The 72,089-nt window shown below is 44.3% G+C and overlaps 1 protein-coding gene across 1 annotated transcript; it reads left to right on the forward strand.

The window, feature by feature from the left end:
* The first annotated feature begins 35,218 nt into the window (after nucleotides 1-35,218).
* On the forward strand, nucleotides 35,219-58,634 carry RELL1 (RELT like 1). Its single transcript, XM_081924608.1, has 7 exons — nucleotides 35,219-35,421; nucleotides 48,235-48,462; nucleotides 49,472-49,543; nucleotides 50,803-50,860; nucleotides 51,735-51,974; nucleotides 54,255-54,511; nucleotides 55,522-58,634. The coding sequence occupies exons 1-6, from the start codon at nucleotides 35,331-35,333 to the stop codon at nucleotides 54,472-54,474; spliced, it is 909 nt and encodes a 302-aa protein (XP_081780734.1). The 5' UTR covers nucleotides 35,219-35,330; the 3' UTR covers nucleotides 54,475-54,511; nucleotides 55,522-58,634.
* The last annotated feature ends 13,455 nt before the right edge of the window (nucleotides 58,635-72,089 follow it).

Below are 72,089 nucleotides of genomic sequence, written 5' to 3' on the forward strand. Positions count from 1 at the left end.
GTCTCTGCGTTAGAGATGCAGTTGATGCCGGTGACTTCCAGGCCGAGGGCATCAAACCAGTCTAGCCCTAGGAGGCTTGGCCGCTGATCTTCGACCACCACCAGTCGGAGCAGGCCCGAAAAATCCTTGAAGGCGATCCGGAACCGGCCAACGCCTACCATGGGAATGTCGTTTCCCTGGTAGTCTCTCAGGTATACGCGGTGAGAGTCGAGTTGCCTTTTGGACACTCTGCGTACCAGTCTTTTGATGGTGCTCCAAGACATGATGGACAGGGCAGACCCGGTGTCGATCTCCATGTCACATGGAGCTCCTTCAATGAGCACCGTGACGGGAATGGTTGCCTCTGCAGCCGGCGCATTCCAGTTGGCCCTTGAACTTCTGTTGGAACTTCCTGCTCTCCTACTTTGTCTGGTGCACATCATCGTCTTCACTGGAGGATGCCTCATCACTGCTGGCCTCTTCGTGATGCACTGGAACTGGCTCCCTAGCAAGACGTGGGCTGCTGGACTTGCAGATCTCCTGGGCGGAGCATTCAGCAGCTTCCGAGGCCACAGCCTCCTCAATTGCTTTCTGCAGCGTGACGTCTGGCTTGGCGAGGAGACGCCGTTGCAGATGGATGTCCCGGACCCCGCAGACGATTCGATCCATCAGGGCATCATCTAAGTCTCGGAACTCACAGTGCATTGCAGCCTGTCGCAGGGCGGTGGTCTAGTTGTTGATTGACTCCCCCTCTGCCTGGTTCCGGTGGTAAAACGCATGGCGGGCAGCAATCTTGGATGGCTTTGGTGCGTAGTGGTTGCGGAGTTTCTCTTGGATCGTGTCCTACGGTGTTGCCTGGACTGCTTCAGGCGCAACCAATGCTCAGGTCGCCTCAAACACCTCAGGCCCACAGAGGCTGAGGAATAGGCCCTGCTTCCGCTCCTTTGATACTTCTGTCAGCTCGTTGGCTTGGAGGTAGCAGTTGAATCGAGCGAGGTAGGAGTCCCATGATTCAGAGGCTGGCGCAAACGGCGGTAGAGGCACAAGTGAAGCCATGATTCCGATGCCGGCAAGAAGGGCGATGGATGGTTCTGTTCAGTGATTTCGCTCAGTGATTCAGCTCTGCTCAGAGGGTGGCTGCATCTGGCTGTGCTCTGATGTCCATCAATCCAACCTTCGTCGCCAGTTTTAAGTTGTGGGCGAACATGTCAGACGACACAGCTCTTCTTTAAACAGCTCTTCTTTATTCAGATGCCAGAACAGAACTAGGCTGAGGAGCTCAGTCAGCCTGAATAACTATCTACAGTATCCCCCTGCTGGCCCAGGGTGAGAACTTCAGTACATAACACTCCCTCCTTCCTTGTTTTGCTGGTCCCGTGGGTTACCCAAGAGGCGAGGTCCAAGTCCGGTCTGTGGCCAAAGCTGCAACGTGGAGGCAGTCCGTAGTAGCTGAAGCTGGGTGCAGGGCAGGGAGTCCGGTGAAGTCAGCAACAGGCTTGCAAGCAGGGAACCAGGGCGGGTCAGGAACTCAGGCAGGAAAGCAGGACAGGGTTCAGGCAGGAACTAGCAACCAACAATGTTGCTCCCTCAACTTGGGACTGGGGCTGGCCGGCTTTTATCTCCCCCGAGGCATAGGGCGGGCACGATCCTCTGGTGACTCGCCTCTCCTGGTCTGGAGGCGAGCACTCCTCCTGCGGGAACTTAGTTCCCTCTGCAGCTCAGGAGAGGCTGGAGGGTTACCTTGATCTCATCGCCCTCGTTCTTCTCTTACTCCCTTTTAACTCTTCCAAAGCTGAGCCCCTTCTCTTCACCAGTCATGCCGGCAGCTCATTCCAAATCTTCTACAATTATATCCCCTTCTTCGGGTGCTGGCCTAATTCGGGCCCGGTTTCGGGCTTTGGCCTTCGCCAGCTCTCGACAGTTCTTGAAGATTTTGGGCACAACTGGTGCCAGAGGAGGCTGCTCCTTGGGCTGGAGTGGGGCCACTTTGTTCCTCTTTTTGAGGTGCATTAGGCCTCTCAGTCTCCTCAGCCACTCTGTCCCGCGAAGGACTAGTCTGCCAAACCTTCCTTCTTCCTGCATGCTTCCTGCTGGCTCCACCTCCTCTTTCAGCAGTCAAACTCGGAAGAAAATCCAAATACTCTGATTTCTCTCTTACCGCCAACCACACCTATACACCTCTCACCGCCTCTCCTCACAAACCCACAATGGACACCTGTAGTTGGTGGCTTTTAAGGGAGAAGCAGGTGATGTCACAAAGGAGGGCAGGCCATTGTTACCATGGCAACCCACCCACCTTGACCCTGGGCCCAACTCCCCCCCCCCATGTTTCTTCAGAACTTGGAAGCACCTGCTGTTCCGTCCGCAGGTGAATCTTCTCTTTTGGAGCTCATGTTTCTATACCGGATCTTTCTTCATTCAGCCCCATTTCCAAAGGGAGACAATCCCAACAGCCCTTGAAATGCAGTAGAAGACTCCCAACTCTAGGGGCGTCCATATCACAGGATTAGACAATCTGCTTTGCATTCTCACCATCCTCATAGATAATCCTGGATTAATCCTGTGTTATGAACTTCAGTACATAACACTCCCTCCTTCCTTGTTTTGCTGGTCCCGTGGGTTGCCCAAGAGGCGAGGTCCAAGTCCGGTCCATGGCCAAAGCTGCAACGTGGAGCCAGTCCGTAGTAGCTGAAGCTGGGTGCAGGGCAGGGAGTCCGGTGAAGTCAGCAACAGGCTTGCAAGCAGGGAATCAGGGCGGGTCAGGAACTCAGGCAGGAAAGCAGGACAGGGTTCAGGCAGGAACTAGCAACTCCCCCCCCCCCATGTTTCTTCAGAACTTGGAAGCACCTGCTGTTCCGTCTGCAGGTGAAGCTTCTCTTTTGGAGCTCATGTTATTATAGCGGATCTTTCTTCCATAGCACAGGATTAGACAATCTGCTTTGCATTCTCACCATCCTCATAGATAATCCCGGATTACATCTCCAGCTGGGGCAGAGAATGTCCCCTGTCTGAAACCCGGTCAGTTGAGACGATGCTGAGCTGGATGGGTCAATGTCTGACTCTGTCCAGGGCAGTTTCCTAGGAATATTCCTCTTCAGTCATTTACCCTGAAGACAAGCAAGCTAACTTCTCCACACGACCAACAATCCATTTCTCCACTAAAAGACAATATGGAAAAGTCCCTGTTTTATATACAACAATGCAAGGACAAAAATACTTGAATATGAGGGGAAGCAGCATCACTTTTCCTTTTCCCCCTTTTTATTTTGCATTTTATTTGTTATATTACACAAAAATTATATATAAATTTTATATACCTAGAAAGAAAATGAAATAAAAAAAGAAAGAACAAAGAAAAAACAAAAACAAATCCCCCCCAAATCATATACATACCAACACCTAGACTTCCTTCCTATCCCGTTGTATATTCCTTTTTTACAAATGAATGTATTCTTATTATTGTATATTTTGTATATTTTGTTGCATTTTATCTAACACATTCCTATATCAATATGTGTGCTTAGTCTTATTTCTCAGCTCAGTCTCACTCCAACGTCAATCAAATGCTTGCATAGATAGCGAACCTTTACTGTATTTTTGAACATATGTTTTATATCTATCCCACTTTTCCATAATTTTTTGTTTTGAATTGCCTCTCAGGGTATTTGTTGACTGCGCCATTTCAGCAAATTCTTGTAGCTTGTCATGCCAGTCCATTATTGTCGGGGCTTCTTGCTCCTTCCACCCCTTTGCCACCCAAGTCTGAGCTGCGGACGTTGAATATAAGAATACCTCCTTAAGGCCTTCGGGATGTCCCTGCCAACAATGCTTAACAGAAATGCCTCTGGTCTTTTATAAAAAGTTATTCCAAACATTTTTTTCAACTCTTTGTAAATTAAGCCCCAGAACACTTTGATCTTCCTACATATTTTCTTTAATGTTATAACACACCGTAAATTTCATATTTGTTCTCCAAAGCTCTTCTTGATATAGGAATGTATTAGATAATATGTAAAGAAATATGCAATAATAAGAGTACATTCATTTGTAAAAAAAAGGAATATACAACGGGAAAGACAGGAAGTCTTGTGTGTTGGTATGTACGGTATATGATTTTTGGGAAAAATTTGTTTTGTTTTACCTTGTTCTTTCCTTCATCTTTTTTTGTTTTTTCATTTCCTTTTTAGGTATATAAAATTTGTATATAATTTTTGTATACATGTTGGAAATTATATTACAGTAAGTCCTGTAATGTAATATGACAATGTTTACTGATGTAATATAAGAATATTAATAAATAAATAAAATGCAAAAAAAAGAAAAAGAATAGAAAAAAGTAATAGCTTTGGGAGAATGGGGAAGTCATAGCCCAAACCCACAGTCCAAAGTACCGGTAAATCATTGCACATTTAGGAACATTATATTTAAGATCTTCGAATGCATATAACACATGAGTTGGGTGCTGGAGCAGGTAGGGTCGCTTATAGCAGGACTAGACAGCTGAGAGCGATTCATCCTTCTTCCACTCACAAATCTCCCTTATCCTGTTTTAAGTGAGCTCCCCCCTCCTCAACTAGGCCTGTCAGAGGAGCAAATGGCACACGCAGAGGAGAATTGGAGGCTTCGGGAGGGCTTAAGCATCACTGATCCATCCCCCAAACTCCCATTAGCGAATGCCCCTTTTAGAGACACACCTCTGATAACAGATAGGGCAGCACTGAAACATCTGCTGGAATGGAAGGTCAGGGCAAAGGCGATGGTCTGGAGGCAAAACAGTTTGAGAGCAGGTCAGTACAGTGGTACTTCGGGTTAAGACATTAATTCGTTCTGGAGGTCCGTTCTCAACCTGAAACTATTCTTAAAGTGGTAACTGAGGTACCACTTTAGCTAATGGGGCCTCCTGCTGCCGCCGCCGTGCGATTTCTGTTCTCATCCTGAAGCAAAGTTCTTAACCTGAGGTACTATTTCTGGATTAGTGGAGTCTGTAACCTGAAGCGTCTGTAACCTGAGGTACCACTGTAAAAAGTTACCCAGATTTAGGAACCAGATCAGGATCAGCTGCTTGCAGGTGTAAACCTGTTGGTCCCAAGTTGGTAGTTCCACTAGGACCTCTTCAATATTCACTGTGCTGGTTCTGGCCAGCAGATCGCTCCTTTGTCAATGATATTTGAAGCTTTCCTTTTTCCTAGCAATCAAAAGTTGATTTTTGTACTCAAGGTGCCCTCTGTTGGTATAAAGCTCACAGTTTGAGGACCTTTTGCCTTCAAATATTTGCACACCACAGTTACCCAGTGAGGAATTCAATGGATTTCAGGACAGCTTAGGATAGCTATACGTTACAAAATTGTGTGCAATCAGAAACAAGTCCCCAGAGAAAGCAAAGGCATTTTGTTCACTTTCAAAAGCTTCCAAGTAATTAAGTCAAGGTAAATACAGCTAGATATGCCGCTAATATGAAAAACAATTGCTCCTATAAAGCCTTTTTTTTCTTTTGGCACATTGTATGCATGAATGGGCGTTGGGACGGTCGTATGTGTTATGTACTGAAGTTCTCACCCTGGGCCAGCAGGGGGATACTGTAGATAGTTTTCACTCAGGTCCACATATGCAAATAAGGGATTGAAAGTGACATTCAGTGATTGGATAGTTACAGAAAATGGTTATTGTTGCATTGTAGTGGAGCTCTATATAAGCAGGCTGGCTGAACCCTTCAGTTCAGTTCTGTTCTGGCCTGTGAATAAACAAGAGCTGTTTGAAGAATCGCTGTGTCGTCTGATATGTTCATCCACAACTTAACAGTATGTTCAGGGAAACCTGATTATATTCCTTCCCCCTACATGGTGTGTGCTGCAGTGTGAAAATGCCACTTGAAATGCTTCAGAAGGAAGCATTTTAAGCTGCTAATGTGTATATAAACTCAGTATTTTGTGGAAGGGGTTCCATTGGCTACTAGAAATTCAGGTATGCACATGTAGAGTGGATTGAAGTGTTCTGCCACAACAAATCCACATGGATTTTTTTTAAAAAAAACCTTTATGAAGTTAGAAAATGGGATAAATGATTAAGCTGTAGAATCACCACTCAGATATAGTCTAACCTTTGCATGAGTTTTGTGCAAGCAAATGAGGATGAATGCTCACTAAACAGGCCATTTGGAGGAGCACCCCTGTTGAAACAGCAATAAAGGTAAAGGTAAAGGGACCCCTGACCATTAGGTCCAGTCGTGGCCGACTCTGGGGTTGTGGCGCTCATCTCGCTTTATTGGCCAAGGGAGCCGGCGTACAGCTTCCAGGTCATGTGGCCAGCATGACTAAGCCACTTCTGGCAAACCAGAGCAGCGCACGGAAACGCCGTTTACCTTCCTGCCGGAGCGGTACCTATTTATCTACTTGCACTTTGACGTGCTTTTGAACTGCTAGGTTGGCAGGAGCTGGGATTGAACAACAGGAGCTCACCCCGACACAGGGATTCGAACCACCGACCTTCTGATCATCAAGTCCTAGGCTCTGTGGTTTAACCCACAGTGCCACACGCGTCCCTTGAAACAGCAATACACAGGTTCAAAAGGCCATGTGGAAAAAGAGCACTTTGGTTACTCACAGAAATAGCTGCTCATGAGGTTGGCCAGAGCACAGAACTTTAAAGAAATTGCATCTCATGTGCCGGAAAATCAGATTAGGTGATTATTATTCTTTTAATCCTGAAGGAGGAGCTGCAATTCCACCCAAGTCCCTTCTTCTGTTGCTATGTTGCACGTGGAACTCGATAAGCCGTGCAAATGATTGTTTGCAGCAGTAAGCTAGTCATTGATTTCTCTGAAAGGTCTCTCAGGCTTTGAGGTATCCCCAGGGAGTTTTGCAACTGAGTCACCACCCCAGAACATCACTTTGCTTTCCTTTGTTGTGATATTTCAGTGTGAATGAACAGCAGTCTCAGCGAGAACACTCTCAGAGCAGTTTTTGCAGCTTGCTAAACTATCTCCTATCAGTGTGTGCACCATTTCAGTTCACAGATCTAAACACTCATCCAAACAGATATTTTTGAGTATGCAGACATTTAATTTACATTACCCCCTGCCATTGGCTGGGTGGCAGCTTGCAACATGAAGGTAAAAGGTAAAGGACCCCTAGACGGTTAAGTCCAGTCAAAGGCGACTATGGGGTTGCGATGCTCATCTCACTTTCAGGCTGAGGGAGCCGGCGTTTGTCCACAGACAGCTTTCCAGGTCATGTGGCCAGCCTGACTAAACCGCTTATGGCACAACGGAACACCGTGATGGAAACCAGAGCACATGGAAATGCCGTTTACCTTCCTGCCACAGCGGTACCTATCTATCTACTTGCACTGGCGTGCTTTCGAACTGCTAGGTTGGCAGGAGCTGGGACAGAGCAACAGGAGCTCACCCCGTCATGGGAATTCAAACCACCGACCTTCTGATCAGCAAGCCCAAAGGGCTCAGTGGTTTAAACCACAGCGCCACCCTTTAACATTTTATAGCCTAGCGGGGAAAGTTTTCAGCAGGGTGGAAAAGAGAAAAATTGTCAGCATAACGCAAAAAGTACAGTGGTACCTCGGGTTACATACGCTTCAGGTTACACACTCCGCTAACCCAGAAATAGTGCTTCAGGTTAAGAACTTTGCTTCAGGATGAGAACAGAAATCTTGCTCCGGCAGCGCGGCGGCAGCAGGAGGCCCCATTAGCTAAAGTGCTGCTTCAGGTTAAGAACAGTTTCAGGTTAAGTACGGATCTCCGGAACGAATTAAGTACTTAACCTGAGGTACCACTGTATCAGCATGATGCAATTGTTAGAGTATAGGACCCGGGAGACCCAAGTTCCAACATCCCATTCAGCCATGAACTTCATTGAGTAGTCTTGGGTCAGTCACACACCCATAGCCTAACCAAGAAAGGCTGGATTTAAATGGAACAAAGCAATCCTCCACAGCAACGAAAACAACAAGTCCAAAACTGTGCTCCTCATCCAGACCTTTGAACAGGAACACTCCTGTTGGCAATTGGGGATACTCCGTTATTAGAAGTCTTTGGCAAATATCTTGCCCCAGTATGTGAGGTGGCTCCAATGATTTGCCAACTGCACCATTGTGCAGATGATAGGCTTTTAGACACACGCAGATAGATACATTGCCAGTTTTCTGCTTGAGGTGAAAAGCAAATGTGCAGAATTTTGGCATCTGCATTCTGGAATCTGACATTCCAGCTGGAATTAAAACTGTCTGCCCGAATGCCTTAACAACCACCAAACGGAACTGCTCTTTTCTGCTCTTCCCTATACACACACGCCTTAACATGCTGTTGTGGAAGTCAATAATATGCTAAATTGCCTCGGAGCCTGGATTAAGTTAGCAAATTATAGACCATACAACACTGTCCAGACAGCAAGCATAATAATCAAGGACTTCCCCCACATACTTATTTTCAATTAATTAAGGGGAATTTTAACTGTAGAGGCAACGTGGACATTCCTATATTTTCCCTTTTTTGTGTGGAGCCAGAGCAGGGTGGGATAAGACATGATGGAATAAAATATTTCCACTCTGGGAACTAGTTTTAAGACTGCATACTACTGTGTTTCTATCTTGAACTCCATCCATAATAACAATCATAGTTTATAGATTGATATCTCTCTAGAATGTCTCCAGCTGATGGAAAATAAATATTTGGGGAGGTATCCAACTAACCTGTCCTGTCAGCACAATAATTTCTACTTGTACAACAGAACTTTCTTTTAGGCATCTGGTCCAATACATTTTTATTTACTCAGCCTTTTAATCTCTGATTAATTTTCCACCACAGTTCCATGCAAATTTTGAATTGAAGGGCAGTATAGAAATGTTTGAAAGTGACCAAAAGTGGAGTTGACCTGTACAAATTACAGTACACACCTGCAATAATAATAATAATAAAAAAATCACTGATAGGGGTAATCAAGTGACCAAAGTCTATACCATGACTGTAAAGGTAAAGGGACCCCTGACCATTAAGTCCAGTCGTGACCGACTTTGGGGTTGCGGCGCTCATCTTGCTTTATTGGCCGAGGAAGCCGGCGTACAGCTTCCGGGTCATGTGGCCAACATGACTAAGCCACTTCTGGCAAACCAGAGCAGCGCACGGAAACACCGTTTACCTTCCCACTGGAGTGGTACCTATTTATCTACTTGCACTTTGACGTGCTTTCGAACTGCTAGGTTGGCAGGAGCAGGGACCGAGCAACGGGAGCTCACCCTGTCGCGGGGATTCGAACCACCGACCTTCTGATCGGCAAGTCCTAGGCTCTGTGGTTTAACCCACAGCGCCACCCGTGTCCCTTCAGCGCCACCCGAGTGTGTTAATTATATAAAGACTATATCCAAAGTGCACAAACTCTGCCTGGCAAATAATACAAGAGAGGAGACAATCCATCACACAGATCTTTATTGCGTGCACAGGCGGAGTCCCCAGATCCCGCGCGGTCCCCCTGTCATGTGGAATAACGACTCAAGACAACGTGCTATGGGATTAAATTGGCCACAACTTTATTAAATTTCAAATGTGGGTAGACCTTGGCTCAGGCATTGGGCGTTCTCCCTCCCCAGTCCCCAGCCGGGGACCTAGGGAGCATCAGGGTTATCCAGTGTGGGGGGGGATGGGCCGGCTCTGGAGAACATATGTTCAAGCAGAGATAGCCGCCCCCGTAATGCCGCCACCGCAGGGGAGAGCAATGACGACCTTCCGGCGTACGGTCAAAGCCTCCCTTCAGAAAACCCCTTTAACGGGGAACCCTGGTATCGCCACCACAAAGGGGAAGATGGACAAAAGGATTCCGCCCAAGGCCTGATACCGCCAAAGCTGTGACGTTTTGCTACGGGAAAGGCGAAACCTGCCAATGCAGGGAAATTCCTTTCCGGCCCTTTAACAGCGACCTTAACGTAGCAGCGCCCGCATACCTGTGAAGAAAAGTTAACCTGCAAAACCTGTGAGGAAAAATTAACCTGCAGAATAAGACATTAACTGAGGGTGGGTAGGGTGGGAGAAGCTCTGGAGCCAAGTGAGGATTCCCAGGTAAGATCCTCCCTCCTTTGTGTGGGCAGGTAATCCCTCCCCTACCTGGCCTGGTCTCCTTGGCAACTCTTCCCCCAGGTGGGATTGGACAACTGACTGAGGTAGGCGGAGACCTCAGGTATCGCACCTGAGGGAAGGCAAAGCCAAGCCTATGCTGTTGGAGCCGCTCCAGATCTAGGGGCTGCACGCGTCCACGCAAAGGGCGCCCCCCGTTTTAAGCGGGGAGCGGCCATTGTGTCACTCAATAATTAGCAGGATTAGTCTTCCCACACATGGATCCTAGCTTTCTGTGCTTTGTAGATAGAAAGTGTGGTGCTCTCACTAGGAAAGCATGAGAAATTCAGTCTTTATAAACTATCCTGCTCTGCAACCCCAGAATAGTAGGTGAATGGCAACAAACTTTTCTTTTTTAAAATAATTTTTATTAATAATTTCAATATAACAAATTATCATAACATATCATCTTCATCATCCCCCCAATTTTCCCCTCCCCCTCCCCAAAAAAGAACCCTCCCTCCCCTCCAAAACTTCCCTCAGTTCCTCTCTCTGATTTTTCAGCACATGTTGTTCTCTGCATATTGTAAAATTGTAAAGATCCTTAAATTGTCTATCTATCATATCAACAGTCAATAAATTTGTGTATGTTTATTCAAAACCTGCCAAGGAGTCCAGTTCATTTTGTTGTTTTTTTAAGTAGTTTGTAAAAAGTTCCGATTTTTCTTTAAAGTCACAGTTGTCCTTGTCTCACAGTTTGTATGTCAATTTTGCCAGTTCTTCATAATCCATCAATTTCTCCTACCATTGTTCTTTTGTCGGGGTTTCCTCTTGCCGCCGTTGTCGCATACATAAATAAATTCTTTATTTTCTTTGGCAGGTCTTTTCCTACAATCCCTAACAAAAATGCTTCTGGTTTTTTTTACAAATGTTAATTTAAACACTTTCTTCAACTCATTATATGTCATTTCCCATAATTTTTTTAATTTCTCCACATTCCCACCACATATGATAAAATGTCCCTTTTTTCCCCTTTACACTTCCAACATACATTTGACCCAGTTTTGTACATTCTTGCCATCTGTACTGGAGTTACATACATCTATACATCATTTTCATATAGTTTTATTTCAAAAGGGAACAGTCTGTACATTTTAAATCCATTCTCCGCAGATTTTCCCAATCTTCAAATTGTATATTATGCCCTATATCTTGTGCCCATTTGATCATGACCAATTTCACCTCCTCATCTTTTGTTTCCTATTCTAACAAAATACTATATGTGCCTTTCAGCAGCTTCACTTTCCCTTTTATAACTTCCTTTTGAAATCTAGGAATAACTAAATCCTTTCTCACTGTCTTCTTTGTATATCTCATGTAATTGCCTGTAATGTAGCCAACTCTAAAAATGGTCTTTTATTTCCTCGTACTCTTTTAGCTTCCATTTTCCTTCTTGGTCCTTTAGTAAGTCTGAATTGCAACAAACTTTTCAATCAAAAGTTTGCACTTCTCTGAATGTTACGATGCTGTTCATGGCTAACAAAGAGAGTATTAATTAATATGCATTTAAACGTGAAAATTTTGAGAAGAAAACATATTTAAAAATACACATTTTGGGAGAAGATTGTTTGGAGAAAAGATGTTCAGAAACATGCATTTAAATAGGTTTTTAAATGTGGATTTTCATGCAGATTTGGTTGAAGAAATGGCAGATTAATGTGGTAGTGGATGAAATGGACCGATGAATGAATGAATACAAGCAAAAGTGACTTAGACTAGAAACAGAGGCATTGGGGCTATGAGTCACATAAGGCTTTATAAATCAAAAGCAGCATTATGAATTGAGTCTCAAAACTAATCAGTAGCCAATGCAGTTGGGCCAGAATCAGTGTTATGCTTAGAGACCGTCTAGTCTCAGTCAAAAATCTGTCTGCTGAATTCTGCACAAGACGCAGTTTTCAAACAATCTGCAATCATCCTTCACCTGTTTTCTCCCGCCAGTGAGAGAGATGCTACCATCTCTCGAGTTGGCGAAATCCCCCAGCTTTCACAAAGCCTAACAATTACATTCCATTGCGAAGAGATTTGGAATGGCTAGCCAGAAGCCATAACAACATATTTCCCATCACTGCTGCTCTGGGAGATCAGAACAGCTGAAATACCAAAGATCCTGGCAGTTTGTTGGTAAGGTACGAAGCCCAAGCAGAAAGCTAACAGCACATGCTGATCTTGCTCTTAGTGCTAGGAGAGGACACCATATTCTTTTCCTTCACACAGCATATATCTCCACCCCATCGTTCTGCCCGGACACTGAGGTCCAGCGCCGAGGGCCTTCTGGCAGTTCCCTCGTTGCGAGAAGCCAAGTTACAGGGAACCAGGCAGAGGGCCTTCTCGGTGGTGGCGCCTGCCCTATGGAACGCCCTCCCACCAGATGTCAAAGAGAAAAACAACTACTAGACTTATAGAAGACATCTGAAGGCAGCCCTGTTTACGAACGCTTTTAATGTTTAATGAAAAGAGAAGACTCCCTGGAAAAGACCCTGGTGTTGGGAAAGATGGAGGGCACAAGGAGAAGGGGACAACAGAGGACGAGATGGTTGGACAGTGTTCTCGAAGCTACCAGCATGAGTTTGACCAAACTGCGGGAGGCAGTGGAAGACAGGAGTGCCTGGCGTGCTCTGGTCCATGGGGTCACAAAGAGTCAGACACGACTAAACGGCTAAACAACAACAACAAGTAGTAGCAGTTGCCTGGACATTGTCCTGTTTGCCTCTGAATAGTTCCATCCTTATTTCAGACATTGTGGTAGATTGCAATGTTTAGCTGGTGATATTGTGAGGTTCAGCTGCTGATAACATTGCAGTGTTTAGCTGGTGAGTTATCACGATGTTGAGAACCAGATATCGCCTAGCCCTTACACACATTGCGATTCACGATATATTGCCAGCTCAAATATTTTGAAACAATTACTACGATGCAAAATTCAAACCGGTATTGGATGATATATTGATCAGCCCTACTTTCCATAGGCATTCGGTTGGCCACTGTAAGAACAGAATGATTAGTATCTCCGCTGCCCCACTGATTCATCATAAAGCCATACAAAGTAATACTGGTTTGTTCCACCAACTAGTTTTTGTTTCTAAAAGCAAGATGGTCAAAATTGCTGTTCTCTTCTTTTGGCATTTTGTATGTGCATTCCAGCTTTTTTTTAGGTCAAAGAAAAACAAGAAAATATTTAATGCAGTTTCCTCTTTTGTGCCTTGTAGCCTCCCATTGAGAAGGATTTTGTAAGCACAAAGTCGAAACAGTAATTATGAAAACTTCCTATGATAAATATACTTTGTTACCAGATTAAATCCACCCCCCATGCCATTCACAGGAAGCTCTTTTTTCAACGTCACATGTCCTCTAAGGAAGATTTAAACAGCTTCCTTTTTCAAGAAAAGAAGACATGTAAAACTTTTTGAAGTGCTGGTTCTTTGGAACCAATAACATGAGAAGCAAAACCCACTGAACCAGTTATGTACAAAATATTTTGCGAAGAGTTCTCATGTCCCCCTCTTTGTTTTTTTCTTAAACTGAACCCCCCCAAAAAATATTCTAACTTTTCCTTATAGAGGAATTGTGTGGTGTTGCGGAATAAAATTGGTATTTAGGATTGGCTACTGATTACACAGGGGTACCTGTTCATTACCCGAAAAAACCAAGGTCTGTCTTAGTTTTGAAAAACCTATACCAAGAAACTCGAAAATCTGCCAGTGACTTATGCATGTTGCCATGGCTAAATATATTTTCTGCCCCTGTACCAGGAAATAACAGTAACCTGGGCTGTCCCACATTGCCAATAAGTAGAATTTATTTCATCAACGGAATGTCCCCCAGCCAGTCCTTTCAACTGGAGATGTGAGAGTCACCTGGGAATGTCTGCCGCAAGAATCCTGATGGCTAGGGGAGAATGGTTATGTAAGCTTTCAGAGTATTTAGAATTAGCCAAATTGACCGATATAATAAGACAAAAACCCAAAAGTGAAGTGAAAAAGGAATGGGAGTGTTTAAATGAATACCTTAAAAGTCAAGGTTCGAGGACAGAAATCTGGCTGAGTCTGAAATAACCTTGTGAAGTGAAAGAAAGAGGGATTTATTTCTAGACGCTAGGACAGAGATGGTCAGGAAAACAGGAAGACACAATGAGAGGTAAAGGAGGTGTTGTGGGATTGGTGGAAGTCAATGTTTGTTTTTCTTTTTAGTGTTTATATTATTAACTTGTAAGATATGGATTTGTGGGTTTTTTGTATGTCGGTTTGTGTTTTGTGTATTGTTAATTTTCGATCTTTTTTGTGTTGTTGTTGTGTGGAAAAATATTAATAAAATTTAAATAATTAAAAAGAGAGAGAGAAAGAGAGCACCTGGGACCTTAGACATACAGTGGTACCTCAGGTTAAGTACTTAATTCGTTCTGGAGGTACGTTCTTAACCTGAAACTGTTCTTAACCTGAAGCACCACTTTAGCTAATGGGGCCTCCTGCTGCTGCCGCACCGCGGGAGCCCAATTTCTGTTCTTATCCTGAAGCAAAGTTCTTAACCTGAGGTACTATTTCTGGGTTAGTGGAGTCTGTAACCTGAAGCGTATGTACAGTGGGAGCTGCAGCAGAATGTTGCAGTGTGGAATGCTCCCCTTCAGGATTCCAGCTGCAGCAAATGGATGAGCCACACCTTCTCTCCGGATAACCTATTCCAGATCTTCCCCAACTTCCTACAGACTCTCAGCATTGCGTGCCCACTGCACATGCTCAGTACTCACTGGACTGTTTTGGAAGAGCTCCTTCCCCCCCAGGGTTTTTATTTTATTTTAATTTCTTACTTGTGCAAAAATGTTCCAAAGTATTTGAGCAGTGATGCTTCTGGGGCAGAATTCTGGGCAAATCCCGTTTGGTAATTGAAAGTGTGCCTAAGCCAGACATGATGCTGCTTTGAAGGAATGTGCCAAGTCAGCTGCATGGATGCCATGAAACCACTGAACCATTGCACTTCGTCAAATGCTTGTTTTTTCGATGTCTGCTGTAATAATATAGTTGGTATTGATGGCTGCAAGCCCTCCAAACAGCCTGCTCTTGGCTACCCCGGATGGATACATTTAAAATAACGATAAACGATAAAATGAGAAGACGTGCCTCATTTTGGATTCATTAAAAAATAAAAAACATTACAGAAGCAAAGCAATGCTTAGGAATGTGAGCCATAAAGGAAAGCTCTTCTGGAAGCTACTGTTCACCTAGCAGAGTGCCTTCAGAAGTTACCTAACATTTTAAAATACAGTGGTACCTCTGGTTACATACTTAATTCGTTCCGGAGGTCCGTTCTTAACCTGAAACTGTTCTTAACCTGAAGCACCACTTTAGCTAATGGGGCCTCCTGCTGCCGCCACGTCGCAGGAGCATGATTTCTGTTCTCATCCTGAAGCAAAGTTCTTAACCTGAGGTACTATTTCTGGGAGTCTGTGGAGTCTGTAACCTGAAGCGTATGTAACCTGAGGTACCACTGTACAGTCGTACCTTGGTTTTCAAACGCCTTGTGAGCTGAACGTTTTGGCTCCTGAATGCTTCAAACCTGGAAGTGAGTGTTCTCGTTTGTGAATATTTTTTGGAAGCCAAACCTCTGACGTGGCTTCTGATTGAGTGCAGGAAGCTCCTGCAGCCAATTGGAAGCCGTGCTTTGGTTTTTGAATGTTTTCAGAAGTTGAACAAACTTCCGGAATGGATTCCATTCAAGAACCAAGGTATGAGTGTATATAGTTTAGTTTTAAGACCATAAGAAAAGCCAACTTTGTGTTTTCACAGTGGCCTACCAGATGGTCATGGGAAGATACGGAAAACAGGACCTGAGCGCAACAGAAATGTTAGAGGTTAGTAAGCTCCCTTGAGAAAGCCCCTGACTGAAAAGCAGCCTATGTGTTTGGTAAATGAGTAAAACAGATTCTGAGTGATCTGAAATACAGTGGTACCTCTGGATGCGAACGGGATCTGTTCCAGAGCCCTGTTTGCATCCTGAGTAGAACGTAACATGTGACTGCGTGTCTGCACGGTCGTGTTTCGCCCATTCTGCACATGCGTGTGACATCATTTTGAGCGTCTGCGCATGTGCGAGAGGCAAAACCCGGAAGTAACGCATTCCGTTACTTTCGGATCGCTGCGGAGCGTAACTTGAAAACACTCAACCTGAAGCATATTTAACCCGAGGTATGACTGTATTAGGGGCACGGGTGGCGCTGTGTCTTAAACCACAGAGCCTAGGACTTAATGATCAGAAGGTCAGTGGTTCAAATCCCTGCAATGGGGTGAGCTCCCATTGTTCAATCCCTGCTCCTGCCAACCTAGCAGTTCGAAAACATGTCAAAGTGCAAGTAGATAAATAGGTACCGCTTTGGCGGGAAGGTAAATGGCGTTTCCATGCGCTGCTCTGGTTCACCAGAAGCGGCTTAGTCATGCTGGCCACATGACCCGGAAGCTGCACGCCGGCTCCCCTGGCCAATAAAGCAAGATGAGCGCCACAACCCCAGAGTCGGTCATGACTGGACCTAATGACCAGGGGTCTCTTTACCTTTACCTATGACTGTATTAGAACCCAGCCACCTCATAACCCAAGCTAAATATTTTATTCCAGATAAACCCATTCAATGGACAGCAGCAGACCTCAATAAACCGAAAGAGGTTTGTTTCATTTTGCTTTTTAAAATGTGCTCTTAGGAGCATCACATTTTTCCTCTGAGGATTCATACAGAATGGAGACTATCTGTACACACAGATAGTCTTCTTTGTTTTCAACAGCATGAAGATCAGAAATTCTAAGGTGGGAAGACAGACAAAATCATCTAATTTCTGCCATAGTTGCAAAGTCTCACTTTTACTGGGCAGGGTGACTGGGCCAATCCTTTTAAAGAGGATAGTCCTCTATCTGAAGGTGCCGTGAAAAGGGAGAGCAAGGACCTTGAGGTGGGCTATCAGTGGTTAGCACATGTGGTCAATCTTTCCCACTATATAAATGCATTGTACAGTGGTACCTCGGGTTAAGTACTTAATTCGTTCCGGAGATCCGTTCTTAACCTGAAACTGATCTTAACCTGGAGCACCACTTTAGCTAAAGCGGCGTCCCTCTGCCGCTGCGATGCCAGAGCCCGATTTCTGTTCTTATCCTGAAGCAAAGTTCTTAACCTGAAGCACTATTTATGGGTCAGCGGAGTTTGTAACCTGAAGCGTATGTAACCTGAAGCATATGTAACCCAAGGTACCACTGTATTTAAATTTAAATTATAGCCATTATTTCTACGTTTGCATCTATACATTTACATCAGAATACAGTGGTACCTCAGGTTATATACGCTTCAGGTTACAGACTCCACTAACCCAGAAATTACTAACGAATTAAGTACTTAACCAGAGGTACCACTGTATGCACAATCTATGCAGATTTGGCTCCTCTTTTGTACTTTTGGGGGGTCATGTGATGCTATAGTGGTCACCAGGAACAGCTTACGCAGTGGGCCAGAGCTGCGCTACTATCCTCCTGGCAGGGGTATCACTGTTGCTTAGTGGAAGGAGGAAGGGCAAAGCATCGATAAGGCTGGGGCTGCAAAAACCCTTTGGTGGAAAAAAACAAATTGGCTCCACCAACCTCGCTGCCGCCTCCCACTCCCCCCACATGGTGAGTGGCAGTGACGCTGCTGCTGGGAAGCTATTCCTATATCTTAAAGTGATTACTGTATTTTTGCTCTATAAGACTCACTTTTCCCCTCCTAAAAAGTAAGGGGAAATGTGTGTGTGTCTTATGGAGCGAATGCAGGCTGCGCAGCTATCCCAGAAGCCACAACAGCAAGAGGGATTGCTGCTTTCGCTGCGCAGCGATCCCTCTTGCTGTAATGGCTTTTGGGATTCAGAATATTTCTTTTCTTGTTTTCCTCCTCTAAAAACTAGGTGTGTCTTATGGTGCGTCTTATAGAGCAAAAAATACAGTAAATATATGAAATAGCATATCTGATGATACACCGTTGCAGTTCAGACATACCTGCAGTGTGGAAAATGGCAGGCTGTGCACTAAAATGAGACTGTGCATCACACACACAATTTTCTACCTGTGTTCTACAGACAAGGAACAGCCATTGTCCACTGAGATCCTGCTGTGTTTCCATCCCCTCTGGGTGTCAATCAGTGCTAGCTTTTAAAGTTGTATCAGTGTCCCCTAAACAAATATTAAGTCCTTACAGCCATTTCCTTAAGGTTCCTTCTGGCTAGTAACGTGTACATACTCGTTTCCTTCACTGGCTTCAGCCCAGCTGCCAAACTGGTTATCACTAGACGTGTGATGTGTATGTTCAGTAGCTGGGAGCCACCATTAAGCAAATGTCTCTAACTATCTGCTTAGCAGATATGGAAGCCCAGAGATAGCTAGCGCTTCATTTGGCACAACACAACAGCACTCTAATTACATTTAAGGATGCTAAGCAATTGTATGGTTCTAAATTAAGAACAGTTTTCGGTTTTCTTTCAAGGGCAAGAGGGTTTGCAATCTAGATAGGGTACAGCCAGAGCCAGTGAACTAGACCAGGCATAGGCAAACTGCGGCCCTCCAGATGTTTTGGGACTACAATTCCCATCATCCCTAGCTAACATTACCAGTGGTCAGGGATGATGGGAATTGAAATATACTTGGAGTCGAGAGTGGATTTCATGCTCTTTATTCAGTTCATAGTGGTGAGGAGGAATGGAAGTTCCCCCACAATATCTGCTTTATATACATTATTTACACAATGGGCCCCACATGATTGGCTAATTCCGGGATTCTCCTGTAGGCCAATCAGGTTGTGGATTCACTTCCACCTGAAGCTGGATTGGGTGGCTCCTGCGGACCAATCAGACTGCTGCATTGTTCTAGGACCAATCAGACTGCTGCATTCTGAATCCTATTATTCTAGGACCAATCAGACTGCTGCATTTTGGATCCTATTGTTCTAGGACCAATCAGACTGCTGCATTTTGGATCCTATTCAACTTAGTACATAACAGGAATTGTAGTCTCAAAACATCTGGAGGGCCGGAGTTTGCCTATGCCTGAACTAGACTGATATTCCCAGATTTCCCACAGATGAAAATAATGACGCCTTTATAACACACCTCATACCTATGATCACAGCCTGAGGCCACCCGCAAGCCCTTACACAATACTGCAAGCTCTGTTCTGTTGTGTGCTGTATTCATTTATCCTTCTCCTCCACCAATTTGAAATCCAACCACACCATAACTCCAGTCTGTCTCAGACCCATCTGCACATGCAATACCTGGTCTTTCCTCCGCCCCCCAGCCAGCAGCCGATTGGGTAGCCAGGGAGGGGGCAGAGCAACAGACAACAACAACAAAAGGGGGTGTCACCCTGGCTCAGGAAGACCCCACAGGGTTCCAAACCCCACCCACTGCCTTAATGAGTGAGTGGTAACTGTGGGCAAGCAGACCTGGACTAGTCAATAATAATAATAATAATAATAATAATAATAATAATAATAATAATAATAATAATTTTATATTTATACCCCGCCATCTGGCTGGGTTTCCCCAGCCACTCTGAGCAGCTCCCAATAGAATATTAAAAACACGATAAAACATTAAACATTAAACACTTCCCTAAACAGGGCTTCCTTCAGATGTCTTCTAAAACTCAGGTAGTTGTTTATTTCCTTGACATCTGATGGGAGAGTGTTCCACAGGGAGGGCGCCACTACCGAGAAGGCCCTCTGCCTGGTTCCTTGTAACCTCACTTCTCACAGTAAGGCTACCGCCAGAAGGCCTTCAACATCTCTCTAGGCACTTCCAGATTGTTGTGTGCTTATATACTGGCAAATTCAGGTTGCACATTATAGCTTACTTTGAGGTCTTGTGCAACAAAGCCTGCTGCCCCACAAGACTGGGCCTTTTTCAAAAAGGTAAGTGGCAGGAAACGGCACTGGAAACTGTGAGGTAAAACTAGCTTTGATGCAAAGTTGTCTAGCCTCTCCACAGAAAAACCAGAATGAACCAGAATAAAAAGGTCTAGAAGCTCCCAGTATCTCTTCTTATAAATCCATTCACAGCGCTAAGCATTCGCCCTGATTATCTGCAGAGATCAGCTGCAGGCTTTACATTTATTGGAATATAAAAATTGCAGCCAAGAAAGTTGTTTAAACTGAGTGTTCTCACATCCAGAGTTCTCCTGAACCTTGTCACAACTTCCATGTGCAGTCCCTCCTAAGTATGTAAACACTTGTCTTCCAGGAAGGCTGCGAGGAATGTCATAATTACATAGCGGTGCACTGAACATTTACTCCTCACACCGTGCTGCACGCTTCCTGTTTACTGGGCGTTCTAACATAGCTCTCATGGAAATGCCATCTTGAAGGAGGCAATTTAAGTCTCTTCCGTTACATGGAGAAAAAGCTGATTACCTGAAATAGAAGGATGACGAACATAACCGCCGCATCTCAGGAAAATTGCTTATAATAGATCCTTTATACTAAGAGCCAATTAATTATTTGAGAGTCTAGATCCTTAAGCAGCCAGAATCCCAAGATTTGCATAAGTACAGTGGTACCTCGGGTTACATACACTTCAGGTTACATACGCTTCAGGTTACAGATTCCGCTAACTCAGAAATAGTACCTCGGGTTAAGAACTTTGCTTCAGGATGAGAACAGAAATCGTGCTCCGGCGGTATCCGGAGGCTACGCGTTGCTTTCGCTCTCCAGGCTTCAGGGATAGCTGCCTGAAGCCTTTGGAGTGCAGTGAGAACTCGCACTGCGCTCCAAAGGCTTCGGGTTCCTTTTGCTGAAGCTGGGAGAGCAAGGCTCTCCCGGCTTCAGCAGAGAGGGAGAGATTTTTTTTCTTGTTCTCCCCCTCTAAAACAAGGTGCGTCCTATGGTCAGGTGCGTCCTAGAGAGCGAAAAATACGGTATTTCTGATCCCCCTTCTCCCAGAACTCGGTGTTCATTAAGGGTGTAGTAACAATGGAATCAGAGACATTTGGCCACAAGCAGCCACCATAGAGGAAGATGTTCTTGCTAGGGAGGAGCGGGGAGGAGCCCAGTTTGGATCAATGCCATGTTAAGGCTTGTTGCGTTCTTTTGTCTCTCGCTATTAGGATTGAATGAAACTTATTAAAAAGGCCTCTCCTTGTTTTCTCTGCTCTCGCTGCAACCAGGGGAGGAACAGCTTTCCCGAAGCCTTGGCAGAGCCTTGACAAGAGACTACGTTTGCAAAGCACAGTGGTACCTCTATTTACGAACTTAATTTGTTCTGGAGGTCTGTTCTTAACCTGAAACTGTTCTTAACTAGGGGCGTGCTTTTCTATTGGGGCCTCTTCCTGCCACTGCACCGCCGGCACATGATTTCCGTTCTCATCCTGGGGCAAAGTTCTCAGCTCGAGGTAACTCTTCCAGGTTAGCAGAGTTTATAACCTGAAGCGTTTGTAACCTGAGGTGTTTGTAACTCGAGGTACCACTGTACTTCCAACATGACATGCCCTCCAACATCTCCCAGAAGAAAACTGGGACAAGGCATCTTTTGGGATGTCCTAGTTAAATCAGGACAGTTGAGGGGTATTAGTATAGTTTGAATCACAGCACCATTAATGCGTCATGGCATTGCATAACAGGACAGGACAACTGCGATTATCCAAAAAGCATATTTTTATTTTTATTTCTATTTTTGGAAAGGCAGCTGAGTCCTGCAACATATGCCAGAAGTACAGCACACACCTTCTAAGTACCCCACATGAGCCTGTCTCATTGAAACACACTCACCCTGTGTGTTAGCCCATCGCCATGCCACTCTCGCCTACTTTTTAGGGTTGCCGATTGCTGATATGTTAACTAGATGTCGTAATCTCATTCCATCCTGATAAGTCATGTTTGGGTGAGTGCTTTCCCCATGGCTCACATCATATATAACTCAGGTCTCCTCAGTAATCATGTTAACTTTGCCTGTGCACAAGGACTCCAGGTTCACAACAAAGTGTTCTGCCAGTGTAGATTCATGCAGGAGTAGAGCTTCATGCAGCATGAATGAAGAAGGGCACAACCTGCATGGAAGTGCTCCTATAGAAAAACAAAAACACAATTTGTTATGTACTGAAGTTCTCACCCTGGGCCAGCAGGGGGATACTGTAGATAGTTATGCAAATAAGGGATCGAAAGTGACGTTCAGTGATTGGATAGTTTTAGAAAATTGTTACAGTTACGTTGTACTGGAGCTCTATATAAGCAGGCTGGCTGAACCCTTCAGTTCAGTTCTGTTCTGGCCTGTGAATAAAACAAGAGCTGTTTGAAAGAATCGCTGTGTCGTCTGATATGTTCACCCACAACTTAACACCATTGACATTAATGGGAACTGTAGAAGGACACAGCTCAGTGGGATTTATTTCAGTGAGGCTTAGGTAGGAAAACCTGCCAGGAGGTTATGGCCCTAAATCAGCATGGAATAATGATATAGGTTTCTCTGTAAAAATATGTGTCAACCTAATCAGAACTGCTTGACGACAAACCCTTGACTATTTTATCAAGTATTTCCGCATACAAAATCCACTGCTTATAGTACCCTGTGGTATTCCTTGAGGTACATTAAGGGATGGATCCAAAGAAATAGATCCTATAAATCGCAAGGGTCTCCTTTTCCTGCTATGAACTGGCCCTAAGTTCAGATCATGGACCAAATGTCTGATGAGCTTTATAGCTAGTGATAGCAGATTCATTCCCTCCGACTTCCAATGAAACTAAAACCAGCCACAAATCTTGATCTCTCATTTGGGATGTGTCGTCTCCTGCTACTGCGAGTTCACTAGACTCACACCATGAAGGACGAATGGAACAGGACAGAACATTCCAAGAATTTTGCATTAAAAATTTCATGTAAAGGCACATTCGGAGCTGTAGGGAAACTTTTTCAGAGTGTCCATGGTGTACTTTTAATAAAACGAATTGAAATGTAAATTGCACAGGCCAGTAGTTTTCCTTTCGATGTTCCCATTCTGTGGTATAGATCCACGATCATGGCAGAAATCCAGTTCTCATTATGAACTGGTAAATCCCTTCATCCTGAAGCAGGAAAGGGAAGTCAGAATTAAAGAGGGGCAGCTAAATTAGTAGCTTGCAACAAAAACTCTTGGGACACTCTCAACAAAAGGCTATCGGATCTATTGTGACAAGGGACTACATCCAACAGATTAAAACATTATCTATTACACGGGTGGTGCTGTGGGTTAAACCACAGAGCCTAGGACTTGCCGATCAGCAGGTTGGCCATTCGAATCCCCATGCGGGGTGAGCTCCCATTGCTCGGTCCCTGCTCCTGCCAACCCACCAGTTCGAAAGCACATCAAAGTGCAAGTAGATAAGTAGGTACCACTCAGGCAGGAAGGTAAACGGCATTTCCATGTGCTGCTCTGGTTTGCCAGAAGCGGCTTAGTCATGCTGGCCACATGACCCGGAAGCTTCCTTGGCCAATAAAGCGAGATGAGTGCCACAACCCCAGAGTTGGTCACGACTGGACCTAATGGTCAGGGGTCCCTTTACCTTTACCTTTATTGCGATCCACAGGGATGCCCACGACTGAGGAGAGGTGATGGCTTAAGCAAGGGGAGGACAATATTTCCTGTTTCCTAGGCAAGGCAAGGCAAAAGGCAAACCAAGGATCAGCACCTTGAAAGGAAATCCAGCTGTGGGTGCAATATTGCAGAAAAGTGATTCTGCAGATGAGGACAAACACCCAAGTTGCCTCAGGAAGGTCCTCAAGGGTTTTTGCAGGCTTTTTCAATGGTTTTCCCAATAGACATGATTTCCCTTAAACACATGGTGCCTTAGAATGTAACTAGGGGTGTAAATATGTACAATTTTTTATTGCAAAGGGTGTTTAAGGAGATAACAGAAATCACCGGGTTAAAGCTGACCAAAAGCCCAGAGCACTATTATCAACTTCCGATGGGGTGGAAGATTCACAGGCTGCGAAGGACTTGCTCACGAATTTATCGACAGCCACACGAGTTATTATAGCTAGAAAGTGGAAGGGGCAAAGCAGAATATAAAATGGGAGAATGGTACAAAGAGATTTGGGATATAACTATTAACGATAAATTAACATGTGCCATTAAGGTAAGATGGGGAATATGTAGGAGAAATGATTTTTGAAGAGATACGGAGGGCATTTGTAGAATTTGTATTGTCAAAATGAAAAGGGGTTAAACCAGAGCAAGAGGTCTTAAAAGTTTGGGAGGTTGGATAGTTATAATGGCATGTTCTCGGTGGTGGGGGTGCACATTTTTATGCTTATTTATGCATGATTAATTGTTAATTTAATAAAATAAGTTATTTATTTTTAAAAGAAAATAATGTAACTCCCGTGTAAATGGGGAGTTGCCTGTATTGACTCCTAGCAGAGTCAGACCAGGATGTTTTGCTGCCCGTGAGCATGCTCATTTGTTTCTAAAGATGCTTTTATTCATCTTGGGTTTTCCCCAAGTCTGCTAAAACAGGTGGTGAACATTTTGGGCATGTCCAAATGACACGTGATTGCTGACCCATGGGTCCTTTTGGACCTGGAAGAGAACAGATCAGGGGTGGGGTGGGCTTACGCATGCTCTGCCCACATGCAACCCTCACACGAAATGGTGACCCCCTGTACCACCTCTTGTATGACTGTTCCCAGTCAGCCATCATAATGTTATGTCCAACATCTTATGCCCATTTAATCATAGCAGATTTCACCGTTTCATCCTGAGTGTTCCATTTCAACAGCAAGTTATACATTCTTGACAAAGCATATGGAGAACTCTGATTGCGAATAGTATACAGTGGTACCTTGGGTTACAGATGCTTCAGGTTACAGACTCCGCTAACCCAGAAATAGTACCTCGGGTTAAGAACTTTGCTTCAGAATGAGAACAGAAATCGTGCTCCAGCGCTGCAGTGGCAGCAGGAGTCCCCATTAGCTAAAGTGGTGCTTCAGGTTAAGGACAGTTTCAGGTTAAAAACAGACCTCCAGAACAAATTAAGTTCTTAACCCAAGGTACCACTGTACATGTTATAGTCATCACCTTTCTAACCAATTGTCAAAAACTACTGAAGGGATGCGTCAACACACAAAGATTTAAACATAACTGTTACTGTTTATGTTAATGAAGATAACTATTCAAAAATGTGTATATTGAAGGGTACGTTTTTATCTTGGCAACAAGGCTCTATGCAAATGCATGACCTTTACTTATCCCAGGGAAAATAACTTTTCAGTGTTGGAACAACATGCAAGTCTTTGACCTAGCTAATTTTGCATTTCTGCCTAGGAAGTTACCTTTCGAGTGCTGTTTGAAATACCCTTCATTTACAGAGAGTTTGAAAAAGAGTTTCAGTCTCGCTCATTGCACCATGCCAAATCTCACATACATCTAAGAAATAGTGAGATCAAACATAACCAGAATGCTGAAGTTTTTACGATTGGATAAAATAAGCAAACTGATGCCTGTTCATAGCAGAACTGCATTCCTTCAGTGCATGGGCTGAAGCAAACCAGCAAACATAATAAACGAAGGGCTTGCATCTTCTCCTATGTGCTGCTGTTTTTTATGACTGCAGAAAAAAGTTAATGATTCACTTGAACATATATTATGGATAAAACACCATGGCCTACTTGTTGGATCACAAGCTAACGAACACGATTAACGAGGTTCACAGTCTTCTCTCAGGGAACAAAACCAAAGGGATACATATGCCTCAGGGTCTTTCACTCACAGTTCCTACTATTTGCAAAGTATTTCCTACAGTGATTGGACTTGTGGAATCATTTTTAGTTTGGCACTCTGATTTTCTTTGGCTTTTTAGAGTGGTTAGATGCAAAGAGGGAACGGGGTTCCTTCGCCTCTGATAGTTGTATAGAGGAGAGAATTTTAACAGACATTTGCATGACATGGAACACCTGAAATTTTCTCCTCCTCTGTGCAACTATTCCAGCTGACCTTCCTACTTTTTATAGATATTTATGTTTTTTAAGGTTTTTTTTATTAAAGATTTTCTTGTTTTACAGAAATATGTGTAATGTCTCTCGTATTTTTTCCATGTAACATTTTTACAAATCCGTTTCATTTGTTGAGACATTAGGGGGAGAGAAAAAAGGGGGTAGAGGGGGGGGAGATAGGTGGGGTTGGGGTCGGGTGGCGATGTTTCTATTATGCTTAATGGATGTAGGGTTTGGTGTCAGCGTTGCTTGTGCTGTTCACTTGTGTTCCTTTGGTGGTGAGAGAGGTTGGAGTTGGCCTAGGGTGTGGTTGTTTGTTTGTGATTGGCCGTGGTGATCTTTGTTTTCGTGTGTGAGTGGGGTGGGTGAGTGTTTTGGATCAGGTTAGCCATATTGATTTGTATGCTGTTGGTGGATTATTGTCATTGTGTTGTTGGGCTGTGTATGTGATAAAGGGGAGCGATACCGGGGTAAAGGCGTCTTCTTCTATTTGTCCCCATGTTAGTTTCAGTTTATTGGTTAATTTTTCTAGTAGGGCTGTTTCCCATACTATTTGGTACCATTGCTCCATGCTTACTCTTGACAGGTCTCTCCAGTGTCTGGTTATGGTGTTTCTGGCTGCTGAAAGTAGGTGGGTTATGAGTTCTTTGTGGTGTAAATGGGCATTGTTGTCTTGGAAGATGTTTAGTAGGGCCAGACATCACAGCCCTCTCAACACGCTACAAACAAACAGGATCTAAAAAACTCCTCAAACTTATAGAACAAAAAGGGAGAGAACTAGACTCCCTGGAAATCAACAAAACAATGATCAACATTCTATACTCTAAACAATGTTTCTATGAATATGAAGGGGAAAACTCCAGATTACTAACAAATAGATGTAGGGAAAAAGCACTCAAAACAAGAATACACTGCATAACCAAAAAAGATGGAAATATAGATATTTATGTCTTCTCCCCTCCTGAGAACTAAATGAGCATTTTCTTGACATTTAACTGTGCAGGAAGACTGCTTCAGATTGGTCCAATTTGCAATTTGCCAACACGCAGAGCATGTATGTTCATGAAGATAGCTATTCAAAAATGTGCGTATTGAAAGGGATGTATTTATTTTAACATCAAGGCTCCAAATGACCTTTAGGCATTCTAGAGAATATAATTTCCCCTTGACTACTAATTTTAGTAGTCACCACCTCTCTCTAGAGAGCTTTGAGAAGCGCAGTTCTGTGAGGAGGCTCGGGATCTTGAATTGAGCATTGTCAGCACGCTCTTCAAATTACAATACCCAGAATACTGCAGCCAAGTCATTTAAAATGGTACAAAGCCAATATTAGTTTGTTGTACAGGTATTTCTAAAGAGTAAACTCCCAACTTGCATTTTACTAAATTGTAAATGTAGTGATGAAGATACCCTCCAATATTTCTCAGATGAAAATAGAGATGTCTCCTCCAACATTTCTCCGATGAAAATAGGGACATCCTAAGGAAAAGCGAGAGGGACACGGGTAGCGCTGTGGGTTAAACCACAGAGCCTAGGACTTGCTGATTGGAAGGTCGGTGGTTCGAATCCCCGCGACGGAGTGAGCTCCCGTTGCTCGGTCCCTGCTCCTGCCAACCTAGCAGTTCGAAAGCACGTCAAAGTACAAGTAGATAAATAGGTACCACTCCAGCGGGAAGGTAAACAGCGTTTCTGTGCGCTGCTCTGGTTCGCCAATAAAGCAAGATGGGTGCCGCAACCCCAGAGTCGGCCACAACTGGACCTAATGGTCAGGGGTCCCTTTAGTTTTACCTTTAAGGAAAAGTGGTACGTTCCAAGATCAAATCAGAAACTGGGATGGCTTCTGTAAATCTGGGAAATAGGGACACTTGGAAGGTCTGCATTCCTAATCGAAAAAGGGACAAAAACTGGATCAGGAATTTAAGGAAGAATTGGGAATAAGCTCATAGTTCTCCTAATCAACTGCTTAAATGTCCAAAAGAAACTTGCTCGCAATGAGACCATGTTCTATTTACTGAATTATCACCTAAATAAAATATTTAAAGCTGCCTCAGAACAACAAAGCACATTTCATATGGTGTCTATTCAGTGGCGGTGGAATAAAAGGTGCTGCGGTTTAGACATGCTGTTTGAAACACAAATGCATTTGTTTGGTGTCTAGTACCATTTCCTGGAAAATATCCTGCCTGGGGACAATAGCTGATTCTTCCTCTATTACCGTTCCAGCCAATTTCTATGGTGGCAGGCAGCATGACCCTGGACGCAAATAGGCAGAAAAAGATTAGAGTCACGCTCTGGATTATCTGGTTAATTGGACCTATTAGACCCTATTATCATCTCAGGGGATGGTAAACTGTTAACAAGAGATTTGAATTGTTTCTCCTTTCAAATAAGGGTCCATTCTTAAAGGCATTTGATGCGTTCATAATGCAGGACAGTATATCTGCTGTTCGTACCTCCCCACAGCTCTTTGTTTGGACTGCTCCCACTACTTTTCACTCATCGCAACAAAGCTGTGAGAGGTTAAGTTAAGCTAAGGAAGGCGATTTGCTTACAGTCAACTAGTGATTTTCATTGGTGAGTGGGAAAGCAAAGTTCCTAAGCTCCAAAGCCAGCTTTTCCCACCGCATCACAGTGATGATATCTTCCCTCAATATTTTAAAATTCACCCTGAAACACAATTATATCACTGGGCATGATGAAACTAAATAAACTCATTTATTTCAAATATACTTGAAATATACTTTTTATATTGTAAACCGCTCTGTGATCCTCAGACGGAGGGTGGTATAAAAATTTAATAATTAATAAAATAATAAAAAAGTATATAACCACTGTGATGGCTCCCTTTCAAGCCAATCTGACATATGGATGATTCTGTTGGTAACACCAAGATTTATATCCACCTAACAGTTGCTTTTTGGACGCGGGTGGCGCTTTGGGTTAAAGCCTCAGCGCCTAGGGCTTGCCGATCGAAAGGTCGGCGGTTCGAATCCCCGCGGCGGGGTGCGCTCCCGTTGTTCGGTCCCAGCGCCTGCCAACCTAGCAGTTCGAAAGCACCCTCGGGTGCAAGTAGATAAATAGGGACCGCTTACTAGCGGGAAGGTAAACGGCGTTTCCGTGTGCAGCTCTGGCTCGCCAGAGCAGTGATGTCACGCTGGCCACGTGACCCGGAAGTGTCTTCGGACAGCGCTGGCCCCTGGCCTCTTGAGTGAGATGGGCGCACAACCCCAGAGTCTGGCAAGACTGGCCCGTACGGGCAGGGGTACCTTTACCTTTACCTTTAACAGTTGCTTTTAAAGGTTGCAATGTAAGGTTGCTCATCCGTTTTCTTACCAGCAATACAGATCTTAATTACATGATTTTCAGAACAGATAATGATAGTTTTTGAGTACAAATAATCCTTCTCTTTCCTCTTCCATTTCCGTTGATCTATACTTTGTGGTTTCTAATGATATAAACAATGTTAGCTATTGGTACTGTTCCAGACTGGTTGGTATGCAGCATGAGGCTATCAGAAAAATTGTCCCTTACAAGTCTGTTTCACCTTCCCCACTGGTCAGTACTGCGTGCTACCAAGAGTTGCTAGACCTTTGGGGCTGACTTCAAGTCGCCAGGTTTCCCTGGCTGTCCCCAAGAGGCAGGAGGAGGTCCAGGGGAAGTGGGCGAGACCACCTTGTTTAAAATATGAACAAATATGAGCATGCAACTGGCAAACGTCAGCCTGGCAGGAGCCAACTGCAAATTATTGCATAGACTCTGTGAGGAGTCTGCTGTCCTCTCCTCTCCCAATTAACCTTCCCCTCCAAGGTGCTACGGTGGGAGGGAGTGCAGAGGAAGAAAAAGAACTGGGATGGCCTCAAGAGAAGGAAGGAGTTTTCTTCTGTTTGTCCCCGTGTCAGTTTCAGTTTATTGGTTAATTTTTCTAGTAGGGCTGTTTCCCATACTATTTGATACCATTGGTCCATGCTTACTCCTGACAGGTCTCTCCAGTGCAGGGACGCGGACTTATAAAAAATATTGGGGGGGCCCGGGAAAGCTCATGAATAATAAATAAGCTCATGAATATGCAAATAAAGTGGCGCCGCCTCCTCGTGAGCGAATAGGGGAGAGCGTGCTGCGCCTATTAATCAGCTCCAAAGGAAATTGGGTGGAGCTTTTGCTTGGGAGGGAGGGCAGGAGGCATGCAGCCCGCCCCTCCCTGTGCATTTTGGGCTGGGGGAGGGGCGGCCCTGTCAAGTATCGTATCGAACCTCAGAGGAACCTCCGAAAACGTGGGGGCTAGCCGGAGAAGAGAGGGCGAGCCCCCTCTGCTCCGGCCCTAAATAGGGAAAGCCACGCCCCCCAGCCAGCCGATTGGCTGGCTCGGAGGCGTGGCCGGTCGGGATTCCCCTGTTCTCGCGGGGGCTGAAACCACCAGGAGGAAGGAAATTCCCCCCGGCATTGGTGCTGCGAAGCGGCGAAACAGCGAGGATTCCCTAATCTCGCGGGGGACAGCCGGGGCTCTCCGGTTAGGGCGCGCGGCTGGCTGGCTGGCTGGCGAGGGAGCAGGTGGGGAGGAGGCAGGGGACGGCGGCGGCGCTCTGCTGGAGGGGCACCCGAGATTATTGGGGGGGCTGAGCCCCCCCAAAAAAATTATTGAGGGGGCTCGGGCCCCCTCAGGCCCCATGGAGTCGGCGCCTATGCTCCAGTGTCTGGTTATGGTGTTTCTGGCTGCTGAAAGTAGGTGGGTTATGAGTGCTTTGTGGTGTAAATGGGCATTGTTGTCTTGGAAGATGTTTAGTGGGGCCAATTCTGGGGTGATGTCTAATACTTGCTTAGTTATTTTACGTATTTCTCGTATGGCTTGAGTCCAGAATAGTTGGATTTTGGGGCATTCCCACCACATGTGGAGGTATGTCTCCCCCCCAATGTCTCAACAAATGAAACTGATTTGTAAAAATGTTACACGGAAAAAATACGAGAGACATTACACATACTTCTGTAAAACAAGAAAATCTTTAATAAAAAGAGAGAGAGAGAAGGAGGGAGTTATAAGTGCACATGTAGACCTGAAACAGGGCTGCAAAAGCGAGCAGAACACATGAGCGGGAGCAGCAGAAGAGAGCCTTTCTTGCCAAAGAATCCCTTTGGATTAATGATTTGACAGGTATATAAACCACATGTCTGAAATAGTACAGGAGAGCAATCCTGAAGCCAATTTGACTCTCCCAAGCCATGTTGACTCTCCCAAATTAATTGACCTCAGATAGTTCTCTGCAGGGAGAAAGGTTAATGGGAAAGCCTCCCCATTGCCTTTTGCTTACACATCCTGTCTCAAGGGCGCATTTGTGTATGAATAGTGTGAGCCTGTGACTTGGTTTCAGGAACTAACCTAACTAACATCACGAAAAAATGGCCAGGCTGCCCAGGTAAAGCAATCAGTGACCATTGTCAGGTATCCTGGCAAAACAGGATTTCTGCTATAGACCGCCTCCTCTGCTGTAGACTGCCTCCTTCTTTGATGCATGTATGATGTTTAGGGGGGTGGTCTTGGACTACAGGGTGGGCAATTTCAAAAGTCTACATAAGTGTTTGCACACCATCGTTCGGGGCTCTCCTCCCTCCCTGCGTGGGGTGAGTGAGGACCATGTTGCAGCAGTTTAATAAAGATCCAGCTTACGAGTTGCTTTGCTTCTCAATATTCTCTGGTGGGCCTCTGTTATTTTCTCCTACCGATAGGGAACCCACTTAAGGACTCTATATGGGCTCTTGGATACCCCATAAGGGGGAAGGAGCAGATTTTTCTCCTTATAACAGGAGAAAGAAAAGGCAATTTACTACCCTTTTCCAAGTTGCTCAGGGCTTTGTAAACGAATACAATATATATGCAGAGCTGGCCTGCCCACGAGGCAGGGTGAAGCACCCACTAGATTTGCAAGAGGCAGTGCCCCAGCCATCCCACCATTTCCACCACTGGCGAGAAGGAGACATTCTGTTGTGTGGTATTGTCACCCAGCTTCTCCACCTCTGGGGGAAAAGCCAAGTGGTTTTGAGAAGCACCCCAGCTCCTGCCAAGTTCAGAGAGGGCTGGGGTGCTCCTGCATGCCATGTTGCTGATCGGCTCCCACCCACTCCCCGTCCTGAAGAGAAGCCTGAGTGCCAACACTTTGAGGAGCACCCCAACTCCTGCTGAGTTTGGTGAGTGTAGGGGCATGATGGTGGGCAGTGGCAGGGGAATATAAGGCAGTGATTCCCATTTCCACTCTGGTGGCAAAACGGGATAGGCCACCCATGTTTATAGGTAAAGTTAAAGGGACCCCTGACCATTAGGTCCAGTCGTGGCCGACTCTGGGGTTGCAGCACTCATCTCGCCTTATTGGCCAAGGGAGCCGGCGTACAGCTTCCGGATCATGTGGCCAGCATGACTACGCCGCTTCTGGCGAACCAGAGCAGCGCACAGAAACGCCGTTTACCTTCCCACCGGAGTGGTACCTATTTATCTACTTGCACTTTGACGTGCTTTCGAACTGGTAGGTTGGCAGGAGCTGGGACCGAGCAACGGGAGCTCACCCTGTCACGGCGATTCGAACCACCGACCTTCTGATCGGCAAGTCCTAGGCTCTGTGGTTTAACCCACAGCGCCACCCATGTCCCTATCCGTGTGTATACAGTAATTTAAATTTCACTAACCTGCAACCATTTAGCAGGGGTGGGGACCCTGAGGCCAAGGAGCTGAATGTGGCTCCAGCTCGATTACTGAGATTATCTGCAGGAGTGCCACTGGTTGTTCCCCAACTTGGTGAGGCTCATTTGACCAAAAAACACACACCAAGAAATGGAGCCTTTGGCGACATTGGCCCAGTCCTGTGAAATACTGTGCCAATAGAGATTCAGCGGGTCTCTTCTGTGCCAAATTTTAAATGCCTGCCAAAAGCCTTTTCTATTCTGCCAGGCCTATGGAGGCAATCCTTCTACAACAGTTAACCGATGCCTGTTTATAGCTTTTAATGGTTTTTATTGCACCGTTTTATATTTAATTGCTGTTAACCACTTTGCTATATTTCTTATGACATAGTGGCTTATGAATATGCTTATAAACAAATAAATAATATTATATGGCTGGACTCTGCAAGCTTTTCATGTGGCTCCAGTCTCCCCCAGCAAAGTAGTTTTATTTGTTTGTTGAGAGAAGGGGGGAAGCACTAGAACAGAAACAGTTATCTAAATTGATGTTTCCTAGCTGAATATTATGCCTGCCTCTCTGGAAAAGTCTTGAGCTTCAAAAGAGGCTGTATGATGTGAAATCTCCACCTGTGATTTCAATGGCTCCATCCCTGTCTAGCTAGGCATCACACTGGGCTGTCAAATGTGGGAGATGAACATGCCTACAGTGGCATGCATTTGTCTTGAGTGAGATAAGTCTTCTGCTCACCATCGCTACTTAGATCCCCAAAAGGACAAAACATTGATTGTAGACACGCTCTTACTGCGCCTTTTGCTAGGAACATATTTTCTTCTCCACCTCAACCCCTTCTTCTTCCTCTTCTTCCTCGCCAGCCACATCAAAGCTACCTTAGCAGCTTTCCTAAAGCAAAGCCCTTTGAGGTCAATAGACGTAGGGACGTTGTGTATGGACACTATGGAATTAGTGTCCTGGTGGAATTTCGAAAATTGGCTGGATCTTTGAAATCCCCCCCCCCCCAAAAAAGCTCAACAAACTGAAGAACTTTCATCAATGACTTGAGAGTCTATTCTGCTCTGGTCAGACCTCACCTGGAGTACTGTGTCCAGTTCTGGGCACCACAGTTCAAGAAGGACACTGACAAACTGGAACGTGTCCAGAGGAGGGCAACCAAAATGGTCAAAGGCCTGGAAACGATGCCTTATGAGGAACGGCTAAGGGAGCTGGGCATGTTTAGCCTGGAGAAGAGGAGGTTAAGGGGTGATATGATAGCCATGTTCAAATATATAAAAGGATGTCACATAGAGGAGGGAGAAAGGTTGTTTTCTGCTGCTCCAGAGAAGCGGACACGGAGCAATGGATCCAAACTACAAGAAAGAAGATTCCAGCTAAACATTAGGAAGAACTTCCTGACAGTAAGAGCTGTTCGACAGTGGAATTTGCTGCCAAGGAGTGTGGTGGAGTCTCCTTCTTTGGAGGTCTTTAAGCAGAGGCTTGACAACCATATGTCAGGAGTGCTCTGATGGTGTTTCCTGCTTGGCAGGGGGTTGGACTCGATGGCCCTTGTGGTCTCTTCCAACTCTATGATTCTATGAGAGTTTCTTAAAGTTTCAGTGTGGAGTTTGAGGCGCAAGTGCAGCATGTTTCACCGCTTGAGGTGAAACGGGATTTGCTGGCCTGCCACCCACCCAAAAGTGTGAATTAGCTCTTAGTGATGTGAGTGGACATTATGATCTTGGAAGATGTTTAGTAGGGCCAGTTCTGGGGTGACTTCTAATACTGGTTTAGTTATTTTGCATATTTCCCATATGGCTGTTGTCCAGAATAGTTGGGTTTTGGAGCATAACAAATGAAACCGATCTGCAGAAAAATGTAACTTGAAAAAAGAGCCATTGCCCATACTTTTGTAAACCAAGAAATATTTAATAAAAATACGTTTTTTATAAAATGTGTGAATTAGACTCTAGTTTCCATTTGCAGAGCATGTGGAAGGCAGCAATGGGTTGCTTGACTCTTTAAATTAATTCTCTTTTCCTTCCTATAAAAAACTACACAAGGCACACTCTCTTTTGAAGGATGAACTAACATATTGTGTAATTTTTTTCTCAGTGTACTTGCAGTTGCAGATTAAATACATACAATGCAGGTAGGCGATATTGAAGTTTGTAAAACGTTGTCACAGACTGTTACCAGCCACCCCACCCCAAATCCCAAATATTTTATTCAAGTTGACACCCCTGCTCCCCAGAAAGTGCTTTAGGGTTTACAGTTGCTGCACTCCTCAGTCGAGCAAAGTCACTGACTGGGACTTTGCTCGCTCCGAGCGCGCCTGACTGGACAGCGCCCGACTGAGGCAAAAGCAGCCTGCTCGCCTCCAGCTGCTTTTTCCACAGTGAAACTCCGCCTTCCCCTCTGCCTTGCCGAAGAGCGGCGCCGTCACCGCGCATGCTCAGTCGCTCTTCCCCCCCCCGGGGAGGAATGGAGAAGAGGTGGGCGGAGCCTCGAGGCCAGAGCCGCGCCCGGGCGGACAGGGGGAGATTTCCTGCGCGCGCCGCAGACGCCCCAGCAGCCCAGGCGCCCCAGTGTCCCGGGACGCGGGTGCTCTCCTCGCCCAGAGATGGCTCCTCAAGGACCGGCCGCGACGCCCGCCTACCCGGCTGCTTTCTTCCAAGCCGCGTCCGCCCAGGCGGGCAACCTCTCGGCTCCCGGTGGGTGCGGAAAAGGCTTCCTCCTTCTGGGCACAGACTTTATATTTTGCATTTTGGGACGGGGAGGGGAAACACTGGGATGCAGTTGTCTTTTGCCCTCCATCGTGGGGGCTTATCTCTCTCTCTTCCCCATGAATTTCCGTTATTCATCTGCTTTTTTCCAGCACTTCCCAACTTGCTGTTGATTAATTTTTTATTTCCACTCCCGCCTGACTTTTGAAGCCCTCCCTCCCTCCAGCCCCGCTCCCTTGCTTCTCTCTCTCACTCCTTGCTTAAGGTTGGCGCCACCGTTTTTGTTTTTAATTTTCCCAACTGGGCCATCCTGTTATGCAGAAACTAAGCTTTTCCTGGCAGATTAGCAAGCAGAAGCTTATCCCTTAGGTGGATCTCAGCTGCTGTATGTCAGGCTGCTGTCAAACCCACAGCAATGGGGCAGTTGTTGGGGTGTGTGTTTTAAATTGCACGTCCGATTCTAGTTCAGTCTTTTTCTTTATAGGGTTTTTTTCTTCCTTTCCCCTAAATGGTTCTTCCTCAACCGGAAAATAAATACATGATCTCCAAGGGTTGGGCTTGTTACAACCTCCGTTGTGCAAAAGGACAACATCTGGCTTCGGCCGCTGAGTTCAAGTTCATTTCCAGAGGCTATTTTGACTCCCAGCTCAGCTCAGCTGTGAAACTGTGCTTCAGGGCATGTGCAAAGAGCCACTAGCTTTCTCCAGATAACAACAGCTGTTCTTGCACTCTCTAGGATTCAGACTTTGAGACTGGCCGACTCTGCCTCACCTCCTTAAAAAGGAGTCAAGGCGATATATACAGAACAATCGGCAAAATGGATAGTGGACTGTGCCTCACAGGTCGTTGCATTTTTCATTCTTTTTGCAACCAATCACTGGCTTCACCTAAAGCTTTGTTCCAAAGAAATTATCCGTCCAGAAATAGCCCTTTGGTGTCTTCTTTCCTCAGCCCCCTATTGCAATCCTTCTGCTGTTTCTCTGCTGTTTCTTGCTGTGTAATTACTTCTGAATAATTTCAGTTATCCTCATCTTATTACCAGATTTACAGTGAAATAGTGCCAGATGCCACTGTGAGCCCACGTTACAAGATTCCTCCACGGGAGGCACTTATTTGTAGGAATACTAGAGTGTAAATTATGTGTAAATCAATTCTCTGCAACAGTACCACGTGTATGCATTTTTCTGTATGCAAGGAAGTTCCAACTGAGTGCAATGAAACAGATTGCTGCATTTGGGAAGACTGTCACTCAGATTGCATGCTGATTCCTTAACATACAGGATTTTTTTTTTTTTTTGCAATGCCTCCGTTGACTTTCCCTCAGTCAAAAGTTCAGTCCACTTAATTGTGCCCCACTAGTGCATGTTCAAGATAACTAAAAAGAAATTACATACAGTAGCTGCTTTATTTTATGTGTTAACCACCTTTGAAGGGTAGTTAATAGTTGTAAATTGTATTATGTTTATCAATATATTTGTATGTGGAGCTGTGATGGAAAGATAGTTCAGTGAAGCAGCTGCAGAATTGGGTTGGTAAATGGTGGCAGATAATCTATGTTAATATAAAGTAAAAAGTAGCCATTAGTGTGTCCCTCCTTTAGTATTTTTAATTCATTTCTGCCCTCTATCACCTTTTCAAGTTCTCTATTTTACAGGATATTAAGTCACGATGGTTGGACTCTGTCTGCTTTCATAACTGTCATTCTTTCCTATAACAGCAATAGATCATAGAACTGTGACTCATTGGTGTTGTGTTATGGAGGACTAAAACGGTTACATTCGTTGGTTAATTAGTTTTTTGGGGATGGGTTAATTTAGCGAATACTTTTTGTGATTTGCTGATAGTGTACTATGTTGCTGAAAATCAAGGGTAGTCTCTGTTTATCTCTCTCTCTCTTGCAATCTACTAATTCCCTGTTCTGGATTTTAGACACAACACTGGTTGTTGGAATAAGGAAATCTGGCCTTGGAGTACTTGCATTAAAACCCAAACACTATTAAATTGTCTAACGTACAGCTGTTCCTTCTCTACCATCTCCCTTACTTTCCCTCACTCCCAGTATTTTGAGCTTCCCTGACCTTATAGTAAGCAGACCGTGCAATGAGAGCCTACTTATGGGCTGAAACTGTGTTGGGTTTTGAAAATGAAACTGCTCATTGGCTGAGTTACATTGGAAGTTGTTATTGGAAATCTGCAAAACTTTTTCTGTGGACTGATGTGGTCAGGGATAGCATAAATTGTTAAAAAGTGATTAAACTGGAGCTCATGCTTTTATCTCGTATGTATCTCGTATGACTGTATTGACATGAAGACATTTCCTGTACTTTAAAAGAAGGAGCTTATGTTTTATGTATGCATGTAGCTGGCACATACAGCTTTAGACTAAAGTTTCTTTTTAAAAGTCTGCTACAGTTGTTTCAAATGTATATAACTGAAAAAGGCGGCTTCATCTAATAGCTCAGTCGGGCTGTGGGTTTGAGCCCCAAATTGGGTAGAAGATTCCTGCATTGCAGGGGGTTTTGAGCAGATGACCTTCGTGGTCCCTTCCAATTCTACAATTCATTGATTAGATGATTCTGTATGAGGGATCTGATCTGCAACAAAATGTTGCAGTTTGAAGTTTGCCTGCCAGCCTGGCCTTTTTTCAGGGCATTGCATTATATTTCCCCCCCAAACCCAGTTTTTCTATTTTTAGTCCTCACAACAGACACTTGACATTCTGAGCATGCTCAGTCGTTATTTGGTTTTCTCCCAAATTAGTTTTTTCCCCCCTGAAACGATTTCTATTTCTGCAATGACTTGGGCTCTCTCAGTCATTCTGAAAGCTCCTTGCCTTATTTCGGCTATATAATCATATTATTATTATTATTTTCTATACCACTTTATATTTTAAAGGAAAAAAATCTCAAAGCAGTTTGCAACACATCCAAACATCAAACCAAACAATCCAGAATAAAACAAATTTACAATGAAAATATTTCAGTGAAAATATTTTAGATCTTTCTCTAAGTGACATTTGGCTTTCCCCATATTTATTTCCCTAATTAATTCATAGAGTTGCCCCATAGCAGAAGTACTCTAGGAAGCCAATGTGGCGTAGTGGTTAGAGGGATGGACTCAGACCTGGGATATCAGGGTTCAAATCCCCATTCAGTCAAGAACATTCATAAGACCCAGGGGCCAGATCCGGCCCAATCGCCTTCTCAATCCGGCCCGCGGATGGTCCAGGAATTGGCTTGTTTTTACATGAGTAGAATGTGTCCTTTTATTCAAAATGCACCTCTGGGTTATTTGTGGGGCATAGGAATTAGTTCATTTTTTCCCTTCAAAATATAGTCCGGCCCCCCACAAGGTCTGAGGGACAGTGGACTGGCCCCCTGCTGAAAAAGTTTGCTGACCCCTGGTCAAGAAGCTCACTAGGGGACCTTGGGTCTGTCACAGTCTCTTATCCTACCTCACAGGGTTGTTGTAGTAAGGAGTAACTGAGGAGGGTGTGAACCATGCAGCGCTTTTTCCCCTAGTAAAATAGGTGCCAGTGCTCACCATGTTGTTGCAGTGCCACACTTTTTGACAACAAAAAAGGAGATGTGCTGGTACTGCATACCCTTAGAGTACTCCCTGGGGGGAAAAGGACTGTATCTATGTGATATAAATGAATAAATAAGCTTCTGCTTAAGAAAACTGGAGGGGCCGGCCAGCCAGCCAGCGATGTCAGTCGCCATCCTGGCATCCAGAAATCTCCACGTGGTTGCAATTGGACCCATGCCAGTCACAAAACATGCCTGCGCCTGGCTAATTTTGAACACTGCTGTTGCCGTTTGTTCTGATTTGGTGGAAACAGCAGGTTTTCCTGGGAAAGTGACTGGACAAGCCTTTGGACTGAATCTGTATATTCCAGGAATATACATGTTCCTTTACCTTTTTTTAATTCCAGGAAGGTGTTTAGGGTTCTTGGAACGACGATCAGGAAAATGATTCTGTTTCCATTCTCCATCCTAATGAAAGTTGATTGGAATAAAAAGTGTGGCACTTAATAGTTATAGCAAGAAGGATAGCATTTCTAACTGGGCCTACCCTCTCTGGTTCTCCTAACCATGAATTAGAAATATTTCTGGGACAGGTGAGGTTGAATGAGAAGCAGTAACTGGTGGTGGGGAAAAACCAGGCCTTGTTTTCCTTAGATAAACATGGAACTACATACTGACTGCTTGCTTGGTGTCAAAATAGAGTTTTGTCCTTTGAAAGCGAACACCGGTAATTTCTAACAAGCCAATGTGTGATTCTCAGGTTCATTTCAATTTTCTACTCCTTTATATTCAAGATTGAGGCGCTGAAAAATGCTTCTGTCTTTTGTAGCCTCCAGCTTTGCTCTTACGTTTTCTTGGCATAGTTTGATCTAATGATATTCTGCAGGGTTGATATATTTCATAACATGCTCTTTTCGTTGTCGTAACCAGAATTTTGTTACGTTTGAAAGAAGAGCAGGATTTAAATAAAGCAATAAATGATTGGCCCACACTTAGTATGTTATGCATATAGCTGCTGAAACTGACACATGTTTAAATAGGAACTTGTTGTCCTTCTATGTACTGTACACATTTTGCATTAATCTACAGTATGCTCATTAATTTATTTTTTCATCAGGTACTTTGTCGCAAAGGAGTGCATCTCAGCAGCAGTGGGGGAGGGGAATGTGTGGCGCATTCTTTTTGCATTTGTTAAAAGCTCCGTCACTGAAACTTTTGTAAAGAATCCTTGTCATGGAGAATTTATTTTTTGGTCCCATAAAATTATTGCATGTGCACGACAGATTTATGTACTGTGCTGGAACAGGATGTTTTAAGATGGGAAACTATCCATTATGTGATTTAAAAAAAAAATCTATTGGCAAACAATTTTTTTTTAAAAAAAATTGGAGGCTTTCTTTCAATAATAAGAGGACATGGAGAATTGGGAACAGCTTGATTTGCTAGGTTATTAATGGGGCACATGCCAGAAAATATGTGTCTGTTTATGATTAAGCGCTCTACGTTGTAATTCTACAAAAAGCTGATTTGAGGTTTTTTTAGTGGACAAGTCTAGTCATATATTATGCCCACTGGCTTGCTTTGTTCACCTGAAATTTCATGCATGCTTATAAGTTGATGGTTCTAATATACTGCCATCAATGGGTTTATTAGGACAGGCTTGATAATTTCTGCTCCACTTTTATAAACTATATGGTTAATCGTGTGGCTCCTCAGCTCTCTGTACCACATCATGGGAGAACGTGGCTGGGTGTGAATGTGAATTTACCTGTGGATTGTGTTGTGTGGTGATCCTCGTAACAGGAAAATACCTTACACATTTGTATGTACATCACCTTTCAAATCATATTGTAAATGTGTTAGGTTTGAATTGTGTTATTGTTTAAAAACCTTTAAATAATTACAGTTTCTTTTTTGGGGGAGAGGAGAGCAATGGGTTGGATCCAAAAGTTCCCTCCTTCCAGTGGAAGTCTTCTTATGTCAGAGGAAGGGATCCTTTTGATCACCTGTTGGGCATGGTGCTTAACAACAACAACAACAACAACAACAACAATAATAATAATAATTTATACCCCGCCCATCTGGCTGAGTTTCCCCAGCCACTCTGGGCGGCTCCCAATCAAGTGTTAAAAACAGTACCGTATATACAAACTATTTGATGACAGGTCCCTGCCCTGAAGAGCTTACAGTTTAAAATTTTACTGTGGGAAAAGAACTAAGGAAGGTGATGGAAATGGTAGGTGGGATAAACAGGGTGAGTGCGCATTTAATTCAGTTGCTGGGAGACTTTCTGGACAGGGATGTATCAGGATATAAAAGCAAAGAGATAATCAGGTTAATGGAAAGCTTTGAAGAACCGTGAAACTATAAATGAGGTGCTTGTGCTGGATCTGGGAGTGAACTATTAGTGCAGGTGCTTATGTAGAACAATTGTGGTTGGAGTGGTGGCTGCGGCGAGTGATTATGGTAGCTGAATTTTGAATAGACCTGGCGGCTGGAACGAGGGGAGGAAAAAATCCAGGCTTGGCCTTTTCACTTGTGGCAGCGTTAAAAGAATTGATTGCACAGAAATAAAATTAATGAAGGATAGTATCATGAAGACCTAGGGAACAAAGAGAGTTAGGCAAGTGATAACTTTGATCAATTATCAAAGGCAGCAGAGAGTTCAGGAAGCAGGAGAAGGAGGCCATAGGCTGCAGAAACCCTTGGATTTACCAGTGAGGAAATGGTTAGTGGTTTCTGTGAATGGTAGAAGCTATATTGCAGAGAGAGAACAGCTAACAGGGAGAGAAAAAGTTGAGACAGCAGGAGAAAGCAGCACATTTCTGTGGAGGCAAAGGACAGAAGAGAATTTGAATGGATAGCTACATAAGGGAGGTTGGGTCCGTTTTAACCGTGAAGTCAAGTATGGATAACTTGATTACAATTACCTTTTGAGACTCACGTTACAGCTTTTCTTTTCTTGGCCATCACTTCCTGATCCTTAACTAACCATACAGATATTACTTAATCCCTATTGGGCTAGCTAAAGAATGCAAGATGAACTTCAAAGAGAGTTGTGATTTTATGGTTGGTTTATGTTTGTGTGAGAAGGGAAATCTAAATAAGTTCAAAGATTTGCTTTCTCTAAACATCAGACTGATTTCTGCAAATCTTGGCACTAGGGGAGATGAATGGATTTTAGCTTTACCTGGTGCTGAGATGGTTTTTTAAAATTGCAAAGTTTTTTTATATAAAAAAAAATCGCGTCACCTGCAACTTAAAGTGCTACAATCCAAGCGTGACTGTTTTGATTCTACTAGATTGAACATTTTGGCTTTTAGGGTAATTCCTTTCAAAAATTCTCTTGCCTGTATCAACCTGGTGCCCTCTGGTGGTTGTGGGTTACAGTGGTACCTTGGTTCTCAAACGTAATCGGTTCTGAAAGTCTGTTCCAAAATCAAAGTTAGTCTGGACTCTGAGAGAGCGAGAGAGAGAGAGAAGAGTTTGGATTTGATATCCTGCCTTTCACTCCCCTAAAGGAGTCTCAAAGCAGCTAACATTCTTCTTTCCCTTCTTCCCCCACAACAAACACTCTGTGAGGTGAGTGGGGCTGAGAGACTTCAGAGAAGTGTGACTGGCCCAAGGTCACCCAGCAGCTGCATGTGGAGGAGCAGAGACGCGAACCCGGTTCACCAGATTACGAGTCCACCGCCCTTAACCACTACACCACACTGGCTCTGGAGGGGTACTGCATAGGCAGGGCTGTCTCTGTCTATATGCATGTTCTTGGCTGGCAGGTGGGAGGCTAATGTTTACTGTTTCTTACTAGTTGATCAGTTTAGCTCCATGTTCATTCACTTCCCTCTCCTGTCTAGAGATGTGAAGGTTCAGAAAAATCAGCCCCCTCTTTTCATCCCCTCCCAGGCCTCTTCTCTCATCATATATTACTAGTGTTACATCAGATGTAGTCATAGTTTTCTTGGCATGTACAGTTGTACCTTGGGTTACAGACGCTTCAGGTTACAGACTCCGCTAACCCAGAAATAGTACCTCGGGTTAAGAACTTTGTTTCAGGATGAGAACAGAAATCATGCAGTGGCGGCATGGCAGCAGCAGGAGGCTCCATTAGCTAAAGTGGTGCTTCAGGTTAATAACAGTTTCAGGTTAAGAATGGACCTCCAGAACAAATTAAGTTCTTAACCCGAGGTACCATTGTACTTAATACCTTATGTTAACTCGGTAATACTTATTAGCACCCCGTAAAATAGGCCACTACTTACACTTTTTATACTCACATAACTCCCCCTCCAAGGTGCTCAGCTATATTTTTAAAAAAGGAGCCACGGTGCAGCTTCTGTTTCTGTCTGGTGTTTAGTGAATCTTGGTGTGTGTTTTTTTTTTTTTGGAAGAGAAAGATCAGCTTTGCTGAGCGTTGAATAGCAAATTCAGCAGGAACAGAAGCAGCGTGATACGCCTTACATTTTGCTGTTCTGTTAGTAAAGACAAGATCAATTTCATCAACTATCTTTGTAAAGTCCAAAAGCTGTATTTATCAGGGTCGACTTGAAAATTCACAAAGAAGTGAGAGTTCTTTCATGTCCCAATATTTTTCATGTATCCTGATGAGCTTTGGTAAATTCGAAACTCGCTAACCATACTCTCTTTTTTTAATAAAAAAAAATTGGTCCTCCTAAAGATATTAAAGGTAAAGGTAAAGGTACCCCTGCCCGTACGGGCCAGTCTTGACAGACTCTGGGGTTGTGCGCCCATCTCACTTAAGAGGCCAGGGGCCAGCGCTGTCCGGAGACACTTCCGGGTCACGTGGCCAGCGTGACATCGCTGCTCTGGTGAGCCAGAGCCGCACACGGAAACGCCGTTTACCTTCCCGCTGGTAAGCGGTCCCTATTTATCTACTTGCACCCAGAGGTGCTTTCGAACTGCTAGGTTGGCAGGCGCTGGGACCGAGCAGCGGGAGCGCACCCCGCCGCAGGGATTCGAACCGCCGACCTTTCGATCGGCAAGTCCTAGGCGCTGAGGCTTTAACCCACAGCGCCACCTGCGTCCCTTCCTAAAGATATTAACCACACGCTATTGGACCAACATGGCTACTTTGATTTTATTGTTTTTTATCCCTCTCAGATTTCTCAATACTGCTTCTGCATGATTTCAGCTGATTCGGTTAAATTTGGAGCACAAAAGAAAATATACAAATAAAAATGCCAGTAAACATCAAAGTTAAAATTTGTAAATTGATAGGAGCATAGAGGCCACTCAGCAAACTGCTTCTGTTTTTGTAAGCACCAGCTGCTGTAGAGCACATGCAAGTTTGGGCATTTGATCAGTCAAAAATTAAAATGAAGTCAGCTGTGAATTACAGAAGGACAATTGTTCCAGGAAACTGGGAGATGATCTAGTATTCAGATCTAGTCCATTAGGCAGGAGTGATGAACTCCTATCGTCCAGTGGGTGGAGATTATTATCTTCACCCAGCCCTGTGGGCCAACTTCAGGTAGTTAAGACCACTCTCCTGTCCGTCATCTGGTGGTGGTGGTAAGGGGAGGCATGGCTTGGTCCCCACAGGGAAGTACAGAAGGAGCAGGGCTTGCAGGATTGAGCTCTCTGCTCAACAGCTGATGAGCAGAGGGTTCAATCCTTCTAGCTGGAGGGTTCTGCTTTGCCACTGCCTGGATGACATGCTGGAGAAACAGTACCAGGCAGGATCAAACCACGAAAGTAGTGGCGCCCACCCTGTGGAACGCCCTCCCATCAGATGTCAAAGAGATAAAGAACTACCTGACATTTAGAAGACATCTGTAGGCAGGGAAGTTTTTAATGTGTGACATTTTGATGTATTTTAGATTTTTGTTGGAAGCCGCCCAGAGTGGCTGGGGAAACCCAGCCAGATGGGCGGGGTACAAAGAATAAATAAAAATTATTATTAGCTAAAAACTGTTTAATCCACTGACCGCCTTAAAGTAAAACACAAACATATATCTAGCGGCTATTCACTCTTGTTGCTTTTGTGACAGAACTTATGAACTTATGAGGGTCATTTTTCTCACCCTGCGGAAAACCTTTCCTGCCGTTTGTCTGCCAGCTTCCCTTTTGTTTTCTGCTTGCAACCTTCCTCAAGGGCTAGATTAGGAAGATGAAATGACATCATCACTGCTATTAAAGAGCGAAAAGCCTTGTGCCTTTACTTTGAGTGGAACTTCCTCCTGATAGAAGGGGCTAACTTTAGCCAGCTTGCACAGACAGACTTGTGGGTTAACAGCATGAAAATCTGGCTGACTTTCATCACCTGTCTAATTTAGTTTGCTCCTCATCAACTTAGGTCTCTGAGAGCAGTTTCTTCATATTTTAGTGGAAAAATAAAGATACTTGGTGCTGCAGAAAGTCTCATTTTTGCAATTATAGTCAGTGGTGCTGCTGAATGTCTCATTTTTGCAATTATAGTCAGTCAGTCAAGAGAACTGTCTCCTCTTGGCTATACAGTGGTACAGCTATACTGTGGTACCTCGGGTTAAGTACTTAATTCGTTCTGGAGATTCGTTCTTAACCTGAAACTGTTCTGAACTTGAAGCACCACTTTCGCTAATGGGGCCTCCTGCTGCCTCTGTGCCGCTGGAGCATGATTTCTATTCTCATCCTGAAGCAAAGTTCTTAACCCGAGGTACTATTTCTGGGTTAGCGGATTCTGTAACCTGAAGCGTATGTAACCTGAAGCGTATGTAACCCGAAGTACCACTGTACTTCAATATAAACATCTGTTTTGGTACACCTCTGCTCCACCCTAGGCATAGATCTGGTGGGTTATATGAACCTCCAGGATGTATGGAGTATTAGGGAAGAGGAAGTGGTATTAGAGGGACGTGGGCGGCGCTGTGGTCTAAACCACTGATGTTGAGAAAGATGGAGGGCACAAGGAGAAAGGGACGACAGAGGACGAGGTGGTTGGACAGTGTTCTCGAAGCTACCAGCATGAGTTTGACCAAACTGCGGGAGGCAGTGGAAGACAGGAGTGCCTGGCGTGCTCTGGTCCAGGGGGTCACAAAGAGTCGGACATGACTAAACGACTCAACGACTAAACAACAACAACAACTGCTGAACTGTCTCTGATGTGATTGACTGCGCTGTTGGATTCCTTATGTGATTCTCTTTGTCAAAAAGAGAGAGGAACCCAAGGGGGGGGGGGATGGAAGCTACACATCAAAACCACAGTTTTGTCTAGGAATGGCTGTGAATTCTGGCAGCTCTCCTAATTAGCACATTGCAGATGAAGGGAAACCATAGCTATGAATTTCTGTCCACCTGCGGACAGACCGTTTGATCTATCCCAAACATCAGAAGCAATGCTGGATGTTCAGCGGGAAGTCACATTTGCAGTTTTTTCAGAAATTGGAAATATATAAATATTGCTTGGGCTTTACCATTAGAAGCTCTGTGTAAATAAGTGTCTCTGCTGGTACTGTGGTTTTGTGAAGAAGGCATGATTAAATATTAGAGTGTTAGAAATTAAGTGGAGGTATAAAGTAGAAAGGGCTACAGCTTAGCTTCTTTCTAGAATAAGAGAAGAATTCAAAGAAGGTGTGAACTATTCCAGTTTTACTTAAAATGTCACATTTTCTCTTTGTGTACAAAGATAGCCTGGTATGACTTGAAATACTGCGTACTACATTGTGGGCATTTCTGAAGCACTCAGAGGCTTTGTACAGGCTCAATTTTCTTTCTTTTTTAGCATTTGGAATAAGCAAACTGATTTACAGCTGCTTGTCTGCTTTCATTTCAACTCTTCTCAGCACTTGGCTTTCTTAATTTCACTCCTGTTTCCATGGTGCCTTTGGAGACGGAGGCATGACTGTGACAATGGTTTTTCCAAGGTTTTCTGGTGCTGGTTGTCATACAGAGTTGCGAACCATTGCTGGCCACTTTTGAACAAAGTACAGTGGTGCCCCGCAAGACGAATGCCTCGCAAGACGGAAAACCCGCAAGACGAAAGGGTTTTCCGTTTGCGAGTTGCGAATTTCCCTATGGGCTTGCTTCGCAAGAAGAAAGCCCATAGGGAAATCTCCAGGGACCTCTTTTAAATGCTGACGGTGGGGAGCAAAGCCTTTCCCCCCCCCCTCCGGCCTTCAGAAGAGGTCCAGGAAGGCCGGCGGGGGCCGAAAGGCTTTGCTCCCCACCGCCAGCATTTTAAAAGCAGTCCGGGATAGCAGGGAAGCGCTTCCCGCTATCCCGGACGGCTTTTGAAGGTAGCCGGGGGGAGCAAAGACTTTCGCCCCCCGCCGGCCTTCAGAAGAGGTCCCGGGGTTTTTTAAAATGCTGCCGCCCGCCAGCATTTTAAGATCGCCCCGGACAGCGGAGAAGTCCTTCGCTGTCCCAGGGTTTTTTAAAATGCTGGGGGTGGGAAGAAAAGCCCTTGTCCCCCCCCCCCAGCCTTCAGAAGAGGTCGGGGGACAGACTGTCCCCGGACCTGGTCTGAAGGCGGTTTCCATAGGAACGCATTGATTGATTTTCAATGCATTCCTATGGGAAACCGTGCTTCACAAGACGAAAAACTCGCAAGAAGAAAAAACTTGCGGAACGAATTAATTTCGTCTTGCGAGGCACCACTGCAGTATGGTGTGATTGTATGAATTGAGTCAATAAGTTTGATTATATATTTCAGAGAGCCAGTGTGGTGTAGTGGTTAAGAGCGGTAGATTCGTAATCTGGGGAACCGGGTTCGCGTCTCCGCTCCTCCACATGCAGCTGCTGGGTGACCCTGGGCCAGTCACACTTCTCTGAAGTCTCTCAGCCCCACTCACCTCACAGAGTGTTTGTTGTGGGGGAGGAAGGGAAAGGAGAATGTTAGCCACTTTGAGACTCCTTCGGGTAGTGATAAAACGGGATATCAAATCCAAACTCTTCTTCTATATATTTCCACGAGCAAGGCCCACTTCTTGTTGATTCGTTCTTTTAATGCATAAAAATACCAAAACATTGTAACACATAATAATGCAATGCAGTGGACAAATCAAATTTATAATTATGGTGTCAACTCTATAATTATGCTTAAGCAGAACAGCTAAATTAATGTAATTTAAACAATTGCATTATAGAATTCAGTTTTACTTGCCATCAAAATAAAATACATACTTGGCTACAGGATCCAGGATTTGCTCATCCGGTGCCTTGCTTTTGGGGAACATTTAGTTTCTGGACTGGGAAGCGCTGTGGAAAGCATAAAATATCAGCATTGCTGTACAAATCTCACTAATTTTGTAGTCTTTCTCCCCCCTTGTTTTCATAGGGGGCCCTCGTACCTTGGCAAGCCATAGCGCAGATGATGTCGCAAATAAACCTGAAAGTGGATCGTCAGGAAACGGGCAGCACCCCGAATATATTGCATATTTCCTGATTCCTGTCTTTTTCCTCATGGGACTCCTGGGGGTTTTCATCTGCCATATGCTAAAGAAGAAAGGATATCGCTGTACAACAGAATCTGAGCAAGAGGAGGAGCAGCTTGGGGAAAAGATAGGTAGGCGAGAATGATTTAAAAGTCTGGTGCCTGTGCTAATATGGAAATAAGGAACAGCAAGCATTAACCCCCATTTTTATAGTGCTTGGATCAGAGGCTCTCAAACTATGGTCTGTATACCATTGGTGATCTGCAAGCTCTGTTCAGCTTGGAAACTTGCAAAACTGTGCTTAACCTTGCAGTTGATTTATTTATTTCCCTGATGACCACAGCCAGATCATTCAGCAGGTTAGCAAGGTTTTGGCCCAGGGCCTGTGATTTTCATAATATGATACCTGTGTAGTTTACTAATTTCCCGTAACTATTTCCTGGCTAAAGGTATTACAGTCATACCTCTGCTCCTGAACGCCTTGGGAGTTGAACGTTCTGGCTCCTGAAAGATCGAAAACTGGAAGTGAGTGTTCTGGTTTTCCAACTTGTTTTGGAAACCAAATATCTGCCGCGGCTTCTGCTATTGTTTCTGGCACACCTGCGCAATCGGAAACCAATCGGAAGCTGTGCCTTGGTTTCCAAACGTTTCGGAAGTTGAACGGACTTCTGGAACGGATTCCGTTCGACTTCTGAGGTACTGCTGTATTGCTGAACATAATCCAAGGCCAGAACTTTTAAAGCCAGAACTGATAAGCATTACACCTGAACTTCACAGAATCGTCCACAAAAGCAGGCCATATCCATCACACTGGAAAAGCAAGACTTCGGTTATTAAAATAAGTTATGTGCATGCATTTTATTTTTATGGCAGTAAAAGTTGTCTTACCGTTCACTCTGAGTAAATTTCATCAATATGTCAAATGGTAAAAAACAGCGCATCTTATGATAAAGCAGCAAAGTAAGGTTAGATAAGGAGGAAAACATGGCATTTTTGCAATTTTTCTATTCCTCCCTGCTCAGGGAGACATTGCTCTCCACCCCAGCCACCATAACTTTAACTTTACCAGATTCTTTACACCTCCAGTCCTGGTTGGTTATTTATCCAGCCCACAAGCCGAATCTTTCTTTCTCTTTCCAGAGCTGAACGAAAGTACGAATGATAATGGTGACACCGTGGGGAAAATAGTTGACTACATTATGAAAAATGAAGGTATTCAATACGGCTATTTAAAAAAATATGAATGTGCAGGTCATGAGGAACCTCTGTCCCACAGCCTCCCCTCCTCACTATGCCTCCCATCTGCAGAATTTAGACTAATTTTTACTAAGCTTCCTTTGGCTCCAATTGGAGGCATCAGTTAGGCATATATCAGCAGCCAGAGGGAAGGGGGAGGAATATTTATGAACCATATGCTGCTAGATCCACAAAGATCACCCCCTGGCAATCATTTTTTTTCTCTCCAATGCTTTTCTCAATCAAAATGGCTTCAAGATATATGTGTAAATGAGAGAGAGGTGGAATGGTGGGGGCCGGGGGGGGGGAAGAGACCCCTCCCACTTTTTGAATTGCCTCTACTCACCGCCAATATGCAGCCTTTGGAAGTAATGAAGACTTTTAATTTAGGACTTTTAATTCACAGAACGCATCGTATACACTTTCTCATTCATACATGCCAAAGAGAGATTTTCCCAAAGATTCAAACTGCTTTGGGGTCAGGAGTAGAACGAAAGTTATTTGCGGCATGTTATCTTATTGATATAAGTGTGTGTAATGTCCAAGTTAGGCCAGCCATGTTCAAAGAGACCAGCTCCCAAATGTTAAGTATTTCTTTTTTTTTTGTATAATGATTTTTTTATTATTTTTACAAAACAGAAAAAACAGGGAACAAGGGTAAAGGAAAAAGGAAAAACAAACACATCACAAACAAGTACATAAAACATGACTTCCCCATACCTCCCCTTCTCTGCATTGTTATTTTATAATGTGTCAGCAACCCTTCAGTCCATTTCTTTATATATTCTCATTAAGTTTTCCCCTTTAATTTACGATTTACAGCTGTAATTCTTTGTTTCTAGCCTCTCAACATCTTAACCGTCCAATATTTTACAGTAGTTCTTAAGGTATACTTTAAATTTTCTCCAATCTTCCTCCACCGCCTCTTTCCTCTGGTCACGGATTCTGCCGGTCATCTCTGCCAGTCCCATATATTCGATCACCTTCGTCTGCCATTCCTCCAGAGTGGGTAGTTCTTGCATCTTCCAATACTTTGCTAAAAGAATTCTTGCTGCCGTAGTTGCATACATAAAGAAAGTCTTATCCTTCTTCGGTACCAGTTGGCCCACCATGCCCAAAAGAAAAGCCTCTGGTTTCTTTAAAAACGTCTATTTAAGGACTTTCTTAATTTCATTATAGATCATTTCCCAGTAGGCCTTAATGTTAAGTATTTCTTATTTATGTCATTCTTGCAGCTAATGCTGATGTTCTGAAGGCCATGGTGGCAGATAACTCTGTATATGATCCTGAAAGGTAAAACCTTTTTTTTTTATGCTCCACATTCAGTGGAGACAAGATGCTAGTGGTTTTTGAGGTTGTTGCAGAAGGCGGTTTGTTTGAAGTTTGCAAACGCAAGCTTTCTCAGACAGACTGTACTGTAGTAGTGAAGTTCTTAAAAGTTTCATGTACGTGTCTTTAAAAGTTGGGTGCATGTTACATTAAGCTAGAGATAGCGGCATGTTTTTACAAAAATCCTGTCCGTGTGAGATAAGAAATATGCTCGCACATATGCATGGACCTATAATCGCATCATCAAGGTAAGTGTTCTGGCAAACTTTAACAATTGAAACATCCAGTAGAGCAGGAGAGAGCATGAGGAGGCAAGGAAACATAGGTAAGGTGAAAGAATATTTCTGGTCACACATACTTGAACTTAGGCTGTGTACAGACGCAAACATTTGATGGGGGAGAGTTGTTCTGGAAGCAGACTCACTGTTCAAACCATTTTCCCTCCAGGGTCTCGCTCAGGAGAAACTGGCATTGCAAGTTTGTTGAGAAGCCAGCTGTGGATTGACTTCTGTTTGTGACAGCACCTGCCCTCCATGGCTGGCATTGTTTTTCTCCTCTTTTAAATGGAGATTTTTTATTGTTGTTATATTTTTCTAAAAGGTGATGGATGTGTACAAGCGGCACTTTAGATTGTTGTTGTTTAGTCGTGTCCGACTCTTCGTGACCCCATGGACCAGAGCACGCCAGGCACTCCTGTCTTCCACTGCCTCCCGCAGTTTGGTCAAACTCATGCTGGTAGCTTCGAGAACACTGTCCAACCATCTCGTCCTCTGTCCACCACCATACCACACTACGTTTCTGTCCTGTAACGTTTGTGTTTTTTGCTCTTTAACTATAGCCCTACTAGTCCGACTACGCCAGGCAGTCCAACGAGTCCAGTGTCTCCCTCATCGTCCGGAGGTCCTCAGCTGAAACACACTTGCCGAGGCCGCCATTTGCACACGGTCGGTGGAGTTGCCGGAACGGGTGACTGTAGCCGCTGCAATCAGAAGAGGTGGCACCTGTTCAGTCCAGCTAAAAAAGCCAAAGAACCAAGGAGAGCCCGGCATGGGGAGGTTACAGTGTTGTCTGTTGGAAGGTGTGCCCATTTATAATTTCATTTTAGGTGAAACCATGTCTTGACTAGAGCCAGTGTGGTGTAGTGGTTAAGAGCAGTAGTCTCGTAATCTGGGGAACCGGGTTCGCTTCCCCGCTCCTCCACATGCAGCTGCTGGGTGACCTTTGGCCAGTCACACTTCTCTGAAGTCTCTCAGCCTCACTCACCTCACAGAGTGTTTGTTGTGGGGGAGGAAGGGAAAGGGGAATGTTAGCCGCTTTGAGACTCCTTCGGGTAGTGATAAAGTGGGATATCAAATCCAAACTCTTCATCCAAACTCTTCTTGATTCTCAGTACTGTGGTGGATTCGCAGTTTTGGTGGCGTGCGTGATCGTACTGCACCTTCACATTTAAACTCTAGTTTAGGGTTGCCATACATCTGGGAAATCTCAGACATGCCCTCTTTTGGGGGGAGCATTTCCATCTGGGGGGGTATTTTTACATTTTAAAGGAAATGCCTGGGATTTTGGTATTAAAGGTCCATCACTCTTTCTCCTTCTAACTTGAACATTTGGGGTGTTGTTTGTTTGTTGGGTGTGGGCTCAGGCATGGCTTCTGCCAGTCCAAGCTGGGGGAAAAGGCCTCAAGCTGTCCTCTTTTTTTTGCTCTTCAAGATAAGGCAACCCTACATCTAGTTTAGTTCAACTACAATGTGAAACAGGCCAGTCTATCTCTTCAGCAGAAATTGGCCAGCTTCTTTTCTGTGCAGGCCTAGTCCTTTGTAATCCCAGATGCACAGCAGCTGGAATATCGTTCCTTTTGTCTGAGGTTCTATCGAGGACGAACTGGTGCAGAAAATGAGTTTGGAAGCTCCATGTGAAGGGAGAAGTTTCCCCGTAGGTTTTTGCGTTGGTGCAGGGAACTCTAGGGCATTTTGACTCTGTCGGGCTGGGCGTGCCCGCTTCAAAACTGAAAGAGGAGACAAGACCCCTTGCTGCAACTGCTTTACAGGAAAAAGACAAAGACAAATTTGTAGGTGTGTTATAACACATTTGTTTCTGCGTGGTTTGTAAGCTCCAGGCTTACAATCTACATTCTGATGAAGTCCCATGTTTGTAGTGCTGGTAAGAACGGTGACTAAAGTGCAAAAGAGAGGTGGGGGAATAATATTTAGGGAATTAAAACAGTTGAATTGTGTTCAGAACTACCGTAGCAGTAGAATGTTTGAGACTCTCTCCTCTGGAGGGGCAAATTCTTAAAAGAGCATCCATTAGTTTGTTAACATACTTACTCTTCTAGAATTTGTAATCGCAGCACAGCCATAATTTCTAACCGCCTACTTCTCCACATCTCGCTTAGATAGTTAATAATAATAATTTATTATTTATACCCCGCCCATCTGGCTGGGTTTCCCCAGCCACTCTGGGCAACTTCCAACAAAATATTAAAACACGATAAAATATCAAACATCAAAAACTTCCCTAAACAGGGCTGCCTTCAGATGTCTTCTAAATGTCTGATAGTTGTTTATTTCCTTGACATCTGATGGGAGGGCATTCCACAGGGCAGGCGCCACAACCGAGAAGGCCCTCTGCTTGGTTCCCTTTACTTTGGCTTCTCCAAGTGAGGGAACCACCAGAAGGCCCTCGGCGCTGGACCTCAGTGTCCGGGCTGAATGATGGGGTGGAGACGCTCCTTCAGGTATACTGGGCCATTTAGGGCTTTAAAGGTCAGCACCAACACTTTGAATTGTGCCCAAAAACATACTGGGAGCCAGTGTAGGTCTTTCAGGACCAGTGTTATGTGGTCTCAGCGGCCGCTTCCAGTCACCAGTCAAGCTGCCGCATTCTGTATTAGTTGTAGTTTCTGGGTCACCTTCAAAGGTAGCCCCATGTAGAGCACATTGTAGTAATCCAAGCGGGAGATAACTAGAGCATACACCACTCTGGCAAGACAGTCTGCGGGCAGGGAGGTTCTCAGCCTGCACACCCGATGGAGCTGGTAGACAGCTGCCCTGGACACAGAATTAACCTGCGCCTCCATGGACAGCTGTGAGTCCAAAATGACTCCCAGGCTGCGCACCTGGTCCTTCAGGGGCACAGTTACCCCATTCAGGACCAGGGAGTCCCCCACACCCGCCCGCCTCCCGTCCCCCAAAAACAGTCTCCCAGCAAGATCATCTGTCTTACGTCTTTCAAAGTGATAAGCCCCTCAGTCATTTCAAAACTAATACAATTGTAAATTTAGATAAACCTTTCCTAATTTTGCAGAGGCGGTAGTGAAATGCTGGATTGCTTTAATAGCTCAGCTTTGTCCCAACAGGTTTAGAGTCACAAAGGTAGAACACAAATCTGCTTCCAAGGAACGTAAGAACTTGATGTCTGTCAGTGGCGTCGAAAGTGTCAATGGTGAAATGCCTGCTACCCCTGTCAAAGAAGCTTCGAAAGAGGCGCCAGTCACACCTGCTGCCAAACAGGTACCAGATGATCAGCAGCGCAAACCTGCCAAGCAAGAGGATAGATCGAGATCTGGCTCAGCGTGACAGTTGGACCCAGAAAGTGATGGGAGTCCAAGCAGAGGTCAGTATGTTGTCAGTTCTGAACGTAGGACTTGAAATAATTTATAGGTAGGTTTATAAAACACAAGATTGCCATGTTTCTGACAAAATTCAGGTCTGTGAGGGATAATATCATTGCATAAACTCCAAAAGCGTCTTTTGTCTCTAGGTATTAACGTTCTGGGACGCGGGCGGCGCTGTGGGTTAAACCACAGAACCTAGGACTTGCCGATCAGAAGGTCGGTGGTTCGAATCCCTGTGACGGGGTGAGCTCCTGTTGCTTGGGCCCTGCTCCTGCCAACCTAGCAGTTTGATAGCACGTCAAAGTGCAAGTACATCAATAGGTACCACTCCGGTGGGAAGGTAAACGGCATTTCCATGCGCTGCTCTGGTTTGCCAGAAGCGGCTTAGTCATGCTAGCCACATGACCCGGAAGCTGTACGCCAGCTCCCTTGGCCAATAAAGCGAGATGAGCGCCGCAACCCCAGAGTCGGTCATGACTGGACCTAATGGTCAGGGGTCCCTTTACCTTTATTAACGTATGCATGGAGATAATGGGTGGCATTATCACTTTGATTGAGAGCAAACCTGTTGGAATTAATGGACCTAGCGTAGTCATGTTCATTAATTTCAGTGGGTCTACTCTGAGTAAGTGTCCCTTGAAAATGTGAGCACTGAACTGCAGAATATTGATGCTTTGTACGATGATCAAGGTTATCGGGCCAAGTTTAATATTAAAGGAACAACAACAACAACAACAATTATTTATTCTGCACCCATCTGGCTGGGTTTCCACCCACTCTGAGCGGCTCACAACAGAATATTAAACAGAATAAAACATCAAACATTAAAAACTTCCCTAAACAGGGCTGCCTTCAGATGTCTTCTAAAAGTTTCCTTGACATCTGATGAGAGGGCGTTCCTCAGGGCAGGCACCACCACCGAGAAGGCCCTCTGACAAAGAGATGCACGTTGGAAAATGGCCGTTTGTCCCTTAAAGTGAGGCACGTTTCTGTTTCTTTTCTCTTGCAGATGGAGGCTTTTGAGGAAAAGCACACACAATAGCTTTGGGGAAAATTCAAAACTGGGACACTGACGTCTCCGAAGAGAAGTATAGCGCTGCGCATAATTTTTGTGACTGAATCCATGCAGGTTTTGGTCCCAGGTATTTTACGTGCTCTAGTAACTAAAATTTTAAGGACAGTTTAGTTATTTGACAAGTTACTGGAGCACCCAGTCAGCAATTTTTATATTTATAAAACATTATGTTTTTCCACTTCGAATAAAGTTGAACCGAATGAAATCCTCCTTAGAAGTGACAAACAATAATCAGTTTGCCAAGATGCCTCTGCTGCCATACTGCAATGTTAAAATGTGTTGTCGTCTGTTTGATGTACCAAGGAGCAAAGTCTTATATATTGGCTGTTTCTGTAAGGGAGGTGACCAAAGTCGAGCTATATTTTGCATTTATTGCTAAATGCCAATGATTGCTAAATTAAGCATTGCTTAATTGTATTTTCTCAGTGTATTTACACAATTATCGTTTTTGTGCTCAAAGCAACCTCTATGACAGGCTTCCTCAATTTCAGCCCTCCAGATGTTTTTGGCCTACAAGTCCCATGATCCCTAGCTAGCAGGGGATGATGGGAATTGTAGTCTCAAAACATCTGGAGGGCCGAGGTGAAGGAAGCCTGCTCTACGATCTCTAACAAACCTGTTTTGGTCATGAACCTTGATAGATGTTGTATTAAATCCCCCAAACGCCATATTCTGCTCCTGCAGATTTGTGATTGAATTACTGCTGAGGCAGTTGATGACTTTCTGCATGCATTGGCCTTAAATTATTGTCAATTTTTTTATTGATAATTTTATCTTTTTTTGTGTAAACCGCTATGAGGTTTTTGTATAATCAAGCGGCGTATGAATTTTATGAAACAAATAAACAAATATATATATAGAGAGAAATATTTTTACTTTTGGTTGATGGTGCTTTTCAAGGCAAACTTTGAAGGCAATGAACCTTCTGAAATTCTCCACTAGTGGCATGTTTCAGAGAAGCTGCGACTGTTCATTGCCAAATGGCCTCTAAACTGTGAGGAATATTTTTCGCGATAGTGGTAGGGCATTATCTGGGAAGATAACTGATTAGACTATCAGAGTTAAAAAAAAACACCCCTCATTCTTTTCTTTGCAACAGATTCGCTGTATATACATAACTAATTTTATAAATATGCCCAGATTAGGAAGCTGTCGTAACAGTAAATAAAATCTTGTCAGATTGAACTAAGCAAAAGTAGGAGGTTGCAATTCAGAGATTTGTGTTTTTTTGGGAGCACTTTCCCTACCTCTATGTATTTTAAATTAGGATCTACTAGCATAAATTGATTATTCATGCACATCAAAAAATATATTTGTAGCACAATGGAAATGGGCTCATATAAAAGGCGTGAAAAGTAATACTTCAACTTTAACCAGGGCTAAACCCTATAAATGTGTTTCAGGGAGGGGGTTATTGTTTCATTTTCGTTCTTGTTTTTATTATGCGTTTTGTGTTTTTTATCTTGTATTTTTATGTTGTGAGCCACCACCAGCTCTATGGGTGAAGGGTGGTATATAAATTTAATAAATAAGGTAAAATAGAATAAACCAAAGCCTGATTTGAAAATGCTGCATGTAGTTTTAGTCCCTCCATTTAAGGTTTAAAATAAAATAGCAAAAACAACAAACAAACAAACAAACAAACAAACAAACAAACCCAAAAGCCTTATTAACATAAGCATAATAAAAGTTCTGTGGGCTTCATAAACCTGAAATTTTATAACAACACTTAACAGTAATGGCTTCGAAGTAGACGAAAATGTAGGTTGCACTGTATTGTGATAGCTCCCTTAAAATTAGGTATGACTTGCTTAAATAAACAGACCCCTTGCCAGATATCCAGTACATTTGTCTAGGACTGAGCTGAAGGGAAGCACTTTTTGCAGAAAACGTTTGCCCATGGATGAGGGAATGAAGAATACCCCTTACCCCAAATTGGCTTTTTGATGTTGTCGCATACCTAAGATTGACAGTGTGGCGTAGTGACCTTGCAGTGTCACAATAATTATGGTGCAAATCCAAAGAAAGCGATTGTTCATCATAATTTTGTGAAGCTTGCTCCATAGTTCCTTCTCGTGCATAGACGGTATCCTTTGGGCTACACGAGGAACCAAACCCATCTCTTTAAAAATGGAGGATATGATGAATTAGTCACACCTACCCATAGGAGTTGATGCGGGTGGCGCTGTGGTCTAAACCACTGAGCCTAGGGCTTGCCAATCGTAAGGTCGGCGGTTCGAATCCACGCGATGGGGTGAGCTCCTGTTGCTTGGTCCTAGCTCCTGCCAACCTAGTACAAAATCACGTCAAGTGCAAGTAGATAAATAGGTACCGCTCCGGCGGGAAGGTAAATGGCGTTTCCGTGTGCTGCTCTGGTTTGCCAGAAGTGGTTTAGTCATGCTGGCCACATGACCCGGAAGCTGTATGCCAGCTCCCTTGGCCAATAAAGCGAGATGAGCGCCGCAACCCCAGAGTCGGCCACGACTGGACCTAATGGTCAGGGGTCACTTTACGTTTTACCCATAGGAGTTAAGGATCAGGGTGTAGTGTGGGGGTGCCAGAGGTGTCCCAGGCGCACAGTTTTTGAGCAGACATGACCAGGTGACCCCACCTGTGGCCTGGTCAGGCTCCTCCTTGCCCAGGCGGCTCAGCGCGGCCCTACTTTGTTCCGCTGGGGCTGGGATTGCTCCAGCAGTGTTGGTGGCAAGGGCTGGCGCCACCCTGGATGTTAGCAACAGATGCTACACCATTGTAAGGGTGGCCTAGGATTTTGGCTTATGCGATTCCTGGTTGGGTAGGATCACTTTGTCGCAGTACAGTGGAACCTCGGTTTTTGAGCATTATGGAAGCCGAACACTTCAGAACCCGAACACCGAGAACCCGGAAGTAATTCCTTCTGTTTTTGAACGGCTTCCGAGGCATGTTTCCCAATTTTCCCCATTGAACTTGCTGATAGCCCATTGTGCCTCAGTTGCCGAATGGTCTTCCAGAACGGATTACGTTCGACAGCCGAGGTACCACTGTATCAGAAATTGCTAATTTTTTTTTTTTTTAATGGCCAGTAGAGGTGAATAAGAGTTGCTGAGGAAAACATTTCACCTTCTGAAAGCACTACATCCATAACAGTCCTGCAATTTTAATGGAAGGTATTTTAAAATGCGGTTGTGTTTAACAAATGTGTTCGGTATGCAAAAAATGTGAACCCCAATTCTGGAGCCTAATCTACATGTGGAAACAGGATGCAGTCCTACCTGTGAAGGGGATCCTTTGCATCTAACATCTGATTCATCCAATGCCTCTTCAGAAGGGTCTGATTCCAGATAAGGGATTGGTGAATCTGCTTCACTTTCTCATTTTACCAGTCTTAAATTCAGTTCTCTACATCAGTTTGCAATATATTTCTGAAAATTCACCAGCATTTTAGTGTGAATTTCTCCCACATGTATGTATGCGATTTTGCCTAATATACATATTTTTGTGAGCCATATTTTCCTTTTATTATGATTTTCTAACATAACACATTTTTGCTCATTTTCACAATTGTATCCCCGCAACATGCATTTTTGTACAAATTACTTGGCTGGAGAAACTGCTTTGCCAATTCTGGAAACGTGTGAATTTTGAAAGATGGCAGTTCACATAGCGTTTCGGGAAATGTGAATTCTCTTTATTTGCCTTTAAATGCGAACTGAATCAAATAGTTTCGCCATGCCTAATTCAGGTTTGTGATTGGTTGGGCCTAGAGCAGACTGCATTGAGGATCTTTTTAGTGGGGAAATGTTTGTGCATACTCTTGTGTGTGTATGTCTATTTGCTGAAGTTGACAAAAACATTTGGATTTCGGCTGTGGTGTCTGCTGCGCTTGAACAAGAGTGTTGCAGAACTGTCTTATAACACATGAAACTCTATCATGATTGTATGATACACGGACTGACATAGTAAGGCTGAAGCTCGCTTTTCACATTGTGTTTAAATGTATTTTAACAATACGGTTAGTATATAGATTTTGTACTACTTGAACAATAAAAATACAAAACTCTTAAAAAAAAGTTCTCCAGTTGCTTTTTTTCAAGTCAGACGTCATTTGCTTTCCAATAAGATGTTGACTTTTTAAATTCCTGGAAAAGCAAGGCTGGCCTAAGTGTTTTTTAACTGAGCCAAAGAAAACCCCTAGTACAACTTTAATTTAATTTAAACAGAAAATACGGGGGTTGGGAATTGATCAAAGCAGCAGGACATAAAAACACACATTTCAGATAATATTGTGTATTGCCTTTCTAAATGAATGAATGTATGGCAGGATTAAGCATGATGGATCTTGTTAATGTAGCAAATGAATAGAAACTGCACACTGAACAAATGAGACTGACATATGAGATCAGATGGGAGTCGAGCTCCTCCTAAGGTCTGAGGCAGAAATTGCTGTTTGACTTTGATGAGACGTCTGAGGCCTTGCAATCTGGTCTGTTTCTGCTTTTAGCTTTGTGGCTTCCATTCCCTGCTAGTCTGTTGCTTCAAAATTCTCCTTTTTACTGTGGTTTTGTTTTTTGTGGTGGTTTGAAAATGTCCCCAAGACACCCAAAGGCCGATAGAGGATACATTTTTCTGCCTTTTTGTTCCTTTTTCTCCTTTAGTCCCTGGGTCATTCCCACCATTTTGTTTTCTTATTAGCTTTTGCCTTCCCACTTGTTTGCTTTATGTAAAATACAAAAAAAAGCACAAAGATTCCTCAGATTTTCCTCTCTTCTTTCCAACCCAGGCTGGAAGAAATTTGGCTTCACTTCTTTGTCTTCCCACTGCCTCCCGCCCCACGTCCTGCAAAGCTGAGAAGCAAGCCTCATTTTTGTGCTCTCATTTGCTCCCAAAGCTTAGCAGCATTGGGTAAATGCTAGCAAAAATGGACTATGCCTAGAAAATTAAGCCGGTGTCTTCATGTCTCTCATGAACTGCTAAGTATCTAAGCACACTGTTCCAGTAGCAGAAGCAGTCGACACTCTCACAGCACTGTGGCCTCTAGGAAATCTTTATGCTCTTCCTTCTTTTCCTCTTCTCCCCACATCCTGAAGAAGTTGAGGGAGAAAAGGGAAGGAGACCTACTAGTAGCATCTTTTGGTCTCGGAGCCTTTGGTTTTTCCCATCCTGACCTGTCTGGCAGCGACTAATCTGCGGCCTCTACCTCTTCAACACAACCCGTTGTCGCACGATCAGCTTCTTCATCCAGATCCAATGTACCGTATTTTTCGCCCTATAGGACACACTTTTTCCCCTCCAAAAATGAAGGGGAAATGTGTGTGCGTCCTATGGGGCGAATGCAGGCTTTCACTGAAGCCTGGAGAGCGAGAGAGGTCGGTGCGCACCGACCCCTCTCTCTCTCCAGGCTTCGTGGACCTCTCCGCAAGCAGCGGGAGCCAGCGCTGGGCTCCCACGGCTTGCAGAGAGCTGCCTGTTTGGGGGCTGGGGTAGGGGGAAGCTCGGGCCTCCCCCGCCCCAGCCCCGTGCCTGGGGAAAAAATAATTTCCCCCCTTTATTTCCCCCCCAAAAAACTAGGTGCGCCTTATGGGACGGTGCGTCCTATAGGGCGAAAAATATGGTAGTTGGACCTTCATGTTTGGAATTTGAACGCAAATGTTTCATGGAGGCTGGTCTCTTCTTTGGTGGTACAAACTTCGTTGTCTTTCAGACGGCCTTCCACACTTTGTAGTTATGAAAGCACATGGAAACTCTTTTCTCAGAGGTGCTCATCACTTTTCCTTATTTTTACTCTTCTTCTGTGACTTCTGTTTCCTATTTGGAATTTTTATCAAGGAGTTCAAAATCTTTCTTAAACCCCATTTCCTTATCACAGTTCTCCTTTACATATCTGATGGTTTTTTAGGGTACAAATAATAAAGTTATTATTATACCATTGTAAATCGGAAGTCAAACAGAATCCGTTCTGGAAGTCCATTCGACTTCCAAAACGTTGGGAACCAAGGCGCAGCTTCCAATTGGTTTCCGATTGCACAGGCATGCTGAAAACAATAGCGGAAGCTTCCAAAAAAAGTTTGAAAACTGGAACACTCATTTCCGGGTTTTCAGTCGTTCGGGAGCCAAGGTACTACTGTATTTCATTACCCCTCTGTCCTCCAGTTTTCAGTTTCCTCGCCCTTACTGTTATTCAGCATCATGTACCCAATGCCCATAATCAGTATTCACTGATCCATTGCTGGTTTTTTTCTCCTGAGCTTCTTCGCTCCCCTAAATATTTTCTTGTACTTTGCAAACCTCGAAGTTCTCCCAGGCCTGCTAATGCATCTCTCTTTTGTGTGCATGATGCTACACTGACTACATATTTGACACTCAGATAGTATAATCAGAATTCGAATCTGTAGGGTAGCAAGGACAGCTAAATGGCACCTGCATGGTCAGAAATTATATATCCCCATACCACCATCTGTCGGGGATCAGAAAGAAGTGACAACCATCGAGTACTTTCCCCGAAAAAAACAGGGTCCTTTCTGTTGGGGATAATTCAGACTGAAATTCCCAGGTGTCAAAAAAGGTTATATATGTATGCTGCTACTCTGGCCCCTGTTTTGTTAACCCCCAAATGGAAAACGAGCGAGGTCCCAACCAAAGAAGGGTGGCAGCTTAAGTTAATATGCACAACTTGCAGCCTTAACAGATAGAATAAGAGAACAAGAAGAACATACGTTTAGAGAAGACTGGAAAACGTTTATTGAATATGTGGGAAATAACTGTGTATCGCTGAAAATGCTGGCAGCATTAAGATAAATTCAACAGTGTAAATAAGTTTTGATGGATTCAATAATGGCATACGGGATGGTATAGTTTTTGTAAAATATGCAGGGGTTTATGATATGTAAAATGAACCACAGAAAGAGAAGAAGGGAAGTCGTTGATATCTTAAGGATGTAAAATGAGTATTTTAAATTCTAAAACAGAAAATTTAATAAAAGTTATATATATAAAAGAAGTGACAACTGTCGCTGCCATGGCATGCTTGAGAGCGAAGGAGAACAAATGTTACGTCCACACCAGATTAGAGTCACCTTTCAAATGGGTTGCATTCGCAGGAAACCATGCAAGTTCAATTAAAACTGCTGATGAACTCCAACCATACCACTTCGTGTCCTAGGGTGCGCATGAAGAAGGCTAATTCTGGGAAATGAAGATTACCACCAGCTTCTCTTCCCGAATGCAGTCTTTTGGCTGAAGCAGGCTGCATATTTTGTCATGACGCAATTTGGAAGATGCAATTTGTTGCCTGGGCCAAGCTAGAGTTCCTATGCTGTGTAATAGATAGATTTAGACCAGACATTAAAAATAAGAGAAATAGCAAAGGAACACTTCAGTCCTGTGGGACTGATTCTCCCTCCCTCCCTCTCTCTCTCTCTCTCTGACCTTAAGGTCACTTTCTATTTTAAATACAGTGATCTTAATGTTGGAGTGAGTCTCGCAGGATTGAAATGTTCTTCTGCTACTTTCTGTGTGTTCCATTTTTAACGTTTCTTCTATCTCCATCTATTACATAGAGAGACCCTACGCTGACCTGTTTAATCTTTCCTCTTCGAAATTGGTCCATGCCACAGATACAATCTGCTTTAGCAAAAAGATCAGTAAAAATAAAATAAAAAACTGAAATCGGTATTCAGAGAAATAATAATAACTGACACATACCTGGTCCTGAACAAACGCTATTCCTTATTATTTGCAAAGTTTTTTACATTTGGTTCCTGGATCTCATATTAAATTGGAAGCCTGAGGCTGTGTACACACTACAAAGAACTTTCAAAGCACATTCTTCTCTCACCTCCACCCCAAGAATTCTGGACACTGTAGTTTTTAAAGGGTGGCTGGGAATGGTAACTCTGCGAGTGGAAATTTCAGTGCCCAGGATTCTATTGAAGGGAAGAAAGTGCTTCAAATGTGCTTTAAATGTACAGTCGTACCTTGGTTGTCGAATGCCTTGGTACTCATACGTTTCGGCTCACGAATGATCGAAACCCAGAAGTGAGTGTTCTGGTTTTTGAACTCTTTTTGGAAGCCAAATGTCTGACATGGCTTCTACGGCTTCCGATTGGCTGCAGGACGTTCCTGCAGCCTATCAGAAGCTGCGCTTTGGTTTCCGAAAGTTTTGGAATTTGAACGGACTTCCGGAACGGATTCCGTTTGACTTCCAAGGTACGACTGTAGTTATATTTAATAGCAATCAATAAACTTTGGTAATCATTAAAAAAAAAACCTGTTCCAGTTGCTGCTTCCACCTTCAGGTTAAAAGTCCCATTTTCACAATAATGCCTCATTATTTCTATTTCCAGTGTTCAACATGGATCTTTATATAGCCAAAGCAAGTGTCATTCATGCACGACAGCTATGGATGCACTTTTGTGACATTTTGGTTGGATTTTGGAGGGTTTTTTTGCCCTCCTGTGAACCAGCACAGCTACCGTTTGGTTTTTAATGAACCTTTTAAAAGTAATTAATCCCAGCTGCTAGCCCTGGCTCTTGCTTTAATAAATGATTCACTGCTACCACATTAGAATTATTCCAGATGTGATAATAGCTGCAGTAATTATTCAGTCCTGCAGATGGCTCTGCTGTACACCTGCCGGGAGAAAAATGATCTGGAGTTTGGGCAACTGCGTTAACTTGTGTGCAGCATGCAAAAATACCAGGTGTCTTTTTCCATTTTCCTTTTTCGTAGCACTGAACCGCAAAAACATTTTCCTACATGGCTTTTTCCTAGCGTGTAGGAGAGCGCTTTGAAGGAATGCTGGATGACTGGGCTATTTTAGGAAACAATAGTAATCTTGGCCTTCCCCCTGTCCTTTCTTATACCGCCCCCTGCATTTATTGTCTGTTCCCCTTTTTCATGTATGGGGAAGACGGGGTGCAAGGAGTAATTAAAGCAGAGAAAAGGCACTCATTTGTGAAATTGCTGCTGCTGGCAAAACAACTACATTGTCTGATACAGCACCATCAAAGTACAGTGGTGCCCCGCAAGACGAAAACTCGCTAGACGAAAGGGTTTTCCGTTTTTTGAGCTGCTTCGCAAGACGAATTTCCCTATGGGCTTGCTTCGCAAGACGAAAACGTCTTGCAAGTTTGTTTCCTTTTTCTTAACACCGTTAATACAGTTGCGACTTGACTTCGAGGAGCAACTCATAGAACGCAGTGTACATAGTAGCCTTTTTTGAGGTTTTTAAAGACTTTGGTGATTTTTGAAGTTTTTCCAAAACTTCTTTTGCAGCCATTTGGTAAGTTAAGCTTTTAAAACGAGGGATTCCAAGATGGCGATGAGGTAAGACGCATTTGCCGGAGCTCTTCTCGAATCCTCCTTAAATTTGTGTTGTGGCTCCCAGCCTTTCAAGTTCTTGCTGAAGATTGTACCAGGGTGTTGGAGTCTATGCTAGGAGTTCACATTGCCGATAACTGTGAAGCCTGCATCGTAAATCAGCTTTAATGAGCAGATAATTGTATTCTCCGGCAGCCTTGGAAGCAGCCTTCGACTCACTGTTTTCTTGCCACCTCACATTCAGCTGTATTGCTATTTCTACTACTTTTTATTACCTTTTAACCACTGTTATTTTAAAAGACTCATTTTAAACGACTCATTTTAGACGATTCATTTTAAACGACTCATAACGATGGGTCAAGGCAAACGCCTAAGAGACTGTGACGAGGCTTTGCCCTCCCCAAGAGCCAAACAATCAAAAACCGACCCCCCCGTGTCTGGCAAATGGAGTGACCCCACAGAACACTGCTATAGGGTGAAAACCCAGAACCGTTTCTATCCTTTAATGTCCCCAGAAACAACGTCAACACCAGAGGAATTATTTTCACCTCAGATTAAGGCTGCGGACGGCAAGCTTGGAGGAGGAGGGAGTGTCCCACCGGGGGTGGTACGGGACGCCGGAACTGAGGACTGCGCAAGACAAGAACAACATGAACATCTCCATCTTGTGGTCAGAACCCTTAATTGCATATTCAAGAAGATTGATGTGCTATCTTCCCAGCTATGTAACCTCGAACAGAAAATTGATAACCTCTGGTTAAAGCCTAAGCCATCAGTGGATACGGGGGAACTGAAGTTCCGGAGAACCTTACCCTCATCCAAAAAAGGAAGTGTGATTCCTAAATATAGACCAAACCCTGCACTGAAACATCAAGCATTGTCCCTGCAACCTAAGAAAATCTGCCTAAACATTGGGGCAGGGTCAGCAAGGTGGCTCACTCTGGATGGGGTCAAAAAGCATCTAAGCAATCTCCTAAACATAGAAACCACACAATGTGATCTCATTGCAGTATTACCTTTGAACCAGCACTTCAGGCCACAGAAAGTGATACTTGCGTTTTACTCTCCAAGGATCCCTTCAGCTATCATCAGGCAGAAATCACTCTTGGCTAGGTACGATATCACCCCAACAAGAGTTTTTATGGATAGTAAGATCCACCCCCTTCTACTCGCCGGTCATGACAAGGAGCGGACTCTGTCGGAGAGGTCGGGAGCACCTCGGGACATCGAGCCTCCTCTTCCGGAGGCTATCCATCCGCACCGAAACTGGACCTACTCTACGCCCCCACGAGCTCTAAAGAAACCCACTGGCGCAAGTAATCTTCTGACCCCGCCGGAGGAAAGAGAGCTTTTAGCCACCTTTGGCGACCTCCCATCGAGGGAACAACAAGAAATAATTGATAGACTAGAAGTACTTAATCATCAGCTCATACATGTCCAGAAGAACGGAAAAGTCCTGCCCACTTCTCAGGATAATCCTGCCAGCTCTTCGGAGCCGTGTTATAAGGAAGCAGGAAGTCTTCCGTACTTTAGTCCAGTTCCTAAACCCATGCCTCCCCCACTTGAGGACAAAGCCCAACGATGCTTGGCAGACCCAGGTTTTGTCTCACAAGTAGGCCCCTCATCTCTACTCTTGATAAATTTTGACTCGCCCTCCAGGAGTTCCCCGCTGAAGAGTGTAGCCCAGAGTTCCTTCCACCAAAACAATTCCTTACCAACTAATCCATCAATGCCGGAACTGGAGTCCTCATATTCCCCTGAGCGGCATAGACCCGACATACAAACAGGACCAGTACGCCAAGCATCCCCAGTATCCTCGCTAGCACCAGGCCAGGGGAGTGTTCCACCTACATCCAAAAATGGCCCGGATTTGATTGAAGACCCAGCCGGACATATAAATCAAATGGTTTCATCGGCGATCTTTAGACCTCGCGGTGGGGCAGTCTTAGCAAATCCTGTGGAGTTTCCCACTGAAGTGTCCGCCCTTGGGTCAGCCAGCAGGAGACCCGTCCTGTTACACCAGTCAGAACACCTCACTACCAACTTCAAGACTAGATACCCTCAGCAGGTGCCAGCCATGCAAAGTAAAATAACTGACTTTTTTGCGGGGTCTGCCCTGCCCCCTAAGGATACACATCTCTCCCTGAAATGACAGCGAATTGGACACAACAGGAACTCCCCCCTATCAGTCCTCAGCTGGAACATTGCGGGCTGGAGAGGAAAAAAACTTGATCCAGAATTCTTGGAGTATATTAACCAGTTTCATATCATCTTGTTTCAAGAATCGTGGGAAGTAGAGAAAATTGTCCTAAATGGCTTTGAGCTTCTAGAACTCCCTGCCTGCCCCTCCCTGAAAGGAGGCCGCCCTAAAGGGGGCCTAATAATAGGCATCTCCCTCAACCTACATTCTAAACTTACCCTAGTACAGGCCTTGCCTCCTTACGCCCTTACCGGGCTGATTGTGGGGGAAAAGATCTCACTTCTAGTTACAAATGTCTACTTACCACCTGGGGGTTCTTCCCCCGAACTCGGCTCTAAATGGGGCTCGCTAGAAGAGCATCTGCTCTCATGCTATGTTAAGTTTCCTAATACCCCGGCCATAATAGGTGGCGATTTTAACGCCCGTACAGCAGCAAACTGGGACGCGCTGACCAAAGCCAAATGGTGGGTTACTCCAAACCTTGATAATTATGATCTGGATCATATCATGAGGAGAACTTCTAAAGACCACAGAGCAAATGAGGCTGGAGTACTCCTCTATCAAATGGCCATCCGTTTAAATCTGGTCCCCTTAAATGGCACATGTCTCCCTGACATTCCTGGGGATTTTACCCACCTGAGCGTCAAATCAAACAGCGTCCTCGATTACCTGTTGGTCTCCAGGGATCTACTTAAGTGCATTTCCACCTTTAAGATCGAGAATATACAATCTAGTGATCATCTTCCCCTTGTAGCCAAGCTCTCCCTGAACTGGCAGTCGAAGGCCCATAGACATGCGACCCAGATGGTAACCAACGAATCTCTCCAAGTAAGAGGAATCAAATGGTCGGAGACCCAGGCTCAAAGGTACCAAGAATTCTTTCAAAAAGTAATCCTCGGGCCCCATCCTAACATAGGCTCTGCCTCAGACGAGCATAGCATAGTGCTGAAACGCTTCCACCATCATACGACTGATCTTACGTCCTTCTTCAGGTTACCACCCAAAATATTAAATCGAAATGAATATACTTACGGTGCCCCCTGGTATAATTCTCAGTGTAAACAAGCAAGACAGCGCCTCCGTGCTATATATAATGTATATAAGACCTCCGATGCAGCTACTCTGCCAGCTAGTTATGCACAAGCCAAGCTAGCTTACAAACGCACGCAGAAAATTGCCAAACGTGAGTGGCAACACAATCGCTGGCAGGCTTTGATTACTGCTTCAAAATCACACAGATCCAGGGAATTCTGGTCTTTGATCAACAGAAGGGTGAGGAAATACCCAAGGGCAGTCATCCCTGCACCGACATGGGAATTGTTCCTGAAGAAATGCTTCTCACAGGCAGATGCTCCCTCCGACCACCTGACGCACCTGTTTACCCACCTACCTATTTGGCCTCCCACCGATCCAGACGAAATAGCCAAGCTAATAGCGCAGCTGAAACCGGGTAAAGCCCCAGGGCCCGATCTGATCCCTGCTGAAGCCATTAAACTACACCCAAAATGGTGGGCTGGCATCTTGGCCAAAACCTTTGATGCAATCAACGCTTCTGGCCTCATCCCCAAAATATGGAAGGAGGCCATTATAGTACCAATTCATAAAAAAGGTTCTCCAATGGAGCCGGAAAACTACCGTAACATCAGCCTCCTTTCGATCATAGGGAAAATTTATGCCAGCTTCTTGCTGACTAAACTATTGCGATGGGTAGATGAGACTAATCAGATTGGCCACGAACAAGCAGGGTTCAGAATTAAACGCTCTACAACCGATCATGCGATAGTTCTTTACCATCTGGCACGAAAGTACTCCTCTCCCCCCCGGGGCTACCTCTGTGCTGCCTTCTTAGACCTAAAGGCAGCCTTTGACAGCGTTCCTAGAAATATTCTATGGGAGAAACTTGCGAAACAGGGCATTGATAGAAGACTCCTATGGCTTATAAGTCAGCTCCATGAAGGCACCCTTGCTAGAGTGAGACTTACCCCTGCGGGCGATCTCACAAATTCGATACCAATAAACAAGGGAGTGCGCCAAGGATGCATATTGGCTCCCTGTCTATTCAACCTATTCATCAGCGACATGCGAGCACCCCTAGTTAACTCATCTCCAAGTACACACGCGCCTAGACTTGCGGACTATCGCTGCCCACTCCTTTTATATGCGGACGACGCGGTAATTCTATCCTATACACGTGTTGGACTAACCAGAGCTTTGAAGCTCTTTGCCACGTATTGTCAACTCAACCAATTAACCATCAACCATGCTAAATCCAAGATTCTGATTTTCTCCAGAAGCCGGAGATTATACGAATGGAAGCTTGGTGGAGCAAAAATAGAGCAAGTCCTAAAATTTCAATACCTAGGAGTTATTTTTCAACACAACTTGGGGTGGAAAGCTCAAATTCAACACCTACTTAACAAGGCCAAAACTTTGTCATATGCGCTCCTCCGATTCTTTTTTTCGGATGGAGCTTTGCATGTTCCCTCGGCCCTAAAGGTGTTCAAGGCAAAAGTGGTCGCCGTGCTAGCTTATGCTGCCCCGCTTTGGGCCGTGATGACAGATCTTGCTCCTCTCGAGACACTGCAAAATCAATTCCTGCGGCGGCTCCTAATGCTCCCCCTGTGCGTAAGCAACGCAGCCATGCGACTAGAACTGAAGATCGCATCCTTAGAAACTTGCCTGTGGAAGCAAGTCTTCAATTATTGGTTATCATTGTGGCATAGATTACCAAACCACTACCTTGTCCAGTGCTTATGGCGAGATGAATTCGCTAGCCTTTGGACTAGTAGAATTCATGCCAAACTCCTGAGCTATGGAATCTCTCCTTCAGATTCCCTAAAACTAGACCAAATTACTGCTCAAAGACTGATCCGCCAAAGACTGGATGACATCGATCTACAGCGAAATTATATGCTGGGGGGAGGTGTTTGTTCGCCCCAGAACATTGGTATCACTTTAACTTACTGCGTTCCATCATACCTCTCCTCCCTCTCGACTGTTGCCCATAGACTGGCCTTCACCAAAGCGAGGTTCAACGTTTTTCCCTCCAACGTCCTGAGACATAGATTCTCAAAGGGCCAAGCCCCCGCCACGTGTGAATGTGATAAGGAGACGCCGGAGTCGCTCCAGCATATCATGTTCACTTGCCCCCTGTTCAATGTGCCACGGGCAAATCTGTTGGGATCAATCATACAGAAACTAGAGGGTACCCCACCAAAATTCCACCTTGCTCAAATTTTGCAGGATAAGGATACCCATACGACCCTGAATGTGGCTAGGTTCCTGGTCGCTGTCCTTACCCAAAAGCGACGCCAAGGAGCACTACAAACTAACTAAGGCGTCATATGCCATTCCATTTTATAGTATTTTATTGTTACTGTGGTGTTTTAGCGACTGTTTTTTTTTACCCATGTGCACAAGCTGTTATTTATGTGTTGTTTTTACCTGTATGGGCCTATGGCCGTAATAAATATTGTTGTTGTTGTTGTTGTTGTTGTTGCTTTTAAAACTTTTTTGGGGGGGGTTTGGATTTTGGGTTGGGATGTTTGGAATTCAAGGACTTGGTGTTGGGGAGGGGTTTGCAAGAATCTGGAAGCTTGTGGTTTTTTTCTGCATTTTTATGATTTTTTTGTGACCATTGGGACACACTGCTGTTTTTTTAAAAAAATTCTGGATTTGAATTTCTGTGTGCTGGGTGGCTGAGGGAACAGTTGGGGAGGGGTTTGCAAGAATCTGGAAGCTTGGTTTTTTCCCCTGCATTTTTATGATTTTCTGTGACCATTGGGCCACTCTGCTGTTTTTTAAAAAAAGTTCTGGGTTTGAATTTTGAAATGCTCTTTACAGTATGTGTGACTTTAAAGAGCACTTAATAAACTCTTGTTGTACCAAATTTGGCTTTGTTTGGACTTTTTTTGACCATAGGAACGCATTAATTGATTTTCAATGCATTCCTATGGGATTTCGTGCTTCGCAAGACGAAAAATTCGCTAGACGAAAAAATTCGCGGAACAAATTAATTTCGTCTTGCGAGGCACCACTGTACGTGAGAGATCTGTATTCAAATCCTTGTTCAGTCATGAAAGTGACTGGGCTGTTGCACATTCTCAATCAATAAAATAGATTGGGGGAGTATGGGGTGAAACACACACATACAAGGACATTTTAGGGAAAAAAGAGAGGCTTTAAGATAAAAGTCAACTGATATCTCTTATTTATATTTAAAACAATTTATTAACAGTTTACAGTAGATTTTCTTGACAAATACAAAATCAGAGCTAACAAAAGGAGGTTAAATACAGTAGTTTGAAATTCTGGCCAATAGAGAAGAAATATTTTCCGGAATGCCAAGTGTTTCTCAAATATCAGCAGTAAATTAAATTTGGGACCAGGTTTCTATGGCTCTACTCTAACTGTCATAGGAAAACTGGTTCATGTCCTCACGAATCCTCATTGTACTGTTTTGGAGGCTGCTTTCATTGGGACACCCCTCTTGTCCTTGCCTACTCGCTTAATTTGCTGGTCAGCAACCCCCATTTTGAGGCAGAAACCATGGAGGGAGGAGGGAGAGAAACCGGGAAAATCAGGCAGCAGGAGAGTTCAGAGAAATCGGCTTTATCTTTGTCTCTCGGCTTCTAACCTTACTGCTTACCATTCTTTCCTTAGCCCAGACTCAAGCTGGTGCCACAATAAATTGGTTCATCTTTAAAATGGCCCCCAGACCCTTTCGTTAGTATTGTTGCTACACAGAGACGAACATGCCTAAACTTCTGGCAGTTTTAAAAACTGGGTGGTGGTCAACAGGTTGAGATTGAACCGCGACAAGACTGAAGTAATGCTTCCGGGGGATAGGGATATTTCCAGATTCTGAACAGGAAAAGTGTGGATCTAAAGGACCAGGTGTGTGGCTACATGCTCTAGTTATCTTCTGCTTGGTCTACTGCAATGCGCTCTATGTGGGGCTACCTTTGAAGGTGACTTGGAAACTACAACTAATCCAGAATCCAG

Source organism: Podarcis melisellensis (assembly GCF_964234715.1).
Source record: "Podarcis melisellensis genome assembly, chromosome: 9".
In the NCBI taxonomy this organism is placed as follows: Eukaryota; Metazoa; Chordata; class Lepidosauria; order Squamata; family Lacertidae; genus Podarcis; species Podarcis melisellensis.

What these genes read in the sequence shown, in the direction of transcription:
- RELL1 (XM_081924608.1), top strand. Translation starts at nt 35,331, where the DNA reads ATGGCTCCTCAAGGACCGGCCGCGACGCCCGCCTACCCGGCTGCTTTC. An exon ending in GGGCAACCTCTCGGCTCCCG is followed by an intron (nt 35,422 to 48,234) that starts GTGGGTGCGGAA and finishes TTGTTTTCATAG; the next exon opens with GGGGCCCTCGTACCTTGGCA. An exon ending in GCAGCTTGGGGAAAAGATAG is followed by an intron (nt 48,463 to 49,471) that starts GTAGGCGAGAAT and finishes TTCTCTTTCCAG; the next exon opens with AGCTGAACGAAAGTACGAAT.